The sequence below is a fragment of the Peromyscus californicus genome, unplaced genomic scaffold (assembly GCF_007827085.1).
Source record: "Peromyscus californicus insignis strain IS unplaced genomic scaffold, ASM782708v3 Scaffold_3__1_contigs__length_106647218, whole genome shotgun sequence".
Classification (NCBI taxonomy): Eukaryota; Metazoa; Chordata; class Mammalia; order Rodentia; family Cricetidae; genus Peromyscus; species Peromyscus californicus.
This window is the reverse complement of record NW_026294551.1, coordinates 22,860,397-22,932,303: the sequence shown is the minus strand read 5'-3', so window position 1 is coordinate 22,932,303 and position 71,907 is coordinate 22,860,397. Positions and strand designations below refer to the sequence as shown.

At 43.4% G+C, this 71,907-nt stretch overlaps 5 protein-coding genes across 5 annotated transcripts; 2 read left to right on the top strand and 3 right to left on the bottom strand.

Annotated features, from left to right (window-relative positions):
* Window positions 1–9,563: 9,563 nt before the first annotated feature.
* Window positions 9,564–10,160, top strand: LOC128121609 (keratin-associated protein 9-1-like). Its single transcript, XM_052756413.1, has 2 exons — window positions 9,564–9,823; window positions 9,887–10,160. The coding sequence occupies exons 1-2, from the start codon at window positions 9,564–9,566 to the stop codon at window positions 10,158–10,160; spliced, it is 534 nt and encodes a 177-aa protein (XP_052612373.1).
* Window positions 10,161–21,444: 11,284 nt separating this feature from the next.
* Window positions 21,445–33,747, top strand: LOC128121608 (keratin-associated protein 9-4-like). The gene is made up of 3 exons (XM_052756412.1): window positions 21,445–21,919; window positions 25,782–25,928; window positions 33,530–33,747. Exons 1-3 carry the CDS (start codon window positions 21,445–21,447, stop codon window positions 33,745–33,747), a joined length of 840 nt encoding a protein of 279 aa, XP_052612372.1.
* A 16,641-nt stretch (window positions 33,748–50,388) lies between these two features.
* Window positions 50,389–54,693, bottom strand: Krtap29-1 (keratin associated like protein 29-1). Its single transcript, XM_052757685.1, has one exon. The coding sequence runs from the start codon at window positions 51,825–51,827 to the stop codon at window positions 50,763–50,765; it is 1,065 nt and encodes a 354-aa protein (XP_052613645.1). The 5' UTR covers window positions 51,828–54,693; the 3' UTR covers window positions 50,389–50,762.
* A 2,353-nt stretch (window positions 54,694–57,046) lies between these two features.
* Window positions 57,047–58,903, bottom strand: LOC128123430 (keratin-associated protein 16-1). Its single transcript, XM_052759811.1, has one exon. The coding sequence runs from the start codon at window positions 58,901–58,903 to the stop codon at window positions 57,422–57,424; it is 1,482 nt and encodes a 493-aa protein (XP_052615771.1). The 3' UTR covers window positions 57,047–57,421.
* Window positions 58,904–66,064: 7,161 nt separating this feature from the next.
* On the bottom strand, window positions 66,065–66,388 carry LOC128121850 (keratin-associated protein 17-1). Its single transcript, XM_052756892.1, has one exon. It carries the CDS (start codon window positions 66,386–66,388, stop codon window positions 66,065–66,067), a length of 324 nt encoding a protein of 107 aa, XP_052612852.1.
* Between the last annotated feature and the right edge of the window lie 5,519 nt (window positions 66,389–71,907).

The following is a 71,907-nucleotide window of genomic DNA, read 5'->3' as shown; positions in this document are numbered from 1 at the left end:
AACTCTGTGCTATCATCATTCCATATTGTCTATCATTTTATTATGATAAATCACTTAATGAAAAATCCACAGAATCTTAGACTTTCAAATGCTCAATGTGATGCCCTGAATCAGCAACACTAGCATGATGGTGAACAACAGATCCATGGAGAGTTTCTAGCTGGAATAATTGAAAGTTAATGCCCAGTGGTTGCCATCTTCCTAGTTCCTCCACCTCAGCTCCCATAAACCAAGGGTCTGTTCTCTCCTTTGCTGTCTGACTTTTATAAATGTCACTTGGATGGAATCATTTAAAAACAGTGGCTTTTATGTCATATTTTCTTTATCTATTTACTTCTCACATCTTATCAGTTCTTAATGGGATTGGCATAAACTTAGGAGTGTCAATATCCCTCTAGGACTCTGATTTCATGTCATTTGCTAAAAAAACCAGGGCATATGAGATTATCATGTTGAATGAAATAAACCAAATTCAAAAAGACAAATTATCAAGCAAGTGTTCTCACTTGGAAACCAAGATTTTACACATAAACTTCAAATCCTGTAGATTGTCTGTGAGAAAGGGGGTCTACTAAGGGGAAGGGCTGTGGAAGAGCAAATATCATATAAGTACATGAGTGCATGATATACTTAAAGGGATTTCATAGATTCACTCACTACATTCAATAAATTGGCATGATTAAAAATAAAAATTTATATTAAAAAAATTCTGATATCAATGATCTTGAACAAATATCCTGAGATATGGCTACGAAGTCATAATGTCCCTTTCCTTTTACTTTTTTGAGGAGTCTTTGTAATGATCTGCACAACTGCTTTTCTTCACATTCCCATTGCTGTGTACAAGTACCAGTTTCTGGGGCTAGAGAGATGGCTCAGCTCTTAAGAGTACACATTGCTCTTGAGAGCACCTGGGTTCAGTTCCCACCATCCACATAGCAGCTCACAACCACCTGTAATTTGGGTTCCAAGACATCCAATGACCTCTTCTGGCATCTCTGGGCATGTGCTATACATACATACATACATACAGGCAAAATACTCATATATGTAAAATTTAATAAATATACGTATATATGTGCAGTCAAAACAATCATGCACATAAAATATAATACATAAAACTTTTTCAATTTTTAAAGTTTGAAGAGTCCCAATCCTCCACACACTTGTCAACACCTTTTGATCTCTTCTATTTCTGATACTAGATAGACAACATTCTAATACTGCAATTGTTATACACTCAAATAATATTCCAGTGCTTGGTGATATCTCATGCTAATAGGAAAAATAAAGGAGACAAGGAAGGAACCATGTCCCTCTGCTGTGCTGTGCTGGGCAAGCCCTGTCTCAGTGCAGCTCCCTGGACTCTCCTTCCCACCACCTGCACCAGGGCCTGCTCTCCTCATCTCTGAGTTACTCTCTTTTACACAAAATGGCTCTGTAGCTACCTGTGCTATTCTCTTTTAAAACAACCAACCAGAATCTATTTATGTAGCCCTGACTGTACTGGAGCTCTCTCTGTAAAGCACCCTGGCAGGAACTCACAGAGATCTGCCTGTCTCTTCCTCCCAATTGCTTGTTGTAAATGTGTGTGCTGCACACCTGGACACATATGTACTTACAAGTTGTGTTGTGCCCTCCACAGGGAATCTCAACTCTTGATTTCTTGAGCACCTGGATGTGTAGTTTTCATAACAAGTTTTCTGACTTAGTGTAACTTTTGATACCATTGAAAACCTTCTAAACCCTGAAAAATGTTATTTCTGAAACGCAGAGTTAATGTTTCATACATGACACTTCTCTAGCCAGCTATGAAGACATCCAGATCCTTTGCTATTCTTAAGAAACAGGGTATGGTAGGAGGATGGGTAAAAATGCTCTAAAAGACATTATGCTGACCTGAAGTCCACCCTGAGATTCATTACCATCGTATTCTACACCTCCTTAGTTAATTCGTGACTGACAGCATCATCTCCTGCCTGCCAGCCTTCAGCCCACACTCAACAGAGGTCCTAGGACAGTTAAAGGAATAGGAAGTCCACAAACAATGGAATCCCACCCTGAAAGGTTCAAGGATGATGTTCTTCTTCATTATCTAAATGTAGCATGAATCTTAAAGAGTCTTATTAATAAAATCAAACCTGTGGCCAGTTATTCAGGTGAAAGCTGGAAGGTCAGAGAAGCAGAACAAGCCACAGCTAACCTCACCTGGCCAACTTCTCAGCTGATCTTGTTTCCTCAGACTGGAAGCCTCTGTGTCCTCATATCCGAATGACTCTCAGCTGAACTGCTGCTAGAAGCCTGAAAGCTTAACCAGCCAAAATGCTTCTAGTTTCTGGTCCTCACGCCTTATGTATCTTTCTGCTTTCTGCTTCACTCCCTGGGATTAAAGGCTCGCTTTCTGGGATTAAAGGCGTGAGTCACCATGCTTGGCTGTATACTTGAACACATGGATTTCTGCCTCTGGAATGCTGGATTAAAGGTGTGTGCTACCACTGCCTATCCTCTATGTTTAATATTGTGGCTGTTCTGTCTCTGACCCCAGATAAGTTTATTAGGGTGCACAATATTTCGGGGAACACAATACCACCTCATCTAAAATCCTCCTCTGTCTCCCCTGACCCACCGGAGACTCTCTCATCCTTCATTTATATAAAAACTTGTTTGGCCTGTCACTTCTCCCTTCTTGTGCTCTGGCCAGGAATGATGTCCATGGCTCAGTGATATCTCAGCCCTTTCCATTATTCCTATAAGGATAAGAAGACCTGGTCTGAGACTAGAAACCCCTTTATTTTATCCCTTCATAACATGCTTTGAAGTCAGTTATGAGTTTATCTGTCATAAAAGCCAACTTGTTTACGAATATATAAAGATATGAATGTTTGTCTACAGGTATTATGTGCATCATATAAGCGCAATGCCCACAGAACCCGGAAGAGGGCATCTGATCTCCTGGAACTAGAGTTACAGACAGTAGTGAGCTGCCATATAGGTGCTAAGAACTAAATCTGTGCTCTCTGCAAAAGCTTCCAGTGGTCTTAACAACTGAGCTATCTCCCCAGACCCCAAAGTGCCTTCTTTACCAACTCAGAGCTTCACCTATTATGTCTTTGAAAGTCTCAGTGTCTGTCAGCAGAGTAGCTGGCTGTCTTCCCAAAGACCCATAGCTTGCCTGTTTTTGTGCTTATGGATCTGGTGACAATCTGGTAGCATTAGCTTCTTAGCTATGTTGAGTCAGCAGGCACATTTCTCCATATTCTAGCTGGCACATCCTTTGTTTAAACCTTAAAACCTCTATAAGTGAGAAGAGACAAAAAGCAGACTGCTATAACTTATAAGTGTTCAGAAGAACATTAACATATGAAAATATTAGTGTGCTACTAGGAATCTAAGCACAGACCCTGAACAGAATAGCTGTGTTGGCTTTTTCTTACTTTGTGGGCAACATTATTATTATTATTATTATTTACTTATTGTTATTACTATTGTTTAATTAATCAAATTTGTTCCCTGACAATTTCAAACATGTTTATAATGCATACTGATCGCTCTTACCCCCTCCTTTCCCTGATTTCACTGCCACCCATGTCAACCCATCCACTTCATATGAATCTCTTTTCCATACTCATTTTTATTTGTTTTGGTGAGTGGCCCAAAGACTTTAAGCAGGGCTGTCCAAGTGTCCAGGGATTTGGAGCTATCCAATGGAGCATGGTGAGTTCAGCAATGGGCACAAATCTGAAGACTCTTCTTCTCCCAGAATTTATCAAAATAGTTCAACAATGAAGCATTGGGTCTTATGAATCCCTCCCCCATCAACCATTGATTATTGACAGGGCTGATCTTGTACATGTTCAATAAAACTAACTACATCTGCTATGAGTTTGTAAAAATCAATGGTTGCCCTGGGCTTTGGAGGATAACATTTTACAGACATTTTCCCATCTTCCAGCTCTTACAGTCTTCCTGAGTTTTCTCTGAGCCTTACAGGGAGGGGGTGGCACAAATGTCTTCCTTGGTGCTGGTCCATCAATCTTCATGTATTCTCAGATCTTGGGCAGCCATGAGACTGTGCATTCATACCAGTGGCGGCAGAGAGGCTTCTCTGATTAAGGCTGAGAAAATAGCTTTGGTCTATAGAAATAAACACAGATATTTAGAGGGCAGTTTGATGCCATGTCAATGAGTTAAACAACAGCAGTGTAAGTTCCTCCCTCATACCTATAAACCTCCCAGTCACGGGTGATGGAATGGGTTTACAACATCAGGCACGGAATCCTTCCTGTGCAGCAGCCCTCCAATGTAACTGAAGGGCATAAATGTGGTGGTATTGTGTTCCCCAAAATATTGTGCACCCTAATAAACTTATCTGGGGTCAAAGAGTACAGCCACAAGATTAAACATAGAGGATAGGCAGTGGTAGCACATGCCTTTAATCCTAGCATTCCAGAGACAGAAATCCCTCTGGATCTCTGTGAATTCAAGGCCACATTGGAAACAGCCAGGCATGGTGACACAGGCATTTAATCCCAAGAGGTGAGCCTTTAATCCCAGGGAGTGATGGTAGAAGGCAGAAAGATATATAAGGCGTGAAGACCAGAAACTAGAAGAATTTGGTTGGTTAAGCTTTCAGGCTTCTAGCAGCAGTTCAGCTGAGATTCATTCTGGATGAGGACTCAGAGGCTTCCGGTCTGAAGAAACAAGACCAGCTGAGGAATTGGCAAGGTGAGGTAGCTGTGGCTTTTTCTGCTTCTCTGATCTTCCAACATTCACCCTAATACCTGGCTCCAGGTTTGTTTTATTAATAAGACTCTTTAAGATTCCTGCTACACCAAAATACTTGTGTCATTGTTACCCAAGGTGATATATTTGCCTGGTAGATTGCTTTTGTAGTTTGTAATGTCAAAGTTAGGAAAGACTGTTGATAACAGACACCACCCCCAGCACCACCCCAGTAACCTGTATAGTTCTTTCTGGCACTTTGATATCTCACCATAGGGAGAAAGCTTCCAACTCAGTTCCAGATTGCTTTCTCTAAACATTTGACCATGGCGTGTGCTATCTTCAGCCATAGGGTCTTATTCTCTATTTCCTTTGTTTCCGTTTTTTAAATAAATTTTTTATTTAGAGATTTTCTATTTATTTTACATACCAACCACAGATTCCCCTGTCCTCCCTCCTCCCGCACCCCAGCATTCCCCCAACCTACCCCCAATTCCCACCTCCTCCAAGGCAAGGTCTCCCATAGGGAGTCAGCAGAGTCTGGTACATTCAGTTGAGGCAGGTCCAAGCCCCTCCTTCCTGCATCAATACTGCACAAAGTGTCTCACCATAGGTACTAGGCTCCAAAAAGCCGGCTCATGCACTAGGGACAGGTCCTGGTCCCACTGCCTGGGGGCCCCTATACAGTTCAAGCTAAACAACTGTCTCACTTATCCAGTGGGCCTAGTCCAGTACCACGGGGGCTCCTCTCTAGCATAAGCTGTCTGCAGTGTTTTTTGATCTTAGCCATTCTGACAGGTGTAAGATGGTATCTCAGAGTCATTTTGATTTGCATTTCCATGATGACTAAGGATGTTGAGCAATTCCTTAAATGTCTTTCAGCCATTTGAGATTCTTCTATTGAGAATTCTCTGTTTAGTTCTATAGCCCATTTTTTAAATTGGAATGTTATGTATTTTGATATCTAGTTTCTTGAGTTCTTTATATATTCTGGAGATCAACCCTCTGTCAGATGTAAGGTTGGTGAAGATCTTTTCCCATTCTCTAGGCTGTCATTTTGTCATGACCACATCCTTTGTGCTACAAAAGCCTTTCAGTTTCAAGAGGTCCTATTTATTAATTGTTGCTTTCAGTGTCTATACTACTGGTGTTATATTTAGGAAGTGATCTCTGCTGCCAATGTATTCAAGACTGCTTCCTACTTTCTCTTCTATCAGGTTCAGAGTAACAGGACTTATGTTGATGTCTTTGATCCACTTGGACTTAAGTTTTGTACATGGTGACAGATATGGATCTATTTGCAATCTTCTACATGTTGACATCCAGTTATGAAAACACCATTTGTTGTAGATGCTCATGGATAGGTAGGATTAACATAGTAAAAATGGCAATCTTAACAAAAGCAATCTACAGATTCAATGCAATCCCCATCAAAATCCCAAAACAATTCTTCACAGACCTGGAAAGAACAATAGTCAACTTCATATGAAAAAACAAAAAACCCAGGATAGCTAAAACAATCCTTTACAATAAAGCAACCTCTGCAAGAATCACTACCCTGACATCAAGCTCTACTATAGAGCTACAGTAATTAAAAAAGCTTGGTACTGGCTTAAAAACCAACATGTGGACCAATGGAATCAAATTGAAGACCCTGACATTAATCCACACATGTATGAACACCTAATTTTTTACAAAGAAGCCAAAATTATTCTCTACTTCTGATGGCCAACATGAATAATAGTCCTTGTTAGAGGACTAACAAGAGCTTGTCCTGTTTGGGTGAGAGCAGGGGAGAAGAGTCTCTGTCTCAAAAGAGGTGGATGGCATGTGTGATAATGACACCTGAGATTGTCCTCCAGCCCCTGGTGTACACACACATAAACACAAACACACATATATCGGTGTATGCATACATACGTGCATTAAAATGTCCCAATAACACATAGTGGAGGAGAACACATCCCCTTTAACAGACAGCACTGAGAAACTGAGATGCTAATTGTACAAGACTGATACTAGACCCCTGTCTCACTCTAGGCAAAACCCAACATAGAATGGAACACACTCCATTCTGGCCCCAACTAATGCCTCTTCTCATATGTAAATCTGAGTTTTGAATTTTTAGATTTGTGTGTTTATCTTGTAATACCTGTAGAGGCCAGGGAGATTAACAGGGACTGATGATGTGGGAAGGCCTTAAAAGACAGGAGACAGTAGAACACATGTCAATAAAAATATTGAGGTAGACTATTGTGGTGGAAATGTTTGCAGGGAGCTAGTAGTAGGGAAGTGGAGAACTATACAGAGTGGAGGGGTGAGTTAATCAAAACTAATGATGTCTTAACAGTTAACTGCAGACTGAGTATTTTCTACACTAGTTGACAAGTATAATAAGAAGAATCTGAATAGAAGTACCCTGCATGGGTAGTGCAGCTTCCAGAAGCTATAGGCAATTAAACAAAATCCTAGTTTGGGGTATGTGATAAAAACCCTATGAGAAGCCCACAGGTCTCCAAAACACACTATTAGCTTTTCTTTTGATTGCCCATCAGACCCAGCTAGTAAGACCCTACTGCCAAAAACATCATATGATTTAGTCATAGGACATAGGAAAAGAAGCCAATAGTGTAACCAGAATTATGTTGCCCATAATTGCCTACCATGCTTATGAAAGCAACACTAATTAAACTCACTGGGATGGACACACACAAACAAACACAGAAAGACACAGACACATACATAGACACACACACACACAATGAACACTGGAGGGACTCTTTGGAGAAAGAAAAAAAGGTTCAGTGGAAGAGAGATCCAAGAGAGTGATTAGGAAATGGTGTGATCAAAACGTATTATTTGCGTATATAAAATCAATAAAATACATCACGAAAGAAGCCTTTAATCCTTGCATGCAAGAGACAGAGTTAGGAAAATCTTTGTGATATTTGGGCCATCCTGGTTTACACAGTGAATTCCAGGCCAGTCAGTGCTTCATAGTGAAACCGTTTTGAAAGAAAAAAATGAAGAATAAAAGGATAAAAATAAAAATGAAGAAAATAAAATATTTTAAATAAACACAATAACATTCAAGGTATTTTCATTAAAAACTTCAAGACAGATTTCTGAAAAGTGAAGATGTAGAACAGTCCAGAAAATGAAGAAGAAAGACAGACAGAGAGAGATGAGGACAGGGGTTTAGAGAGCCAGGCAGATGGAAGGAAATCAGGAGATCACCAGTGTAAGATCACTGCTCCTGCTGACAGCCAGATGTGCACTGGAGTCACCAGCTCACCCTCATTTGTCTGGATCTTAGCCCTTCATCCACATGAGCTCCTGGGAGCAGACAGTCAGCCAGGATTATTGATAGCCACATCTACCCAGGAGCAGACACGCAGTCAAGACTGATGGTCACCACATCTACCCAGGAGCAGTCATTCAGTCAAGACTGATGGTCACCACATCTACCCAGGAGCAGACAGTCAGTCAAGACTGATGGTTACCACATCTACCCAGGACCAGTCAGTCAGTCAGGACTGAATGTCACCACATCTACCCAGGAGCAGACAGTCAGTCAGGACTGAATGTCACTACATCTACCCAGGAGCAGACAGTCAGTCAGGATTGATGGTCAGCACAACTACCCTGGAGAGGACAGTCAAGACTGATGGTCACCACACTCCACTGATGTCTCCTTATTTCTAATATGCTGTTTCTTTTTATACCCATCAGTTCTGGGTTCTAATCTGCTATGAAACACATCACTCCATATACCCTTATCTCAAACCACCTTTAAATAAACCCCACACACAGAGGGAGAGGAAATTACACAGAGATTGACACCCGGGAAACTTCGGAATTGGGCTTTGTGGGCAACACTCAGGGAACTAGGCGGAGAGTACATCACTGTGAATACAGCACCATCATAACTGTGGTGATATTGTGTTCCCCAAAATATTGTGCACCCTAATAAATTTATCTAGGGTTAGTGAACAAACAGCCACTATATAGAGAGGCTAGAAAATGATGGCACTCACGCCTTTAATCCTAGCATTCCAGAGACAGAAATCCCCCTGGATCTCTGTGAGTTCAAGGCCACATTGGAAATAGCCAGGCATGGTGACACACGCCTTTAATCCCAAGAAGTGAGCCTTTAATCCCAGGGAGTGATGGCAAAAACAGAAAGGTATATAAGGCGTGAAGAGCAGGAACTAGAAGCATTTTGGCTGGTTAAGCTTTCAGGCTTCTAGCAGTAGTTCAGCTGAGATTCATTCTGGATGAGGAGTCAGAGGCATCCAGTCTGAGGAAACAGGTCCAGCTGAGGAACTGGCAAGGTGAGGTAGCTGTGGCTTGTTCTGCTTCTCTGATCTCCCAGCATTCACCCCAATACCTGCCCCAGGTTTGTTTTTATTAATAAGAACTTTTAAGATTCATGCTACACATACCCAGAGACATGTGTAAACCTAAGTGCAGATAGCAGAAGAAAGTGGTAAGAACAAACTAATCTTGATCTTTCCATCGAGGCCCGAGCTACCAAAGGACCAGATGGTGTTGAGAGTTACAACAGCGCTGAAGGGCTGAACCCATGACTTATTGGAACAAGTTCAAGTGAGCTGTTCCCAAGTAAGCAATGAATACTTTCAAATGATTCAGAGCATTAGGTGAGAATTTCCTTCTTCAAAAACACAAATTAAATATGGAAATGGTCAACAAAGAGGAAGAGTCTTTCTGATTGGCCCAAACCTTGGAGGACGGTTATATAAAAGGCCCTGAATGGAAGAACTTGCTACACTGTTGAAAACTCACCTGTGAACAGACTATCACCCTCCACACCCGATACCATGACCCTCTGCTGCTGCCTGCCTTGCTGTCAGCCTAGCTGCTGCAGGACCACCGGCTGCAAGACCACCTCTTGCTGTGAATCCAGCAGCTGCCCTGAGTCTGTCTGCTGCCAGCCTTGCTGTCCCCCAAGTTGCTGCAGCATACCCTGCTGCCAATCCAGCTGCTGCTCTGAAAGGACATGCTGCAAGACCACCTGTTGCAAGCCAACCTGTGTGAGCATCTGCTGCAGCACACCCTGCTGCCCGCCCTGCTGCTGTGAGCCCAGCTACTTCCAGCCCAGCTCCATAAAGATCAGTTGTCAACCAACTTGCTGTGAAATCAGTTGCTGCAAGAATACCTGTTGCAAAACTAATTGTGTGACCATTGGTTGCAGCCAGCCCTGCTGCCAGCCCTGCTGCTATGTGCCCACATGCTGCTGTGTGCCCACATGCTGCCAGCCCTGCTGCTGTGTGCCCACCTGCTGTCAGCCCTGCTTCTTACAGCTCTGCTGCCAACCAACTTGCTGTGAAACCACCTGCCGCAAGACCACCTCTTTTAAACCAACCTGTGTGAGCATCAGCTGCAGTACACCCTGCTGCCAGCCCTGCTGCTGCTGACCTGCTCCACAAAGGAACATCTGCACTGCCATGCTCTGAGGAGAGCTGATGTGACCTAGCAACACAAAGCCACATCTCAACCTTTGCTGACCACCTTCATCTTCTCACCAGGAAACCTGACCAATGTAAACTCCTTCTTAAGTGTGGGAAATGCTTTGAGGAAGAATGGAGTCCTCACCCTCATTCTCTTCATCTCCAGAGATTATTGGTCCTGTGCCATCTTCATGGGGGCCTGATGTGAATGTCTGGAATCAGTTTAAATTCTGAACCAAGATCTTTATATCTCTCACCAAATAACAAAACACTTCCCCAAAAATAACTTTATTTAACCAGTTATCTTCTCAACTCTGTTTTTTCCTGAATTTCCCCAGAATTTTGTGTACTGTTTTCTTCTTTCTGCTCACTTATGAGTTGTGTCCTTGGAAGCAAGCTATTTTAATAAAGTCAGTGCTATCATCATTCCATATTGTCTATCATTTTATTATGATAAATCACTTAATGAAAAATCCACAGAATCTATAGACTTTCAAATGCTCAATGTGATGCCCTGAATCAGCAACACTTGCATGATGGTGAACAACACATCCATGGAGAGTTTCTAGCTGGAATAATTGAAAGTTAATACCCAGTGATTGCCATCTTCCTAGTTCCTCCACCTCAGCTCCCATAAACCAAGGGTCTGTTCGCTCCTTTGCTGTCTGACTTTTATAAATGTCACTTGGATGGAATCATTTAAAAACAGTGGCTTTTATGTCATATTTTCTTTATCTATTTACTTCTCACATCTTATCAGTTCTTAATGGGATTGGCATAAACTTAGGAGTGTCAATATCCCTCTAGGACTCTGATTTCATGTCATTTGCTAAAAAACCAGGGCATATGAGATTATTATGTTGAATGAAATAAACCAAATTCAAAAAGACAAATTATCAAGCAAGTGTTCTCACTTGGAAACCAAGATTTTACACATAAACTTCAAATCCTGTAGATTGTCTGTGAGAAAGGGGGTCTACTAAGGGGAAGGGCTGTGGAAGAGCAAATATCATATAAGTACATGAGTGCATGATATACTTAAAGGGATTTCATAGATTCACTCACTACATTCAATAAATTGGCATGATTAAAAATAAAAATTTATATTAAAAAAATTCTGATATCAATGATCTTGAACAAATATCCTGAGATATGGCTACGAAGTCATAATGTCCCTTTCCTTTTACTTTTTTGAGGAGTCTTTGTAATGATCTGCACAACTGCTTTTCTTCACATTCCCATTGCTGTGTACAAGTACCAGTTTCTGGGGCTAGAGAGATGGCTCAGCTCTTAAGAGTACACATTGCTCTTGAGAGCACCTGGGTTCAGTTCCCACCATCCACATAGCAGCTCACAACCACCTGTAATTTGGGTTCCAAGACATCCAATGACCTCTTCTGGCATCTCTGGGCATGTGCTATACATACATATATAATACATACATACAGGCATACATACATACATACATACATACATACATACATACATACAGGCAAAATATTCGTATATATAAAATTTAATAAATATACGTATATATGTGCAGTCAAAACAATCATGCACATAAAATATAATACATAAAACTTTTTCAATTTTTTAAAGTTTGAAGAGTCCCAATCCTCCACACACTTGTCAACACCTTTTGATCTCTTCTATTTCTGATACTAGATAGACAACATTCTAATACTGCAATTGTTATACACTCAAATAATATTCCAGTGCTTGGTGATATCTCATGGCTAATAGGAAAAATAAAGGAGACAAGGAAGGAACCATGTCCCTCTGCTGTGCTGTGCTGGGCAAGCCCTGTCTCAGTGCAGCTCCCTGGACTCTCCTTCCCACCACCTGCACCAGGGCCTGCTCTCCTCATCTCTGAGTTACTCTCCTTTCCACAAAATGGCTCTGTAGCTACTTGTGTTATTCTCTTTAAACAAACAAACAAAAAGCAGAATCTCTCTGTGTAGCCATGGCTGTCCTGGAGCTCTCTCTGTAAACCACCCTGGCTTAGGAACTCAAAGAGATCTGCTTGCCTCTGCCTCCCAATTACTGGGATGTAAAGATATGATGATGCACACTTGGATACCTGTGCTACTTTTAAGTTGTGCCCTCCGACAGGGATTCTGAACATCTTAATTTCTGTGTTGGGCACCTGGATGTGCAGTTTTAATGACAAGATTTTCTTACTTAGTGTAAATTTTTGCTACCATTTAAAACCCTCTCAAACCCAGAAAAATGTCTTTTTCTGGAACCCAGAGTTCATGATTTCATACAAGACACTTCTCTAGCCAGCCATGAAGACATCCAGGATCCTTTGCCTATTCCTAGGAAACAGAGTACAGTAGGAATCACAAGTTAAAAGGGCTTCTGCTCTAAAAGACACCGTGCTGACCTGAAGTCCACCCTGAGATTCATTACCATCCTATTATACACCTCCATAACTAATTCCTGCCTGCCTACATCACCACCAGCTGGCCAGCTTTCAACCCAGACTCAAGCCAGGTCATAGGAGAGTTAAAGGAATAGGAAGTACACCAACACTGGCTTCCCACCCTGAATAGTTCAAGGATGATGTTCTTGTTCATTATTTAAAATCCTTCTCTGTCTCCCCTGACCCACAGGAGATCCTTTCATCCTTCATTTATATAAAAAGTTGTTTGTCCTGTCATTTCTCCCTTCCTGTACTCTGGCCAAGGATGAGGTTCAAAGCTCAGTGGTATCGTAGCTTTTCCCATGACTCCCAAAGGAATAAGAAGACCTGGTTTGGTGTCATGCTGGTGGCTGTGTCAGAGTAACAGTGGATGGCAATTGAAGTTTGAGATGTCAGCCCATCAGAAGGAAACTCTCCAATGGGTCAATCTCAGTTAGGCAAGGCTCTGAGACCACAGACCCTGAAATGTCTTTTGCTTCTGCTGTGCCTTTACATGCTTGTTGCTACTGTCTTTCTCTGGTATCTGGCATGGTGTGAATGGGTGTGGGGAGATCCCCACTGCCTGTGGCATAGTGTGTTTATCTCATGGAAACATCCCATTCTACTGGGCATTTTTACCTATGAGTTTTCATGAAAATTGTATTTCTGTAAATTGTACTGTCAAGTTGATAATAATAATAATAGTTTATACAGAGTTTTGATGAATAAATATAAATACAAGGAAATGTTATACTGCTAGGGCCTATGAGTTAACCCTAAGGAGCTGCATTAGATCAAAGTCCAAGTGATTTCCGATGATTAAGGAAAACAATTGAGTCCTCCAGGAGTCAGGCTGACTGTGATTTTCTTAATGCACAAAAGATGCAGTCATGGGTTTCAGTGTGCACCATTAGCTGAAACAAAGCTTCAAAATAACTTCAGGTTAAACCAGACACTTTACTAATAGTTTTAAGATAAATAACCCCAGAAAACAATCTAAACTCCACAAGGACACATAGCTGAGCTTCCTGATTCATTAGGCTAGGGTCAAAAATGCACAGTAGCCCAATTGTTGCTAGCTGACATACTTTCTTTGCCAGGTCTGGTTGATGATCAAAGGTGATTATTAATTCCTTGTACCTATTCCTGACCTCAGTTTTCTGATACAAAAAAAAAAAACTATTGATGAATGGGTGTATATCCTAAGATTCAAAGTTCAACTGACTGACTGTTTTATATGTATAAAATTTTAGATTTGTGACTCCTTTAAGATTCCTTATAAAATTACCTTTCAAGGTAGATAATAAGGTGATTGATTCTTTCTTTGTAACTGCAATTTCTAGCCTGCCAATACAAGCACTGGTTGAGAAAAAAAAATGCTCCTTGTTTGCCCATGTTCTATTAATCTGTAAAAAGTTACTTAGATATATTTTATGTGGATTATCAGAGTGACTCTGTTTTTAATCATGTAAGGGAGATGTAAAACATGATTTTACCTGTATTCATCATAATCATTTACTTGAAAAATAGAATGTAATCTCGTTATGATCCCTATATTTCCCAAAAGATTTTATTGGGGTATTGTGGTGGTATTGTGTTCCCCAAAATATTGTGCACACTAATAAACTTATCTGGGGTCAGAGAAGAGAACAGCCACAATATTAAACATAGAGGACAGGCAGTGGTAGCACACACCTTTAATCCTAGCATTCCAGAGACAGAAATCCCTCTGGATCTCTGTGAGTTCAAGGCCACATTGGAAATAGCCAGGCGTGGTGACACATGCCTTTAATCCCAGAAAGTGAGCCTTTAATCCCAGGGAGTGATGGCAGAAAGCAGAAAGGTATATAAGGCATGAAGACCAGGAACTAGAAACATTTGGCTGGTTAAGCTTTTAGGCTTTTGAGCTACAGTTCAGCTGAGATCCATTCTGGATGAGGACTCAGAGGCTTCCAGTCTGAGGAAACAGGATCAGCTGAGGAACTGACAAGGTGAGGTAGCTGTGGCTTGTTCTGCTTCTCTGATCTTCCAGCATTCACCCCAATAACTGGCCTCAGGTTTGATTTTATTAATAAGACTCTTTAAGATTCCTGCTACAGGGTATATATGGTGTATATATATAGAGAGAGAGAATCAAAGAAAAACTGAGCAGAATAAAGAAGGAAAGTACCAAGAGAGTATAAGTGTCTTTTTCCCTCACCCCCTCAGATAGAAAAGTCTAGTATGCACTGATGCTGTGGATTTCCCCATGAGCCCTGTGTTTCCTGGAGGCTGCTCCCCTAGGCAGCAATAGTGTGAGAGAATAAAAATCCTTCTATTCTATCCCTTCATGACATGCACTAAAGCCAGTTATGAGTTTATCTGCCATACAAGTCAAGATTTATGAATGTATCAATGTATGAATGTTTGCCTACAGGTTTTATGTGCACCATATGAGTGCAGTGCCCACAGGGGCCAGAATAGGGCATCTGATCCCCTGGGATAAAGTTACAGACAGTTGTGAGCTGCCATATGGGTGCTGAGAAAAGAATCTGGGCTCGCTACAAGAACATCCAGTGCTCTTAACAACTGAGCCACCTCCCCAAACCCCAAAGTGTCTTCTTCACCAACTCAGAGCTTCATCTATGATGTCTTTGAAAGTGTGAATGTCTCTGTTAGTAGCGTTGCTAGCTGTCTTCCCAAAGGCTAGAGAGCTTGCCTGTTTTTGTGCTTGTAGATCTGGTGATAACCTGGTAGCATCAGCTTCTTGGCTATATTTAGTTAGCAAGCACATTTCTCTAGCTTCTCTTCAGTGAGTTTAGCTTCCATCTCAGCATCTTAGACAGCCATGAGACTGTGCATTCACTACCATTGGCTGCAGAGAGGCTTCCCTGATTAAGGCCGAGAAAATAGCTTTGGTCTATAGGAATAAACACAGATATTTAGAAGGCAGTTTGATGTCATGTCAATGAGTTAAACAACAGCAGTGTAAGTTCCTCCCTCATACCTATAAACCTCCCAGTCATGGGTGATTGAATGGGTTTGCAATATCAGGCATGGATTCCTTCCTGTGAAGCAGCCCTCCAATGTAACTGAAAGGCATAAATACTTGTGTCATTGTTACACAAGGTAGACATGTTTGCTTCACAGGTTGCTTTTGTAGTTTGTAGTGTTCAAAGTTAGGAAAGACTGTTGATAACTGACACACTACCCCAAGCACCACTCCAGTAACCTCTATAGTTCCTTCTGGCACTTTGATATCTCATCATAGGGAGGAAGCTTCCAACTCAGTTCCAGATTGCTTTCTCTGAACATTTGACCATGGTATGTCCTTTCTTCAGCCATATGGTCTTATTCTCTATTTCTTATGGCCAACATGAATAACAGCCCTTGTTAGAGGACTAACAAGAGCTTGTCCTGTTTGGGTAGGGGCAGGGGAGAAGAGTCTCTGTCTCAAAAGAGGTGGATGGCATGTGTGATAATGACACCTGAGATTGTCCTCCAGCCCCTGGTGCATACACATATGAATACAAACACACACATATGGGTGTATGCATATATACGTGCATTAAAATGTACCAATAGCACATAGTAGAGTAGAACATGGGCCCTTTAACCAACAGCACTGAGAAACTGAGATGCTAATTGTACAAGACTGATACTAGATCCCTGTCTCACTCTAGGCAAAACCCAACATAGAATGGAACACACTCCATTCTGGCCCCAACTAATGCCCCTTCTCATATGTGAATCTGAGTTTTTAATTTTTAGATTTGTGTGTTTATATTGGAATGCCTGTAGAGGCCAGGGAGATTAACAGGGACTGATGATGTGGGAAGGCCTTAAAAGACAGGAGACAGTAGAACACATGTCAATAAAAATAGAGAGGTAGACTATTGTGGTGGAAATGTTTGCAGGGAGCTAGTAGTAGGGGAATGGAGAATAATACAAAGTGGAGGGGAGAGTTAATCAAAACTAATGATGTGTTAAAAGTTAACTGCAGACCAATTATTTTCTACACTAGTTGACAAGTATAATAAGAAGAGTCTGAATGGAAGTACCCTGCATGGGTAGTGCAGCTCCCAGAAGCTATAGGCAATTAAACAAAATCCTAGTTCAGAGTATGTGATAAAACCCTATGAGAAGCCGGGCGGTGGTGGCGCACGCCTTTAATCCCAGCACTCGGGAGGCAGAGCCAGGCGGATCTCTGTGAGTTTGAGGCCAGCCTGGGCTACCAAGTGAGTTCCAGGAAAAGGAGCAAAGCTACACAGAGAAACCCTGTCTCGAAAAACCAAAAAAAAAAAAAAAAAAAAAAAAACCTATGAGAAGCCCACAGGTCTCCATAACAACACACACTATTAGCTTTTCTTTTGATTGCCCACCAGACCAAGCAGTAAGACTCTGCTGTTGAAGACATCATATACTTTGGTTACAGAATATAGAGAAAAGGAGCCAGAATTGAACTGGATATTTTCTTCCTGCTAGCTAACATCATGGTACCAGCATGGTGATGCAAGCTGCCAGGGAAGAAAAATCATCAAGGGTCTTATCCAGCTACAAATCCTGCAAGCTGCTTTACCAACTAGTCAGGAAAGATGTGTCCATTTGTGCAACGGTGGAATGAATACTATGGTAGTAACCAATCACTTTTTGACTTGATGAAATTCCTTTTAATGAAGAAATTCATGCATAATATGTACTGAACATCTGGTCCAAAGCCCATAGCTGGGGAGCCCATTGAACCTAGGACAGAAGCTACACTGACATTGTGATCCACACTATATCAAACTGACTTCTAAATATTAAAGTTTTTAACCTTTACATTATTGCTGCTCTCATCCCTGGTAAGAGAAACTTCTGTTTGCTGTGGGTGATGATGGTTCTGGCAGAGACACATGACTGGTTATAGTGTTTAAAACAAACAGTTGCTGAGTACAGCCCTAAACAGATATCAATATTATGCCCTCCAAGGCTCAGGGGACAGCTTGAAAGATAGGACAAAAATGATCTAAGAACCAGATGATGGGGAGGAGTGCTGTGGAATACAGCTTTCTGAAAGAGATAGGATCTATTAACATTCCATCATAGATGGGGGAGGGGTTCATGAGTCCCCCCACTCCTCCTTGAAAAGCTACTGACAATTATTGGCCCCTGGCGGAGAAAGAGTGATTTTCTTTAGTAGTGTAACCAGAGTTATGTTGCTCATAACTGCCTACCCATGCTCATGCAAGCAACTCTAATTAAACTGAGTGGGATGGACACACACACACACACACACACACACACACACACACACACAACATAGGAGGGAAACATTGGAGGAAGAAAAAAGGTTGCAGTGGAAGAGAGATTCAAGAGTGGTGAGGAAATGTAATGATCAAAATATATTATTTAAATATATGAAATTATTACAAGTCATAGTGAAACAAGCCTTTAACCCCCTCATTCAAGAGACAGAGGTAGGAAAATCTTTGTGAGATTGAGGCCAACCTGGTCTACATAGTGAATTCCAAGGCCAGCCAGACCTATATAATGAGATCTTGTGTTTAAAAAAAGGGAAATACTTAAATAATAATAATAAAATAATAATAATAATAAATAAAAATGATTAAAATAAAAGACCTTTATATAAAACTTGGAAGCAGTTTGAGGAAAACACTTCAGGACACGGCACAAGCAATAATATTCTCAACAGCTCTTCAATAGCTCAGACAACAATAGGAAGAAATGACAGATGTAACTGCATCAAATTAAATGGCTTCTATGAAAATAAGGAAACAATGAAGAGCATGAAAGACAGCCAACAGAAGAGCAAATCAGAAGAAAACCCATTCCCAGATATTCATCCAGGTAATTTACAACCAGAATATACAATGATTTTAGAAATTAACAACAAAATTCAAATTCATAAGTGGGTCAATGTTTAGAATATCTAAAAAAAATAGTACAAATATCCTGTAAATCCATAAAAGAAATTATAATGTAAGTACTCATCAGGGAAATGCAAACCAAAACTACCTATGAAATTCCACCTCACCCCAGTCAGAAAGACTGCCATCAAGGAAACAAGCAATAAATGCTTAGGATATAGGGAGGAAAAAAGAACTCTTTTCAGTGTTGATGGGAATGTAAATTGGCATAATACCTATGGAAATCAGTTTGGAGTTTCCTCAAAAAGCTAAAAATAAGATTGCCACATGATCCGGCTACATTACTCCTCTGCATGCACCTAAAGAAACCAAAGATGGTATACAGCGGAGAAATATCTGCCACCATGGCCATCAAGCGATGATTACATTAGTCAGTTTGTATGTTCAGTCCAAGAGCCCATCATTGTATTTAATGAACAGATAAAATATGTAATATATAAGTGATTGAAATCATTCAGCCTTAAAGAATGTGATTACTTGATTTGCATGCAAAAGTTTGAAAATGGAGTTGCCCTATTAGGGAAATAAACAAGACACAGAATGGCAAGTATTGTATATAGAAATTAGAAGAAAAAAATGACATGAACATAACAGGGGAGAAAAATAGACCTGAGTGAGCAGCAGTGAGTGTAACAGAGGACGTTATGACAAGGGTGAGTGTGATCAGAGTGTGCTATGCACAGGCAGGAAGATGTCACTATCAAATATATTATTTTGTAAAGTTAATATATGCTAATAAAATTCATCTGTTCTACATTTCAGAAGCAATAGATGTGATATTTGTAATTAGAACACATATAGTAGCAGAAAAATTAAATATCTAAGAATAATCAAACTGTGGGCCAGACATTTGTCACATTGACCCATTTACAAGAAGTGACTTTTTATAAATGTGTTCAGAAGATGTGGAGGACTCTGTAACCTGAAAACGTTCTCTTTCTTTTGCTTAGAATAACATCAGATCATTCTATTAAAGTGTTACTTAATATGTAAATATTGCTATGCATGAAGTGTGGCTCAAAATATACAAAGGAATAAACATTTCAAAAAGGAATCCTATAATCAATCATCTACATAGTTACACAACCCAACAGAAATGTTCATATCTACTTGACAAAAGTGCCATATAAAGCTTTTATCAAATTATTAATTTGAATTTACACAAGCTGCAAACAGGCCGCAGGTTTCTAGAAAGAAAACCCACACAGAGATTGTGTCAAATTCATTCATGGGAAGAGTACCGGCCAATGAGAGGAAGAAAGAATAGATCATTACACTGATGGATTTCAAAATCATAAGCTGAATGGAGAAGCCAATTATAATTTTTATTTGCAAAGGGGCAAAGAAGCCAAAGGCGGCATCATTGGCTGAAAAGTAAAGTTGACATAGAACAATCATCTCGCCTTGAAAATTAATGAGAGAATGTCATTTTTTAAAAGGGTGAATATTTAATTCTTACCTGATTAATAACAACAGACATGTTCATCTTGTGATTCTCTCTCCATCATGACATTATTTATGGCCTTTCAAAATATAGTAGACTTTATAAATATTTTAAATAAATTTAAGTATATTTGCATCATTAGATATCATTTCAACCTATCTCAAATCCATCACTGCACACAGAGAAAAGCAATAGAGGAAGAGAATCAAGAAGGGATCACAAAATGAGATGCTAAGACAGAAGGACAGGCAGGCAGACAGAAGGAAAAGACAGAAAGACAGGGAAAAAACACTAACCTGAGAGCCCTGAATCTGCTATCTATCAGCAGTTACCTGCTTGCTCAGGTTTGCCTCGGGTGAATTATTATATGGCAGGAATCCCAACATGATCCTCCTAGTGAGCACCTCAACAAAAGAGAAGTCAGGACCAATAGACACACACACAAACATACACAGACACAGACACACACGCACACATACACACACACACACACACACACACACACACACACACACACACAGATATCTTCTCACTCTAATGTACTTCCACTTACACATCTGTCCTCTAGTCTACACTGATATGAAACATGTTATGCCAGATATCTTCATCCCAATTGCCTTTGAGACACACTGGTGGAGGAGCTGCTGAAGAAACAGATGTTTGGGCCAATCTGAAGTGAGGATTTTGTGTGTAAAAGGACAGAGACCCAACCATTCCATCACTGTGAACATAGCACCATCATGCAGAAACTTTATGAACTAAGGACTGTAGGGGAATATTCTTTTACACTGTGTGAAGAAGTGTCATTGTGATTGGTTTGATAAAGAGCTGAGTGGCCAGTAGCTAGGTAGGAAAAGGTTAAGCCGGACTTCTGGAGACAGAGAAGTCTAAGGAAAAGAAAGGAGGAGTCTCCAGCCAGATGCAGAGGAAGCAGTATATGCAGGAGGAGAGGTAAAAGCCATGAGCCACATGATAGCACATAGATTAACAGAAATGAGTTAATTTAAGTTGTTAAGAGATAGTTAGAAACAAGCCTAAGCTAAGGCTGAACTTTCATAATTAATAATAAATCCTTATGGCTTTTTCGTGAGCTGGTGGCTGAAAGAAAAATCCACCTACAAAGGAGAGACAAAATGTAGACAAACAGATACTCTGACTCCCCCAAGACAGCAAGGGCCACCACATGACCAGCTGATGATCAAGGATACAGTTGATACCAGTAGTGCAATAGCTTTCCCTTTATTGAAAGAGTTCCTAGACGGTATTCTGGAATAAGAATCAGATTAAACTTTCCAATGATGCATAGCATTGAGAAACACTTCCTTATGAACCATAAACTGAATATGGAAAATGATGTAAACAACATCAAGGAAAAGTCCTGCTGATTGGTCCAAACCTTAGAGGCCTGACATATAAAAGGTCCAGAATGCAAGAACTCACCATATTGTGGAAAACTCACCTGTGAACAAGAACCCTCCAACCACAGTTCACACCATGACCAACTCCTGCTGCCCCTCTTGCTGCCAGCCTACCTGCTGCAGGACCACCTGCTGTAAGCCAACTTGTGTTACCAACTGCTGCAGCACACCCTGCTGCCAGCCCAGCTGTTGTGAAACCACCTGCTGCAGGACAACCTTCTGTAAGCCAACCTGTGAGACCAGCTACTGCTGCCAGCCCTGCTGCCAACCCAGCTGCTGCAAATCCATCTGCTGCACGACCAGCTGCTGTAAGCCAACCTGTGTGATCCCCTGCTGCCAACCCAACTGCCAGCCCAGCTGCTGCAAAACCATCTGCTGCAGAAACACCTGCTGTAAGCCAACCTGTGTGTCCAGCTGCTGCTGTACACCCAGCTGCTGTGAAACTACCTGCTGTAAGACCATCTGCTATAAACCAACCTGTGTGACCAGCTGCTGCCAGCCATGCTGCCAACCAAGCTGCTGTGAGTCCAGCTGCTGCCAGCCCAGCTGTTGTGAATCCAGCTGCTGCCAGCCCTGCTGCTCTGAGTCCAGCTGCTGCCAGCCTAGCTGCTGCCCAACCTGCTATGAAACCACCTACTACTAGACCACCTGCTGTGAACCTACTTAGGTGACCAGCAGGTGCTTCCAGCCCTGCAACAGTGAGTCCAGCTGCTGCCAGCCCCACTGCTGAACACCTTTCCAACTGAACAATACCCAATCAACTGTACCTCTGTCACACCAATCTTGCCATGTGGGTATAATCTCACATCTGACTATGAGACTATCACCACTTTGGAAGCCTGTCAGTCACCTTGGTGGAATGCAAGTCCATTCACTCTCTCTCTCCTTTTCTCTCTGTATGGAGCCCAGTCCTCTGCTTCTCTTCTGAGCCCAGATCTTTCTTTCCCTCTAAACAATTGAGAAAAATGCATTAATTAAAATTATCAAAAATGTATGGAAACTTAATAAATTCTGGACTATTATTCATTCCACATTGTCTGTCATTATTACACTTTGATAAATCACTTGGTAGTAGCTCCACATGCTCAAAAGACTTTTTATTGTGCAATATAATAAGCTCTCTCTCTCTCTCTCTCTCTCTCTCTCTCTCTCTCTCTCTCTCTCTCTGTCTAGCACATACACACACACACACACACACACACACACACACACACACACACTGTTGTTAAAACATCTTCCCAGCAGGAAACATAAACAGCATCTACTCCTCCTAAGGTCCCATCAACAAACCAAAGAAGGATTCCACGAAAGTTGACTCTGAGGAGCCAATGAGTTTATCGTGTTTCCTTTCAAAGCACAATTGAGGGACTGCTTACAGGAGTATGGGTGTGCCTCCCTGAAAAGGCTGCACTTTACTTAGCAGAAATTAGGGCTTTTCCCATAGCTGCATGGATGGAGTCCCACCCCTAGTCTTCTATGTCCCCTCCCCAAGACCACCCTCAGTTAGAGCAGAGTGCATACAACTGGTGGTAGGGATTAGCTAGGTACTTATGTGAGGGATTCCTGGACCCCTCACACACATACTTCTCTGTAAGGTATGTAAACAGTAACCAAGCCCAGCTGGGAAGATCTTTTACCAAGGGCCACTGCTGAATGCTCCAAGATGGCAGTTCTTTGGCTCAGAGAACAGTACTGTAAGAGAGAGAGAGAGAGAGAGAGAGAGAGAACCTAATGCCATCCATCAGATCTCTGGAACAATTCGAAGTTAACAGCCAATGGTTACCATCTCCCCATGGCCCTTACCCCATTCCCTGGAAAGAATTGTCCTGCTCTTTTCTTCCCTGACTTCATGGAATGAATGTGGTACTGTTTCTTCCCTTTTTAGTTCATAAAAGAATTGGAAATGTTATCAGATTTATAAAATTTGATTGAATTAAGCAGTGATTATGTTCTAGACATTTCTTGTGAGAAGATCTTTAATTACTGCATCAATCTCATTGTTCATTATGGGTCTGTTCTAGCTTTGGGGAAAATAATTTTTGCAGGATCTCCTAATGATCTGAATTTCTCTGGGGTCCACTGTAACTTCTCCATTTCTTCTCTGATTTTATTCATTTTGACATTCTCATTCTTTCCTTTTGATTAATTAGGCCATAGGTTTGTCCATCTGGTTAAGCTTTTAAAGAATCATCTCTTTGTCGGCTGAATCTAAATATTGTTCTTTTAGACTCTGTCTCATTAATTTCTGCCCTACATTTTATTATTTCTTGCCATCTACTAAGTTTTTGATTAGTTGCTTATTGTTTTTCTAGCATGTTCGGGTGCATCATTAGGTTGTTTGTTTGAGATTTCTTTGGGGTTTTGTGTAACACTTATAGCTATAACTTTATTGAATGCTTAAGCTGTTCCTCAGAGGAGATGTTTTCCTACCCATTGATTTTTATTTGCATCTTAGAAATTTTAATTTCTTCCCTGTTTCTTAAATGACCCACTTGTTTCCTCAAAAGCAATCTCTTCAGTCTCTAAGAATTTGTGTAGTTTTTGTACATGTTCTTACTATTGATTTCTACATTTACTCCACTGCAGCCTGGTAGGATACAAGGAATTGTGTCCTTTTTTTGTACTTGTTAAGGCTTGCTTTGTGGCCTAGGATGTGATAAATTTTGGGAAAGATTCCGTGGGCTGGTGAAAAGAATGAGTATTCTTTATGTGTGTGGTAGAATATTCTGTATATATCTATTAAGTCCAGTTGACATATGGTAGAATTCAACCCTAAAGTTTCTTTGCTGAGGTTCACTTTCATAATCTATGATTTGGGGTACAATATGAGAGTGGGGCACCAAACTCTCCCAATTGCTATTGTACTGGGAACATTTCCTGTAGAGCCTGGACTGAGACAAGGGTCCCCACTATCTCCACACTTGTTCTGTGTTGTGCTTAGTCTTAGTCAGAGCAACAAGACAAGAGACAGATATGAAAGGACAACAACATGAGAGGAGGAAGCAAAACTACGTCTGTTCACAGGTTAATGGTTCTGTAGCTAAAAGGCTTCATGGACTCTGCCAGAAAACTTTTATGTCTAGCAAGCACTTTTAACTTGCAAAATACAAAACCAACATACAAAAATCAGTAGCTTACATAGCAATATTGAACCCACTGTGAAGGAGGTTAGGAAAACCATTCCCTTCACGATAGTTCCCCCCACACAAAGGATATGAAAGACCAGGGCAATGAAGACTAACATGCTGAAAAATAAAATGAAAGGAGATATCAAATGATGCAAAAACCTTCCACACTTCTTCTTGGCAAGTAAATAGTTTGAAAATGACCCTAATGTTAAAAAATTATTTGTAGACTGAACCCTATTCCCACAAAAATTCCAGTACCGTTCTTCACAAAACTCAAAAAAAAGTGAAATACTTTATGTGAAATACAAATGACTACACATATTCAAAGCAATCCTACACAGAACAAAACACTATTAGAGGTTTCAAAATGCATGGCCTCAAAGTATATTACAGAACAAAAGTGCTACAAATCCTCTGTATAGGAATAAAGATAGACGGGTAGACCAATGGTGGAGGATATAGTACTGAGAAACCAATGCACAGAAAGATACACAGCCACCAAACATCATCTTCCCAAATGCATTTGACACATCTGGGACACAGAGGTAGAGCTGGTACCAACATAGATGCCTGACTCATCTGAAGATACATTTTTCTGGATGAATAGACAAGGAGCTACGCATTCAGCTAATTGATATGAGCATAAAGCCATCTCATCTCTATCCATAGCTACTTCCTAATCGAAGTCCAAACTAAGGAAGAAAGCCATGGAAACAAAACTCTCCCAACGCTCTCTTCCCCAAGGAGCAAATACATTCTGCATGAAGTCCAGAACTGTGATGAAGCTGATAGTGTGACTCCCTCCTTTCATCTGAAAAAGTTCCCGGGAGTTGTTCCCAAATAAGAAACAGGTTAAGTCCTTTTAAAAAAGATTCCTATTAAGGAACAGCTTCTTCCTTGATAAACAAACTTTAAATATGGAAAATAATGTAACGAACAAGGAAAACTGTGATTGGTCCAAACTTAGGTGAACTGATGTATAAAAGACCCAACTAAAATGAAGGGATGGTATTCTAGAAAACTCGCCTGTAAACAAAACACCACTCTCCACACCTGAAACCATGACCAACTTCTGCTGCTCCCCTTGCTGCCAGTCCAGCTGATGCAGGACCACCTGCTGTAAGCCACCCTGTGTGACCGTGACCGACCAGCTGCTGCCAGCCCAGCTGCCATGGGTCCAGCTGCTGTGGCCAAATTAACAGCATCTGCAGCTTCTATCAGCCCTGCTGCCAACCAGCTTGCTGTGAAACTACATGTTACAAGACCACCTGCTGCAAACCAACAGATGAGACCAGCTGCTGCCGGTTGCCCTGCCTCCCCAGCTGCTGCATCACATCCTGCTGCCAGCCCAGCTGCTGCAGTGAGCCCTGCTGCCAACCCAGCTGCTGTGTGGCCAGCTGCTGCCAGCCCAGCTGCTGTGTGGCCAGCCCAGGTGCTGTATCTTGCCCAGCTGCTGCAAGCCCTGCTGTCAACCCTGCTGCCAGCCCAGCTGCTGTATGTCCAGCTGCTGCCAGTCCAGCTGCTGTTGATCAATTTCCCCAAGAGACAAATATCCACACAACTTATGTAAACTCTCTTCTTATTTGTGCTAAAAGCCATTAGGCTAAGCCCCAAAATTCTGTTAATTATCAAATTCTTATTCAAACATTAATTTCCTTGAGTAAATACAGAGTTCTTACTTTCACTCTCTTCCTGGTATGTAGAGCTCATGCCATCTTGTGTGAAAGTCTCGCTTCAGCTTAAATTCTGTGCCAAGGTCTTCATCTCTTCCTCTAAGTAACTTAAGAGAGCGTGTTCATTAAAAATATCATACTTTCATGCATCTTTGTAATCATGCTTCATTCTACACTCCTGCGCTACTTTGTTCTTCCTGGTCACTTTGAGCTGTCTCCTAAATCGTACTTAGCCTTCACAAATTCTTAATATATTATGCACCATATCTCATTCCATATTGTCTGTGTTTACTATTCTGTGGTAAAACCATGTGGTACAAGATTTACATGCACAATCAATTTTTAAATGTACAGTATGTTTCACTGTATCACACACAGAGCTCACAACGATGCAAAGCAGGTCTCTTGGAGTTATTTATCTTGCATATTTGAAATGAAATACTCACCGATTATTGACTCACTGTTACAAACCCCTTCTATGAAGCCAGTATCACTCTAATGCCCAAACCAGGTAAAGACACAACAATGACAACAAAAAAGAAATCATCATATCCCTGATGAACATAGACTCAAAAATACTCAATAAAATACTTTCAAGCAGAGTACAGACATACATCAAAAGAGATTATCTACCATGACCAGTTTGGCTTTATCTGTGAGATTCAGGGACAATTCAACACATACACACACACACACACACACACACACACACACACACACACACACGTCACTAAGTGCAATAAACCACATAAGTGAACTTAGAAACACAAACCACAGAATTATCTCAAGAGACATTGAAAAAACCTTTGGCAAAATTCAACATGCCTTCATAATAAAAGTCCTTGAGAAAATAAGAGTAGAGAGAACAAAACATAAAAACCAGTACAGCCATTATGGAAACTGGTATGAAGTTTTTCTAAAAATTAAAGTAAGAATTTCCATGTGACCCATCTATAACCTCCTAGGCATTTGCCCAAAGGACTCTATTTGCCCAGACCTATTTTTGCTTTTCTTTTTAAGATTGCTTGAGAAGCATCCATAAATTTTCCACTAGCTGCTCTACCCTTTCCCATCCCACCACTGTGTAAGGATTCTCAGTTCTCCACGTCCTTGTCAACACCTGTGTCTCTAGTTGTTTTCTGATAATAGATGGACATAGTATTCCAATGTTATAATTGCTGAATAATATTCCAATGATATTCTACCAGTCCGGGCAGAATGTGCCATGTGCCTGGCAAACCTGACAACGGAGGGAAGAAGTCCTTCCCCTGTGTTGGGCTCAGTTTGTGCTCAGCTCTCCTGAAACTGCCTTTTCACTAGTTGGCAGTTCTTCTAAGTATGTCAAATTCCTCTTGTCAAAACAAACCTAAATTTTCTTGATTCTTTTTCTTTTGGTCCTAGGGCACCTCAGTGCACAGTTGTCATGCTGATATTTCTATTTGTTACTAAGCCAACACCCCTCAAACCCTGAGAAAGAGTCCTTTTTGTTAAGTAGAATTCTGTTTCAGACACCATACCTTCTTATGCAGCCATGACAACATCCAGGATCTTGACTGTTCTGGGAAAAACAAGGCATAGAAATGCACCAGGTAAAACAGGTTTCATGCTGAGAGGACACTGGGCTGACCTGCTATTCACCCCCAGACTCATTACCATCTCCTTGTCATGCACTACCCTAGTAAAATCCCTGCCCAACCATATAATCTTGTTCCATCCCGCTTCCAACTCAGACGCAAACCAGCTCTGAAGATTAAAGGGCAGGACTCTCCCATATCCAAGATGGACTCTACCCCCTTCACAAAATCTTGGTGAATAATGTTCCTACTCATAGTATCTTCTCCTTCATCCCTTTGACTTCAAATCCATCGTTCGGGTAAGGTCCTGAGCTGCCAATTATTTCTCCAAAATCCTCCACTCAATAGGATCTAGATTCTGTTGTTGGTTCCATGATACCTGAAGGAGAAAGAACCCAGTTTGGGATCAAAAACCAGCAGCATTTTCATTTGGTCCTTTCTTTTATAATATTTTAGAGCAAGTTAGAACATTACTTGTCACACAAATCTAATTATATTTTTGAGTAACTCAGAGGTTCCTCCACAAGTTTTAAAAGCTAAATATACATCTAAGAATAATAAATTTTAAATGAACAAAAGTAACAAGATAGTAAACTTTTCTTCCAAAGATGCCAGGGGCTCTCACATTTTCTGTGGGTTTTTTTTTTTATCAGATAACACTCTGGCGTGCCTACATGTTCTTTGGTCATTTAATAAGCATGCTTTCTCCTCAGAAAGTTCAGCTGGCACATGTACTGAAGAAAAACTCCTCTGATGATGATTAGGTGACAACTAAAGACACTTCTTCACTTTTATTATCTGGAATAGTTCAATATTACATAAATGGCTATTGTTAGTTCCATACAATTGGCTGACGCTTTGTCTTCTTTGTTCCAAATATAGACAATAGATCAGTAACTTGGCTATAGAGTACGTACAGAGAGAAACCCCACACCAGCTCTGAATCACTGAAGTGTTTTCTACAGGCATGAGAAGTCTTAAGTAAGTAAAAGTGGAGAGGGCTGGAGAGATGGTTCAGTGGTTAGAAGCACTGGCTGTTCTTGTTGAGAACCTAGGTTTGATTTCCAGCCTTCACATGGCAGCTCACAACTGTCTGTAACTCTACTTCCAGGAGATCCAACACCTTCTTCTGGCCTCTTGGGCACCAGGTACACAAGTAACACACAGACATGCATGCACACAAAGCACCCATACACATAAAATAAAATATTTTTTTAATATTTGAAGCTTATTTTATTTATTTCCTTTTTTCTTTTTTTTATATTTTTTCTTTTTTATTTATTTATTTTTTTCTTTATTAAGAAATTTTCTACTCACTCCTCATGTTATCCACAGACCCCCCTCCTCCCTCCTCCCACCCCCCAGCCCTCTTTCCCAAACCACCCCACATGCCCACATCCCCCAAATCGAAGTCTCCCATGGGAAGTCAGCAGAGCCCAGCACACTGAGCCTAGGCAGGTCCAAGCCCCTTTCCCACTGCACCAAGGCTGTGCAAGGTGTCACACCACAGGCACTGGATTCCCAGAAGCCTGCCCATGCACCAGGGACAGATCCCAATCCCCCTGCCTGGGTGCCCCCCAAACAACTGTCTTCCATGTCCAGAGGGCCTAATCCAGTCCCATGGGGGCTCCACAGTCACCAGTCCACAGTTCATGGGTTTCCACTAGTGTAGTCCATCATCTCTGCCGAAGGACAAACATAGCATGTACTCACTCATAAGTAGATTCTAAATGGGAGGGAAGGGATGGCCAGACTGCAACCCACAACTCCAGAGAGGCTAGCTAACAGGAAAAGACCCTAGGAGGGACACATGGATGACCCTGTGAAGGAGAAGTGGATGAGATCTACATGAGTGGACTGGGTGTTGGGGGTGGCAGAGGGCGAGGAGTGGGGGATGAGAACATAGGGAAATGGGAGGGTCAGGCTGGAACAGGGACAGAGTGGGAGGGCAGAGAGGGAGATACCATGATAGATGAGAACATCATGGGAATAGGAAGAGGCAGGGTGCTGGGGAGGCTGTCAGGAATCCACAAGGTTGACCCCACCTTGTCTGTTGGCAGTGGTCCAGAGGGTGCCTGGACCGGTCTACTCTGGTGACCAGCCTATCAAATAAAATAAAATAATTTTTTTAAAGAACATAAATATAAGGAAATAAAGCAAAGCCAAATTGTGTTCTGAGGAGGTGGGGAATCTAGATAAATTCAAGACTGACTCAATTAGATGAGCTAGAGGAAATGCGGTAAAAACAGGAAGAATGGAAATGTATATTTAGGAATATATATGTACAGTCAATATGTCTCCAAATAAGGTATCCATGAGTCAAATCCAGTGTAACATTCACAAATCATAACCAAACCAAATTGATTTCAGTAAGGCAATATTTGTCTAACATTTGAACATGCCTCAGTGTTTAACCATGTTTACTAAAAAAAGATACAATAACCAAATATCTCAAATTTTAAACTAAAAGCATGTTACAAAAGATCAATGCATTTGGAATTGAGTTGGGTTTTTTGTGTGTGGGTGGGGTAGGAGGAGAAGGATCTAATTTCCCAGTAGCATTTGTTAAAGATGCCGTCTTTCCTCCAATGTGAATTTTCGGCATTTTTGTCAAAAATCATGTGTCAAAAAGGAGAGCATGAATTTGAAGAAGAGTAGGGAGGGGTATATTGGAACTTTGAAGCGGGGTATGGAAAGGAGAAATGTTGTGATTGAAATACAATCTGAAAAATCAACAAAAAATATACTCAAGCTCAAAGAACTATTTTTTTTTTTAAATCAGGTGTCAGAAATTTTAGGATCATAGGCTTTTATCTGGGTCCTTAATTCTATCCCACTAATCAATGTGTCTCTTTTGATGCATAATACCAGGGTGTTTTTATTACTATAGTCTGTAGTATAACTTGAAATCAGGACTGGAGATGCTTACAACACTGTTTTTATTGTCCAAGATTGTTTGGGCTATTCAGGGTCTTTTGTGCTCCAATATAAATTTTAGGATTATTTTTTCAATTTGTGTGAAGAATTGTGCTGAAATTTTCATGGGGATTTGCATTGGATCTATGGACTGCTTTTGAGATTGTGATCAGTTTCACAATTTTATTCCTAGCAATCCATGATCGTGAGAGTCCGTTCCATCTCTTAGCATATTTAATTTCTTTCTTTGGTGTTTTATAGTTTTCATTGTATGTTTCTTCTTTATTAGCTTTGGAGGATTGGGAAAGATCATTGTGAAACAATGCCTTGGACATGATGAGACCATGCACTCATGAACTCCCAGGAGCTGTGATTGCCTACCCAAGACCTGCATAAAATCAACCCAGTCATAATTCCATAATATGAGGAGAGGTAAAAAAAAAAAAAAAAAAAAAGCCCTGTCCCTAACTGAGGTGCTTTGATCTCTGAAGACTGTCGGGGTAAGAAATTTAAAGGTTCTTTCAAGATGTTTAAGGGAAATGGCCCACACTCCAGTGGATAGCCCTACACTGACAGTTCTCAACCTATGGGTCATGACCTCTTTGAGGTTGTGTAATAAATATCCTGCATATCAGATACTTACAGTATGATTCAGCAAAATTACAGAACGTAGTAGCAATGAAAATACTTTCATCGTTGGGGGTCACCGCAACATGAGGAACTGTATTAAAGGGTCGCGGCATTAGGAAGGCTGAGAACTACTGCCCTACACCCATGTGCATATGGACAGTACTGATTTGACTCATCACTGGGCCAAAAAGAAGACATGAAGTTTGGAGGGAGACACAGTGAAGGAGTCTGAAAGAGGTTGGGGAGGGAATGGGTGGTAGATCAGAATATAATACATATATGAATTCTAAAACATTGAGTTTTCTGTTTTGTTTTGTTGTTTTTCAAGACAGGGTTTCTCTGTGTAGCCTTGGCTGGTCCTAGAATCAGTTCTGTATACCAGGCCAACCTCAAACTCACAGAGATCCACCTGCTGTTAGCATTGTAAATCAGCACCACATATCACACAGCACACCCTCCACTCAAAGGAGGAGCTCTGCAGAAGAGAAAGAATTAACTCACAAAGCATTCAAACAAAGAGATAGGAAGCATGTCTCAAATCTACCTGCTTAGGGATACAGTCCAGGGATACTGATGTGATAGAGAAACAGAGTGAAGTGTGGCTTGGGCATAGTGGGTAGATGAGAAGTGAACCAACCCACAATTTGTACATATACGAATGAATACCATGGCTTGTCTGGGACACAGGTGAAGAGATAGCCTGTCAGTGTGCTTTCCCACCCTCCAACTTCAAAGAAGTCACCCACTGGAAATGTCCACAGTCTCAATTGAAGTATCAATGGTTTCATTCCCATTGAGTTAGATGAATCTGTCTTCCAGGTTCCTGCAAAACATCTCAGACAACTACTATCATCAGGACCTGCTATTATCACATATCATGGGTGTTTGTCTAGAGCAAAATTGGTGCGCACCTAACAACATGGCTTAGCACAGCCTCCAAAGTTGATGACTTCCAAAATTAAAGTCAGTTAGAAGAGAGTTATTGAAAACAAAAGAGAATTCACAGACATCAGCTCCTTTCCAGGGGATGAGAGGATGTGATTGGTAGACCTTGGAGTTAATTTCTACTTCTCACTCTAGCCGTAGCAACAACAACATGATTGTGTTCACTTCATGATGTTCTCTCGGATTGGAAATTAATTATTATGCTCATTTAAGGTGATTGACAGACCTAAGGAAAAGAGTTAATGTCTCAGTTAAGTCAGGTCCCACGACAACACATTCCTCCCTTGAATAAAAAGAGAAGAGAATGGTTAAACAAAGAATGACACACAGACAGGCAGAACACTAGAGACACTTCTCTACAGGTTAGGACTGTATTTGTCTGGACCCTGGTTCTTTTCAGATCAGCAACAGTTCAAGTCCTGTGTGTTCATCCTAGTACGACCTCAGACCTGGGAAATGACGATAAACCATCACTACATCTGTGAATACTCTCCTCCCTCCAGTGTGTCCGCTGCTTTAGTTCACCTGCTCTGTCTAATTGTGCTCTATTATGAATGTAGTAGCATTGTAGCATTGTGCTGGACATCTTCCCAGATTGCCTTTGGTTTTTTCTAGACAGAATCTCATATAGCCCAACCTGGTCTCAAACTCCCTATGTATCTGAGGATGACCTTGAACTTCTGATCTTCCATTTCCACTTCCCAAGTGATGAGATTATGGGCACGTACCACCAAGCCTGTCTAATGTAGTGTTAGGGATTGAAATCTGGACTTCATACATCCTAAGCAAGCATCCTTCCACCTGAGCTACATCACCAGTCCCTCACCCCCAAATGTCTTTAATGCATCTGGAACACCCAGGTGGAGGAGCTGTTACAGAAAAAAAATGCCTGGATTAACCTGTGGAGTCAGGCTTCTGTGAGTAAACAATGAACTAGTCATTCAGTCCATCTCCAAGCACCACCAAGCCTCTCTCGAGAGTCTCTTCCTAATATAAGTAGAGCCAACGGAGCAAAACTTTGAAAGGACAACTACCCTGAGTCTCCCGGGGTTCCAGGAGTGATTACATGTTCAATTAATGATCAAATCAAGGTGCTGCTGATGGTAGGTTCAGCTTCCTTCTGCCTGTAAAGGTTTCTTATGAGTTGCTCTCAGTTAAGATCCTTGCTTTGAAAAACTTCATAACATTGAGAGAGCAATGTGTTCTTTAATAACATCAAACCGAATGTGAAATATTACAGAAACAAGGAAAGACCTGCTGATTGGTCCAGACTATAAAGACCTGATATATAAAAGGCCTGCACAGAAAGAAGTCATTGTCTTCTGGAAAGCTGACCCGTGAACAGGAGCCCAGCTTCCACATCCAACACCATGACCCAGTCCTGCTGCTCCCCTTGCTGCCAGCCCACCTGCTGCAGGACCACCTGCTGCAGGACCACCTGCTGCAGGACCACCTGCTGGAGACCAAGCTGTGTGAGCAGCTGCTGCCACCCCACTACCAGCCTTGCTGCTGAGGATCTATCTGCTGCCAACCATGCTGCACTCCCAATTGCTGCACACCCTGTTACTGGAGCAACTGCTGCCAACCTCCTGCTGCAGGACCACCTGTTGAGAACCAGCCTGCATGATTATCTGCTGCAGCACACCCTACCACTAGCCCTGCTATTGTGGGTCTAGCTGCTGCTGCTGCTGCTGATGATGATGATGATGATGATGATGACGATGACGACGATGATGATGGTGATGGTGATGATGATGATGATGGTGAGGATATGTTGATGATGATGAATTTCTCAAAGAACTAACATCTGAACAAACTCTTGCTAGCAACTCACTTGTCACACCTATACAAGCCCACTTCTTACCTTTTTGGTAACCACCAGGACATCACCAATAGTGTTCTTTCACTATCTATTCTCTTCTAAGAGCTCTGAGCTACTCTGAGGTAATACAGAGATCTCACTCTTCTTTCCTTAGTGCTTATGGATACACATTTCATAACCCTGTGTCCTTCATAGGGTCATATTCTAAAACTGAGATCTTTGCTTCCCCTAAAGTAATACTGGGACAGTAGTCACTGGTCTTAACGCCTGAGCCATCCCTCCAGACCCTACCACAGTTTTCACCCATTCATTTCCTAATGGACATTTCAGTTGCTCCAGTATCTTGACTGTGGCTATTACTAATGCCATGAGAAATTCAATATTCTGATATCTAGAGTTATGCATTCTAGATATTCATGCCATATCTGATAGATGGTTGGCAAAGGTTTTTCTCATTCTGTAGAGTCTCTCTTTACTCTCCTGATGAACTCCTTTGCTGTGAAGCATTTTCATTTTCTATAATCCCATTTGTCAGTTCTTGGGATTAGTTATTTGCTAGTAGAGTCTTTTCCAGAAACAATAACAAATGTTGTTGAGGATATGGGGAGGGATGAGCATTTATACACCACTGGTAGGAAAGCAAACTGGTCCAGGCACTGTGGAAATCAATATGGGGGTTCCTCTGAAAACTAATATAAGAAGCTAGTTGGGAAAAAGAAGGGGGTTAGCAGGAGTGAGAGAGAAAAAAGAGAGGGTTAACAGTGTGATTAAAACACATTATGCACAATGGAATTTTTTTCATCCAGAAAGAATAAAATTTCCAGGACACCAATAGAACTGGAGATCAATTAAGTGAAATAAGCCAGACTCACAAAGTCAAATGCTGCGTTTTTTCCTCTCATAGATGAAATCTATCATTAAATTTATGTGTGTATATACATGTCTAGGAGGGCACAAAAGTAGAAAGGGGACTGTGTTGGAAGCAGAGATCTCATGGGAAGGAGAGAAGGACAAAGAGATGACATTGGAGTCCACGTGGCCTGAAGCCGGAGAGGAGGCACAGGAAGCCAGCATGAGATGTAGAGGGAGCTAAGGAGAATGGAGAAAGGACAAGTAATAACAAGGCATGGGGATGGTAATCCTCTTCTTGACTGTGATTGCAGAACACGCTTTTCCCCCAAGTTCTCTTCAGTGAGAACTGGTGAGTTTAACTGAAGTTTAAATATGCTAAAAGTAAATTATTCTTCTCTTAATTTGAGTTAAAAGCTAAACACATTTCTTTATTCATGTTTTCTGGTAATACTGTAGAAATCACCAGTACTGGTTTCATAAACTTGTTCTGTAATCTGTTGCTTTTGTTCATAATATAAAGTGAGGCTCAACAATTCTCCTTAAAATTTCTCCCATAGTGTATGTTCCACAGCAGGGCCCATAGGACAGTCTAACATTCTTACTGAAAAGATAACTGCTCTTCCCCAAGCCAAGCTGTGCAACAGAATCAATGGTGCCACACATGGGCATGAGATCCTGCAGAAAAATCAGTGCAGAGGCATGGCAAATCCAAGTAGGGTCATAGGAGGGTGGAGAACCTTGGCGGCCTCAGAACTGACTTCATTAGAGAAGGCAGATGCACTATAGGAAGAACAGGAGGGCTGACTAGTGGAACCCCAGATCAGTGTCCATCCTGAACAGTATTTAAGCATACCAAATTCAGTTCCATGTGCGTATGACCACCACCCTCTTATACTATTACCGGAAATGCAAAGTTGCTCTAATACTTTGGCATTCATCAACGGTTTTCATTGCACTAACTGAAAAAGGTAGAATAATCACAGGTATTTGCATATAAGAGGGTTTTATAATCATCAACATGTTTTCAAGATAGAATAATGTAGCAAATCAGGAAGATAAAAATTATATTATTCCAGTGGAAAAATCTACAGAAAAATAACATATTTAATTTTTGAATATCAGGAAATTCCCCTCATATATTGAGAGTATAAGTATATCCTGCATATCATACAAAAGTGCCTTACAGTATACTAAGGCAATAATAATTTGTAATTAAACAAATTACTGCTAAGTAGATAAAACATCATTTATAGATATGACTATATAAATTACCATTAGATGTGTTGAGATACTATTAATAAGAGAGGAAGGAGAGATAGAAAGGAAGAGAGAGAGAGAGGAGAGAACTGTAGTCCTATACAGCTATAATACCCAGCCCTTGGGAGACTGAGGCAGGAGGATCAGTTGTTCTAGGCCAGTCTGAGCTGCACAGTAAAACAGAGAAGCAGAGGGATGCAAAGTGAGAGAAGAGGAGGGAAGAGAAAGGAGAGGGGGAGAGCAGGAGAGAAGAGGAGGGGAGGAGAGGGGAGGGGAGGAGAGGGGAGAAGAGGAGAGGGGAGGGGAGGAGACGAGAAGGAGAGAGGAGGGGAGGAGAGGGGAGGAGAGAAGGGGAAGGGAGGGAAGAGGGGGAGAGAGGAGGAGAAGAGGGGAGTAGGGAGGAGAGGAGGGGAGAGGGGAAGAGAGGAGGGGAAAGGAAAGAAGAAGGGAAGAGGGGAGCAAGAGAAGAAAGAGGGAAGGAGAGGAGGGGACGGGAAGAGAGGGGGAGGGGAGGAGGGGGAAGGAGAGGGGAGGAGGGGAGAGGAGAGGGGAGGAAAGGAGGGAGCAGTTTGTGATTCACCTGACACATCTGACTCGTGAACAGTCAGAAACTAGAGCAGCTATCATCTCAGTTGGCCCACAGCTTTCCTCATTAGTCCCGGAAAGTCTCACACCCTGCTCAGTATTATGTCCACCTGGGGGCTTCCTGCACCCCACTTCACCCCTTCTCTATGAGGCACACATAGTGCCAAACAGTCTCTGAGTGCCTGTGGCAGGCCTGGGATGTGAAAGGGGGGATAACTGTGAAAGGGGGAATAACAGCTACAGAGACAGGTGCCCGGTAACCTTGAACCAAAGTGGTGCCCGCCCGAACACCCTTGACACCAGGTGTGGAGCCAGCCTTTCACTGTGACAGAGGCGTGATGTCTCTCATCAATGACACTTCCCAAAAGATCAAGCTGTGGAGTGACCACCACCCTGACCTTTCAGATAACCAAATGAGGACCATGGCAGGAAGGATGCTGATGATGTAACCATCTTGCTTTTATCCAAAATTAAAAAAAAAAAAATGTTCCTAGGAACAGATTAAGCTTTTTCAAAAGGTTCATGACATTTGAATTTGAGGAACAACCTCGTCCTTGTCAATGCCCAAAATGAATGTGGAAATTAATGCAAGCAACAACTAAGAAAAGCCCTGCTGATGGGTCCAGACTTTGGAGACCTGACATAAGAAGGCCAGACTTTAAAAAAACAAAAAACAAAAAAAATCACACCCTGGAAAACACCTGTGAAAAGACCCCTCTCCCCACTCTCCACATCATTACTGCTGCCCACCTTGTCAGCCCAGCTGTGGCACCATACCCTGCTGCCCGCCAGCTTGCAGTGGACCTGTCCACAAAACCCTTCTGTCATCCCAGAGCTATGGATTCAACTCCTGGCAGCCCTGCTCCAGGCTTCCCTATGGTCAAACCACTCATGCTGCCTCCCTAGCTGCCCTACCACCCTTCCTGTATGTCCAGATGCTGACAGCCTTCCGGTTTCTGACTCTCCCACTACAGAATCATGTGACAAGCCAAGTTCCTTGGTTTCTGCTGCAAACTCCATTACCACACCTTGGTAGCACCTAGCATGTTGCTGCCATCTTGTGACTCTGCTCAGTAAGATGCAGCCACCTTTGCCCTAATTTCCTCTTCCTTTATCTGCTGTTGACCTCTGGGTAAAGAGTCCCTCCCAGTAATGCCTTGATGTCATCCAGCCTGTTCTGTGGTATCACTTTTGTCTGACATTTACTTTCCAGGACTTACATTTACATTTTCTTTCATAAGTATCATCCGAGCTTGAAAATGATCCCGGCATGGGGAAAGGAGAGAACCTGACTCTTGAAAATCTACATCTTAGCATGTGCACAAGCAGACACGCGCACACATGCACACACACACACACACACACACACACACACACACACACGCACACACACATACACCACAGATTTTTATGTGTGTTGTATTATCCCTTCCAATCTCATAGTTGGCCCACAAAACAGGCAGAGAACAGATGATAATTTCCTGTCATAGTTGGGAAGAGTGACTTATCTAGCCACCGACAGTTATCTAGCTGCATTCAGATGATTGATTTGGGGCACCTTTACTATTCAGATTTTAATGCAAGTAGAAACCAGTCTTGCTCACTGTTGCAAGGAGGCCAATTAGGGTGGTCCATCAACAATGATAATTATGTCTTGCACGTGTAAGACATGTTTAAGAATGTAATATAACTGTGTGATGGATAATTTTGGTTGTCAACTTGACAAACCTGGGGAGAAAGAACCCCAGCTGAGGAATTTCCTCCACCGGATAGAACCGTGGTCATGTCTATGGGTCATTTTCTTGATTGTTAATTTAAGTTGGGAAGCCCAATCTACCATGGGCAGTGCCATCCCCGGACAAGTAGCTGAACATGAACCTGGGAGTCAGCCTAGAAGCAGCACCCTCCACGGTTTCTGCTGCAAACTCCTACCTTGGGTTCCTGCTTTCGTTTCCCTGGGTAACAGACTATAACCAGCAGAGTAAAATAAACCATTTCCTCCCCCAAGTTGCTTGCCCCTGCTTTTTATCACAGCAACAGGAAACTAACTAGAACACATTGACAAAAAATAGATTAAGAAACAGGCTGTAGGGCCAATAGAGCGCATTTTCTGATTTGAGGTTCTCCAAATCCTGGATCCGCTTAGCTTCCTGGACAGAGCATTGTGAGGAGAATCCTGTGGTCCACCTGTTTCTGGATGCTGTGAGGCAAAACTGAAGCTGAGGAAATGAAAACCAGATTGTTATCAGAAACTTCAAGGATTTGAGAGGGAAAAAAAACACCCCTAGAAGTCTTAGTGGATGTAACAGGTAAGAATGTGGCCCCCCAAAGGTGGAGCCAGGTCTTCTGAATAATTAACAGTAAAAACAATATAACCAGATGTGTGCCAGGCAACAACTGATCCTGGCTCTGGATGGGAAAGAATAGTTTACGGACAGAGCTGGCTTGTGATTAGATCTCAGATGGCACAGTAGGACAGAGAGATTCTGGGAAGGGGCTACCAGGTTCTCTTGCTTGCTAGAATCTTACTCCCCTGGTCATGATGAGGAGAAAGATGAGCTGGGGAACTACCATTTTCTGAGCATCTACAGGTAGGAGCCTGGATATTTTCTCCTCCTCTCTAACTAATAATCCAACAAGGTTTCACTATGTCCATTCTGTACATGTGGAAACAGAGATGATGTGAGATGAATTAGCTTGTTCAAGGTTCCACAACTGGGCCAAATTGTTCTCACTGTGCTCACTGGGAGCCCAAACAGTGTAGACGAATTTCTAAACAGTGTTACTAAATAAGAAACACAGAGCCAAATACAGGAGTGAAAGCTGTAGAGATCAGAGAAACAGGAATAACCAACAGCTAACCTTACTCGCCACACCACCGCAGCTTCCCAAGAGAACCAACCTCTTCCTGTCTAACCTGTGCCTTTATTGCCTTGCTGTTATGCCTCATTGGCTCTTAACCCAGCCACCTCACTTCCTCGTCAATGCCTGTCTATACAGACCTCCAGGTCTCTATGGTTGGTACTGGGATTAAAGGAGTGTGTCACCACACTTGACTGTGTCCTTGAACACACAGAGACTCTGCCTGCCATGTGATTGGATTAGAGGTGTGTGCTACCACTGCCTGACTTCTGTTTATGGCTGGCTCTGACCTCTGATCTCCAGGCAAGCTTTATTTATTAACATACAAATAAAATATCACATTTCAGCACAAATAAAATATTACCACAATACAGTTCTAGAGAAGGAACATGGGTTGATGATGCTGTGACTAATTACCAATAATTACAAATTACCTAATTCTTTCACACGCTTGACTTCCTTTTTTTTTTTTAATTGGGACTTCAAGATGGAGAATGAAAACAAATATTTCTGTTTGGATGTTAAAATGATCGTTTATTTCAACAAGATTTGGGCACTTACTCTATAAGTACTGTGCCAAATACTAGAGTTAGAGATGTGAACAAGACCATCAAGATGTCCACCATCATTGTCTAGAAGAATATAAACAGGAAAAAAATGTACATACCAGGAGTGAGAATCATGAACTTCTATCACAGTTACTTAGGGCCTTAGTTACTCCCCTGTCACTGTGATAAAATACCCTGACAAAAGCAACTTAAAGGAAAAGGGACTCACTGGGGCTCACACTTCCAGAAGGAAATGGCCCATTATGGCAGGGAATACACAGTAGCAAGGACAGAAGGCAGGCATAGGAGCAGGAGGCTGGCTGGTCACATTGTATCTGTAAGGAGAGCGTGAACAGGAAGCCGGATCAGGCTACAAAACCTCAAAGCCCGCCCCCTTCCCCCACCACTTCCTCCAGTGAGGCTCCATCCCTCTGCTAAGGGTTCTGCAGCCTTCTCAAACAGCACCACCCGCTGGAGACTGGTTGTTCAAACAAATGAACCCTTTAAGGAGACAGTTCCCATTTAAACCACCCACATTGAAGACGGTTATATGTGGCAGGATTATATCTTGCCAACCAAACACGGGGGGATAAAAAGAAAGAAAAACGGCTCTGCACTGAACACATGGATCCACATGTGGATGGGAGGACATGGTTGACACTGGAAGATGAGTTCCGGTAAGAACGCTTCCAGAATAAGTATGTGTAAAACCAACGGAAGTTGTTTAGACTACGTAATCTCTCACAAAGCGGAAGAGGAATGATGAGAATATGGGTGTCTCTGGTTTCAATGTCCATGGCCCAGCCTTTCCCTCCTTCCTCAGTGGGAAACATGCATGTTATACAGGTTTCCTGGCAAGAGACAAAATATTAATGGTGCCCTAAAGATGCACACCACAAAGCTGGTGGTGCACAGCCAGGCGTTATAGCACATGCCTGAATCCCAGCACTCGGGAGGCAGCAGCAGAAGGACCCCTGTAAACTCAAGGCTGACCTGGTCTACACAAGCAAGCTCCCAGCACAGCCAGATCTACAGGCTGAGACTCTGCCTCAAAAACCCAAAAATAAACCCACATATGCTAGGAGAGGGCTGAAAATAATCTAACTATATCCTGGAGATCTCAGTACAGCTAAAATACAATACGAAGCTCTTAGGCCTCCAGGAAAACCACTCTGAGCTTTATTTTAAGTGATATGTCCTACCAAGTAATGTTAGTGATGATAACAAGAGAACCTCTAAAGCATTGTACTAGCAAGGTAGAGAGATATGTGCTTGACAGAAACTATCCTACAGCAAAAAGAAGATAACCACTTTGTTTAGATAAAAATCTTCCTGACTTCCTAGCCAAGGGCTCTGGGTAGAGGATGGAGATGATAAAAAGCAGGGTCGTACTCAGAAGTGCCATTCTGATTATCCAGATAGGTTTGCTGCTTATGGAGGGACATTTAGAGGACTCGGAATGGGAATAAACTAAGAGGTGGGGAAACTCTGCAAAGGACCTTGCGAGGGTTCCACACACCAGATCATCTGCATTCTGTGTGTTTTCAGCCAGGAGACATTCAAACACTGGATCCGGCAACTGTTTGTCAGGAAGGCTCATGAGGATTCTTTCCATGCCTGGGATTCCTCAAGCTCCCCAAACATTCTGTCCTGGCCTGTCATTACTAGATTGATGCATTGCTAACCAGATCTTCCTCTGAGGTCCAAGGTATTCAACAGTACTTTAAAGAGAACATATACATGGCCATGATCTGGAGTGTTCACTTTAAAGAATGCTACCTTCAAAGGACATTTGGGGCAGAATTCACAGTTCTGATAAACTTAGAAGGCTCTGGCCTTTAGCCTCGCAAACTCACAGACACGCTTCTGTTTACATGCCAAGGATGAAGCCAGTGCCTGCAGCAGAAGCCCATAAAGCAAAGGCGTCTGTTTATTAATTTACAGTAGTATAAGCTTGCAGGAACTTCTTACCCATCACATGACCAAGGAATCAGCACAAGAAGTCAAAAGAACATAATTGGGGGCGGGAGGGATTTGGTATGTTCACTGCACAATGTCTCCCCAGTGAAGCATGGAAACTCAGTTCTAGGACTAACACACACACACACACACACACACACACACACACACACACACACACCCAGCATGCCTCTATTGGACGATCTGTTGGCTGGGCACTGGCAGATGTCTATACCAGCACTTGTCTGAACACTTGAGTTCCCATGCTTTATCAATCCCTTTGTTTAGGTTTCCCATTTTCCTATATTCAGTCGAGATCTCTGTCGATTCTGCAGGATTCCAAGCTGCCTTTTCTTAAAGTGACTTTACATAATTTAGTTTTGATCTTTTGTAAGGTAAATTTCCAGTCTGGAATGGCATCTAACTGTGGCTCCCAGCCTGTGGTGAGTCTTCACTAACACCACTGTGCCATGAGTACCCATGGTGGAATTTACCTTCTAGTATAGCTCACACTATCTCTTCATGATATTTCTAAGTGTGTTCCAAATTTGGGTCTACAAAACTTTCTCTCCTCTTCTAAGGTCTTTAAAAATGGGAATTCTCAGTGAGGTAGAACTATCATTGTAATGATGAAGTACAATTGTCACCACAGTGTTTCCTGGGCTTATGCGTGTGTGTGCATGTGTGTGTGTGTGTGTGTGTGTGTGTGTGTGTGTGTGTATGTGTACATGTATATATGTGTATGTATGTGTATGTGTGTGTGTACCTCCATCCACCAGATTATAACCTAATATCACCTGATTCTTATAACTCACACACATCATATACCTTCCTCCATCGATATAGCATATTGGAGATTATACCATAATTAAATTAGTGTTCTTACCATTGAAATCAAACATGAAAGATTATTTCTGGCTTAGCTTCTTTAATACATTTTTATTTTTATTTGTTCCTTGAAAATTGCATCTATAGAAGCACTAAATTAAGTGGAATAAAATAGGCTTTTTCAAAAAAATTAAAAATAGGCTTTTTCTGTATGTCTGCCGTTGGTGCAAACACAGGCAGGTCTTGTGGGGGATATTTGGCTTCAACTTGGGTTCTTTATCCTGCACTCTTCAACTCTCTTGAGCATGTTGGTGTTGAGCCGTTGTTCTTCGCTACCTGAGACTGCCTTCTCTCTTCTGAACTGCCCTTAGGGGTCTTTTGCCCTTTGGCTTCTGTCGGACCTGTGCATCTACTCTGTAATTTTCAGTCACCCCACCTTTCCTCCTCAGCAGCTATGCCATCAACAGCTTATAGAAAGATTTAAAAATTGACTCAAAAGGGGTGCATTTCCAGAACAGCAGGCCCTAGATAGCAGGCCTTACCCAACCTCAAAATGGACACAGCGATTTCTTCCCTCCCCAGAGCTCCTTTGAGAAACCTCAATTTACAACACTAGAATGAAGTTACATTCCAGATGCTTCCTCCAGGTGGGAAGTGTAAACTGGAAGGCCTGAGTTGCATAAATACCTTGATAAGTAGGGCATGCATTCTTGCCTGTCTCTTATTATCACTGGGCTCATGGTGGTTGTAACCTGACTTGGCCAGAAAGCCTGCAGATCCCTTCTAAACAAAAGCATTCCTCATCCAAGACAGCAAAAGACAGGAATCAAGCTCTTTATCTTAAGCCAGATTCTTGCTTACAACAAAGACTCAGATAAAAAGGAACAAGTTTCAATGAGGCTGGACCCTTGAGACTGATCTCAGCAGAATTAACCCAGTTCTTCCTAAGCACCCCAGCTTAAGTGTCTAATAGTAATAAATTTAACAGAGCATAAATATATGAAGCAAACAACCCATTAAGACCCAAAGCAAATTCCCCATGAGACAGTCTTCCCACACATAAATAGGTGAGTAAATGAGGAAATATTATTTCAATTAAGATCCATTGGTAAAAGGATTCGCATAGCCTAAGAAGCCTTCCCAATGATACCAATGTATCAAAAAATAACATGTGGCCAGGCCTGGTGACATATGCTTGTAATCCCAGCACTTCAGAAGCAGAAGCTGGGGGAATCTCAAGTTCCAAGCCAGCCTGGGCTACACCATGAGACCATGTCAGAAAAGTACAAAAGTGTATGTTTACATACATGTCACAAGGGCTGAAAACATACACACATCTCAAGAGCAGGTTACCTTTATAACAGAAGAAAAAGTGGAAAACTGAAATGGGAAAATGGAAAAGACAGAGAGACACAAACAGACAGACACAAGCACACCACAGAGAGAAGGGCGGGGAGGGAGAGGGAGAGGTGGTAGGAGATTTTAATTCCTCTTGATTTTGAAGTGACAGCTATAATTGAAAAAACACGGAATTTGCTGCTTAGGAAGCACCTCTGAGTGGGAATATGATTTGTTGCTGAGTTTGTAACGACTCCTCATCTAACTCATGATCCACAAACTCTAAACACATCAACTCCTCAAAGATGGATGGAGACTTATACAAGGAGTCTGGCATTCTTGATTTACTGTAACAGTGAAGAACGAAGTCGGACTGAGTGCCCCTGAAAGAATAGAGCACAAGGAATGTCTGTGTTAGGCTGGAAACATATGGGCTTGGCTTCTGTCTTGTCAGTTGATGGGAAAGGCTGTTTTCCAAAGACAAAACCACTCCCAGACACTGAGATCTAAGTCCGCGTCCCTGTACACTCTGCATGCTATGTCCAGAGCAGTTAGAGGCTGGAAGTGTAACACATTGGTCTTTGAGAAATCTTAGAAAACAAGAGATGCTCAGTGTGTTGAGACAGACAAACACCATGTCAGCTGTTCAAGTTCCTGCAAGGTATATACCTCTAAGTTTGATCTCTCAAAAAAAAAAAAAAATACTAGAATGGCTTGTTCAAAGGACCCTTTGTGAATGCCTGGAAAAGAGAAAACATACCTACCACCAATTAGACCAAGTCATTTCAAACCATTCAACTGTTTGTTTTTGCTAGATTATACTGATAAGTGAAACTTGGTGGAAATAATTCTGGATTCTGCAGGACAGTTGAAAGATCTCTCCTAATGCCTTAGGAAAACAATGTGAGGTATGGATTGAGTTCAGTGGCAATTTGCCCAGACCTGTCTTGTTGCTTTTAGCATCTTATTTCATCCAATACTAATGAGAATTTAACCCCAATTCAAGCAGAGATCCTAGTTAGAAATGTGTCAGATGGATAATTCCCCAAACAGCCTGCCACAGATCCACAGGACTGCCTAGGATAGGATTGTAGAGCATCGGGAGGTTGCTGGAGGAAGATATGGACTCACTTGTTAGGTTCTTGACCTTACTTGGCTCAGATCCTAAGATAGAGGCTCTTGGCTAAGCCACACCTATATTTCTGGCCCACAGAGACACCAAGATACTATATGTTTGTTGCTACAAACTACTGCATTTTGAAATAATTTATTTTGAAGCATAGATCATTAACACAATTAAACAGATCCCATGTATAAAATGTATAGTTCATAAGCATGCGTGTGTGTGTGTGTGTGTGTGTGTGTGTGTGTGTGTGTGTGTGTTTACGTGTGTGTACAGGTGCATGTGCACATGTGTGTGCTTATAAAGACCACAGGTCAACTTCAAGAATTATTTCTCAGGGACCTTATGTTATGGTGTTTTGGGGGCCAGGTCCATCTCCTCAAATATTTTCATTACCCATACCAGACATCAGCAAGCCTGAGTTTTCAAATATCACTTTGCAACATTTTTGACCTATCAAGTTTATTTTGGTAAATAAATTAATCAACTTTTGCAGTGCTGGGATTGAATCTACAGTTTTCCACATGCTAGGCAAGTGCTCAACCCCTGAACTATAGCTGTAACCCTCTTTTTACTGTTTAAAAGTTTTGAGTTCAAGGGTTGCCTTGAACTAATTCTGTTTCTTGGCAGGTCTTGAACCTGAGACCCTTCTGCCCCAATCTCCCAAGTAGCTAGAATTAGCTATTAAACTAGCAACTGGGCTACCAGATCCAACTGTCTTATTCCTTTTATTGTCTAAGTTATGGGTTTCTCAACTTATTGCTGGTCCTCTGCCACCACACTAACTATAGGCTCTACACTTGTTGGGTATAAAGATGGGTTGGGAAGATCTGTGGGTTTTTTTTGTTTGTTTGTTTATCATGCTTGGCGTCAGTTCAGATATTGTGGCATTTATTTGCTCCTTGTAGATTTGCTAGAACTTGTCCATAAAACCTCCTGTTATGAGCAGAGTTCTGCCCAGCCTGAACATGCTCATAACTAAACCTCATTTACACTTATGCCTTGAGTAGAAGAGCGATTTTTAAAAACCCAAAAGAAACATGTCAACACCTAACCAGCAGTAGACATATTTTCTCCTTCTTTCCTTCCTTTTCCTTTCTTTTTTTACATCTGCTTTGAATGTTTAAAGAAATGTAATTGAAACAAAACATTGTCCATGATAGTGATGTTCCTTTGTAACTTCTCCTTTTAGGCCATTTCTACCCTCAGCTGCAGCCTCTTCCGTGATTTCATTGTGGATCATTCTTGCAGCTGTTATTTATCGAAACCTGGAGATAGTCTGTACTATCCACAAGGTGTGTAAATAGCATCTAGCTTAGGATTTGCAAACTTCAAGATTTATATATGCAACATGAAATTGTGTATTTATTTATTTTTGTCTCAAATTGCTTTAAAGTGTTGCATTTGGGGGCTGGGGAGTTGGCCGAGTTGGTCAAGTGCTTGGTCTGAGAGCATGCACGCCTGAGCTTGATCCTCAGGACTCACATAAAGGTGAAGTAGGCATGGTGATGGGCACTTGAAATCCTAGTACTGGAGAGGCAGACACAGGAGATTCTGTGGGGTGGGCTGGCTGGTGCACTGTAGGCCCCAGTACGAGAATAACTAGACAGCCATACCCCCCACCAAAAAAAAATCTCCACATTTTTCTGTTTTAAGTTTGTTTTTTAATCCCCTCCTGTCTCAACAAAAATCTATATGGAATCAACCCCACAAGTGTGCTTTGTGTGAGAAAAAAATAAAAACCTGCTCTTGCCATTCTGTTGGAAACAGAAGGGCTCTGGGGCCCTGTGTGGTAGTGCATGGAATTCAGGGTTTTTTTTCCCCTCTTTTCTCTGTATATTGACTCAGAGATTCCACAGTATCTCTATGTGAATATGAACAGTTAACATTTGACAACACATATGTCTACTTTCTCTTGTGTAATTTTTTAACTTTAAAAAACGTAGGTTGTAGAGTGCTGGGGAGATCACTTAGTGGGTAGAAGCTCTTGACATGCATGTGTGAAGACTTGAGCACCCACATAGAGCCAGGAGTAGCCAGGCATTTGGCCTATAACCCCAGCACTCTGTGGGGCAGAGAAAAAAAGACTTACCTGGGGCTTGCTAGCTACAAACCTAGCTCCAGGTTCAGTGAGGACCCTGTCTCAAGGCAACAAGACAGAGATAGAGCAGGACCCCTGACATCCTCTTTTGGCTTCCATACACATATGCATGGGCACGATCATATCCACACACCTATGCATGTGAACCACACCCATATACACACACCAAAACAAGGTGCAGGAGGTCAACAAAGGATAGATTGGAGATGTTGTTCAGGTTAAGTGAACATTTTGACAGCACAGCTTCTCCTATGGTGTGTCTAATTGAGAAGTTTAACAGACATCCTTGCAGTTGAAGGTGACACTTTTAAAATAAAATTCTCAAGCCAGCAAGATGACTCAACAGCTGAAGATGGTGATGTCAGTGTGATCCCCAGCACCCACATGATGGATGAAGAGAACTGACTCCTACAAGTCATCCTCTCACCTCCACACGAACATCATGGCACATGCCCACACACATACACATATGCAAAATAATAAACAAATGTAATTTTTTTGTTATATTTCTTTCCAAATAGGAGGAGAACTGTGGAGCATAATCCCAGCATTTGGGAAGCAGAGGCAGGCAGATCTCTGTGAGTTCCAGGTTGCCAAGACTATGTAGGAAAAAAAAAACCTGCTGATGATGACTTGAGCCCTGCCACTAAATGAGAGAATCATCAGAACCTGTAGGATTTTATTTAGAGTTGGCAATCCCTATGATAACTTTGCTTGTTTTTCAATCTTTTCTTGTTTTCTCCTGGAAAGGAAAGATGGTGGTCCATTTTAAACTTTAAATGTGTAAGGGTTGTTTTGTTAAAATACAGCTTAGTATGTACACAAAGAACTGGACACTTTTCTCTCAGAAGAGAACTAACTGTGGCCTTTGACGTTTGACTTCTATAACGACATCATCCTCAGGATTGGTCACCCTAACTTCATATTTTGTAGGCACATTGTAGGCTGATCTATAGGTGATGTAGATTGACTAAGGGGATCTGACTCAACGTCTTAATGTTTCTATAGCTGGGTAATGTGGGTATAGTTTGCTGGTATAAAGTTCTACCTTTGATTGTTTTTTTAATCTCAATTTGTAGCTTTTTGAAACAAGATTTTAGTTATCTCAATATTGTGGCAATTATGTCTGCTACTACTGTCATACAGGCCTGTTGCTCAGCGTCAAGGCATACAGAGGGCAGCTACAAGTAGCAATACAAATGGTGGCCAAGAACATGGGCTGTCAGAGTAAGAGTCCTTGCTGGTGGTCAGCAATACTTTGACTCTTAAGTCCCGAGTGTGTCGTGGAAAGTTCTCCAATGTGAGTGTGTAGATCTGAACTTTCTTCGATGTCATTGTGAGAGAGAGCTACTGGCCACCTCAGCTTTTCACTGCTACCAAACAGGGCTAAAATTTGATGACTAGTCAGACTCCAAGCCTTTTGATGGATAAACTTTCTGAATGGACCTACTCCATCAATAAACAGGATGTAACTAAAACCTGTCTGCACAGATAGTGTGTCATTTTCGCACAGGTCTCTCTGTTTAGTTGATGTATACCTGTCAGGAATCTTGCCCCAGCTAAGAAACATATTTATTTATTTTTTTGTTTCTTTTAAATCGGCCATTAAATAACTTAATTGTAAAAAGACTTAGCTGGGCAATGATGGTGCACACCTTTAATCTCATGACTTGGGAGTCAAAGGCAGGTGAATCTCTGGGTTCGAGGCCAGCCTGGTCTACAGAGCAAGTTCCAGGACAGCTAGGGCTACACAGAGAAACCCTGTGTCTTAGTTAGGATTTCTATTGCTGTGAAGAGACACAATGGCCACAGCAACTTTTATAAAGGGAAACATGTAATTGGGGTGGTTTTTTTAAAGCTCAGAGGTTTAGACCATTACCATCATGGTGGAAATCAAGGCAGCTTGCAGTCAGACATGGTGCTGGAGAAGGAGCTGAGAGTTCTATATCTTGCAGGCAACAATAAGTAATCTGTCTCACTGGGTGTGGCTTCAGCATATATGAGACCTCAAAGCCCACCTCCACAGTGACACACTTCTTCCAACAAGAACATGCCTCTCAATACTACCACTCCCTTTGGGAGCCATTTTTTTTTTCAAACCACTATACCCTAACTTGGAAAAAAACAAACAAGCACACCTAGTATTAAGTGAATTAGCCCTAAGCTCTCCTCCATGTCCAATATCTCAGATTTATTTACTTACTTGTATGTGGATGGTTTTGATCTGGTTTTGGTTTGGTTTGATGTGGGCTCTCTGTAACCCAAGGTGACCTGGAATTCATTATGTATCTGAAGGTGACCTTGAACTACCATTTCTCCTCACAGGTGCTGGGATTGGAGGCATGCACTATCATGCCTGATTTATGAGGTGCTCTGGATCTAGCCCAGGGCTTCATGCATGCCAGGTAAGCATCTTACGAATCAGCTGCATCCCTGGTCGCTTCAGTTACTTCTGTGACGGCATCTCCTTATGTACCCTGGGCAGCCCAGAGCTCATTATCCTCTCAGCCTCCAGGGTGCTGGATTTAAAGGTATATTACTCCACACTCATCCCCTAGGTTTATGTTCATCTATAGCTTTCCTGAATTATCTCTGTCTTGGGTTTTTCAAACCCACTCATGATGGGGAAACTGAGATCACTCAATTCCAAAGAGTTCTTGGTGGTGAAAGGTTAGAAACCGGATAATTACTTATCTTTCCTCCCAACTTGAGCATCTGTAGTTCCAGACACCTGCTACCCATGTAAATCAAGGCAGACCCACGACCAGAGGGCTCAGGGTCAGTGTATTCAAACATGACCTCAATGAAATCCGTGTGTACTGGGTGGAAAGGAATGAAAGCAGTCTATAAGTCTTACTTATTATACTTAACCACTCACATTTTTATTAGCAGTTGGTAGCAAAAGCATCTCCAGAAAGACCAGGCAAAACCAAAAGAAAGAAGAATTGGAGAGAAGGCTTTGCTGACGTGAAATGAACTGACATCGGGAAATGCGTGCTGTAGAGAAGATCATGCCTGCTGACACATCATCCTGGGGTATGATCTCAGAGCTGATGCATTCTCTCCCCAGCACTTGGAGAGAACCTGAGTCCGAACTCCAGGAAAGCCAGAGAGGGTAGCGTCTGTGCAGGGCTGGAGGCAGACACCCACAGGATGGCTCCACGCTTGTGGACTGTAGCACATCCTCAGAAGAGCTATGAAGTATTCCATCGTGAAGATGGGCCTCAGGGAGGCTGGACTCACAGCTAGGTTGTCAGGAAGCAGACGCGCAGGTGCCTGCTTGGCACACATTAGAAGAAGTTGGTGGACAGCAACCGGGGCCATTGCTGGAAGGTTTGCCTAAACCAGTCACACAGCAAGGGGGTGGGCAGGAAGGAGATTGGCAGCTGCTCTGATTGGAAGCGGGTCCAGATTGGCAGCCGCTCTGACTGGAAGTGCGTCCACTGCCAGTCAGTCTGCCAGAAACCATAACACATGAAGTTGATTTGCCGCTACTCTTTCCACAACAGGGAGACTGGCAGGTAACCACCGGCTGACAGATGCAGGAGCCTGGAGGTGCTGGTTGACAGTGAAGTGGCTGGCAAGAGGCGGGCACACAAGTTTGAGTGCAAGAACTGAACACACAAGTTAATGGCTGGCAGGAGACAGGCATGCAGGGAGCTGACTGGCAGGGCTTGAGAATATAGCAGACAGGTTGGTAATAAACTGACTCGCAGAGCTGACCTTTATCTTTGATGGGTTGATGTGACCCTCCTTGGCAGCAGGTTGGTTGGCATGGACCAGCCTCACAGCTGACTGGTAGGCACAGGATCTCGCCACAGGAAGTTGCTTCAGAGCAGGATGGCTGGCAGGATCCATCATCATCGTCGTAGGTGGATGGGCCACATGATGCCTGGCATGACTCTGATGTGCAGACGGGTTCCTGGCTGGAGGTCTGGTGGCAGGGGCTATTATCACAGCACGTCGTGTGACAAACTGCAGATTTCACACAGGAGGGCTGGCATGAGGCAGCTGGATGAGGAGGCCCACCGGTGTCAGGTGCACAGCAGGCTGCGTGTGAACCTATGGGTTGGCAAACAAAACCCACACAGGAAGTGTCTGGAAAACAGGTTGATGGACAAGAAACCTGTTCAGAGGTAACTGGGGCACTGTTGGATGGTTTGCAGTTTTCTTGATGTATAACCAGTTGCCATGTCCTACTCTGGCAGGAACTGGGCAAACGGATAGCATTTCTAATGCTGCCACCATTGGAGCATGTGGAGATGGTGGGCACAGGTGGGACAGCCTTGGGATTTCCAGGACAATGGCTGTCTCTCATGGTGTCCCTGCTAGCCTGGCTGGGAAGCTACAAGCTCAGTCTGAGTCTGAAAAAGCATCTTATTTCAAGGGGATTTTATAGCCCTTCCCTGGGGTGTTGGCACCACCCACAGCATCTTTCCTTGTTATTGTTCTTATTCATTTGCATATAAACATCAGATTAGTGCTTCAGGAGCTGGGGAAGATGCCCCCACTTAAAAATAACAAACCTGTCTGCTGAGCTAGGAGTTCTCTTCGCCCGAATTTGGAGGCACAGATGCCATTGTGGAATGAGCTGTCTCCTTTACGGGTTGTTTCTCAGCCTCACCAACGCAGCAGGCTTTCCTCACTACCCTCTCATCAGGAGGCCTCCCCCAAGCGGAAGCCACTCTTCCTCAGGTACGCAGGTCTGTGCCATTAGGATCAGGTGATGCACTGACGGAATCTCGAGAGAGGTATGATAGCAAAGACAGAGAAGAGAAAACGAGTCGGTGGATCCTGAGGGTGTTGAAATGTGCCCCCTCTCTACAGAATCTTAGCTTTCAAATTGCTGCCAACAAGTAACAGCTGTTAAAGCTTCCATTCACTGCACACTTGCCATATATGATCAAGCCCTTGGTGGTATTTTCATTTATCCTTGAAATGACCTTAGCTAGTAAGTATTCTTGGCATCCTGATTTTTAAAAGTAGCAAAACAAACTCAGAGTTTGAATTTGATTAAAAACAAAATTCAAGTCCAGAGTGATTGTTCTCAAAATCTCTGCTCAACTGGATCTCCCGGGGAGGTGCAGAGAAAAGGACTCATACTGTGGAGGCGGAGGAATGGCATTCACACAGCAAGGCTGGCCCACAAGCAGCGTGTCCAGGCCCTGCAATGGAGGTCATCTCCCCAACACAGTGTGGTGCTGGCTGACTCAAATGAGTTGAATGTTTATCTCTAATTAGTAATACACCCAGAGATAATCTTTTCATTCGGAAATTTAAAATACAAACATTTAGTCAAGCATGGCAGATCACCCCTATAATTCTGATAGTTGGAAAGCTGAGGCAGAAGGATGGCTGTAGGTTCAAGCCCAGTGTGGGTCACACAGTAAGTTCCATGTCAGCCTGAACCAGGGTATGAGAAACTTCTCAAAAACTTCTGGGAAAGAAAAACAAACCTTCAAATATCTCATGAAGGAGTATTAACTCATAAAATGGAGGTTAACAGCTTATGAATTCCACAAATATAAAATGTCAACAACCAGAAATACCAGATCGTCTCCACAAAGCCTTTGAAAGTTCAAGCAATCTCTTCCAAGAAGAATCTGTGGTGCTCTCTCTGGCCCTGTCTCCTTTTCCTCTAGGCTCACCTGGGTGCTGCACCACCGACTGATTCCAGCATCCCACGGAAGTGCCCATCTTGGCCTCATTCCTGCGGGAGGCGTGCGATGGAATGGAAAGATGATGGTGTAGGATGGCAGGCAGGGCTAGTCTTGACTTCTGGCTTTGCAGCTCATTCTGTGGAACAGGTTTGCTCATTACCCACGTCTTCAAAGTACCGAGCCATCATAAATTGCCTTGATGTTTCTTAGGTTAAATCAGCTGCCTCCGAAAGAGTTGAAATGGCTAAAGATTCTGGAGAGGGCTTGGCAAAGGAGCAGCTATGGAATCCTGTCATATTGGCCCCCTCTCCACCCTCTACTTTAAAAGAAGATAAGCCCCTAATGAGAGTCATGTCTGGAAGACATTCACCCTTGCCACTGAAGAGCCCTTCCCTATCACTGTCTTTCCTGTCATGGCATGGATGGCTTCTGGCATCTACCTTTTCATGATGCTTACTCTGTCGTCTTTAAAACTGCAGACGTTCTACACCCCTATAATTCTACTACTTGGAAAGCTGGGGAATATGTTTTATTCTGGAATATGTCTACCCCCAAGTTCTTCATCTCCCAAGAGAAATACATTTAGTCTCACCAAATAAGTTGACCAAACTAGAAAATATAAAAATATTTGAAAAATCACATCAATTTCAATTTGAAAAAATGAAACTCTATACAGAGATACACCAGTTGCATAGATAGAAAGTGCCATTTTTCATCTATATTTTCTCTAAGTGATTCTGCTTTTGCTTCCTTAAAAAAAAATGCCCCGATCAAGAGAGATTTTTATTTTCAATCAACTTAATGTGATTGAAGGCACTGAAGACATCAACAATGTCATTCAAAGACATTTCCTGACTGCAACAAGAAATTCAATGATGGGGCTGGAGAGAGGACTGGGTGTTTAGGAGTGCTGTCTCCACAGCCGTGGAGACCAGAGTTCAGATGCCACATAAAGAGTCAGTCATGACCTCACTATTGTTGGAGTTTGAGACAGAAGGATCACTAGCGTTTGTTGGTCATCAGCCCAGCTTCAGTGTGAGTTCCTGTGTCCATGAAATAAGTCAGAGAGTGATGGAGTGGGACCAGTGAAGTAAGTCCTCTGGCTACAGAGCACACTCACACCTGCACAACACAAGCATGTTCACTATGTAAAATCTCTCTGCTTCTCTCTCTCTGTCTCTGTCTCTCTCTGCTTCTCTGTCTCTCTCTGTCTCTCTCTCTCTCTCTCTCTCTCTCTCTCTCTCTCTTTCTCTCTCCATCTCATATAGTGATCAATTATAATTTAAAAAAAAAGACTTTGCACCCAACTTTAAGTTTGAAATAATGTATGTTACTTATTAGCTGCAACTACCCTGAAAATATATATGTGTGTGTATTTATATATGTATATTTAAGATATACATATCTTCCTTGTATCTGTGTATTTATGTGTGTATATTCATACATATATATGTATGGATTGTTTTTATACTTTAGAAACACATATGATCTTCTAGGGATTATTTTAATCAATCAACATCTTTATTAGGGATCACCAGTGTTACTGCATATAGCTATATCTTCCATTTACTTTCACTGCAGCATAATACTTTGTTGTGTTAATTAAACCACATTTTATTTGTCTCTTCATTGGCGCTTGGCTTGTTTTGTCTTACACATAGAGGAGAAACAGGGCAGGGGGAAATCCCACCTTGAAGAATAATGGTGATTTACATAAAACGCTAAGTCTAGTGCCTAACACAGAAGCTGAAAACCCTGGCTAACTGCTCTTGTGACTTTGGAAGGAGAGAAACTAAATCCTAAGGTCCTGTTATGGCAGTAACTCTACTGCCCATGTGCAGATAAGTTTTGCCATCGACTTTCTCCCTCCACCATCACCAAATTTACTGATTCTCCTGTGGCTGATTGCAGGACTCCCTGGGGATGTCTGGCAACACCTGGCTGGTTAAGGGACCAGGAATTATGTTTAATGATATCCAAGACTCCTCAGTGAGCAACTGTCCCATCCAAATGCCCACAGTGACAAAGCTGAGAAGCCCTGGCCTGTCCTCTTCCTGTGACTATGGTGGTTCAAGTTAGACCTGGAGGGCAGGAGACCACCCTCCATTCTGTGTGCAGAGGATGTGGCTGCTTTGAAGGGACCGTGCGCATGAAGGTGTAAGAGGTGACATTAAGATGACGAGTGTCTGTGGGGATCAGAACATAAAACCCTCCCACAAGAAACCCCCTTGCCCAACCCTCCCTCCTGCGAACAAGACTCCTCCCATTTGTTGTTTTCATTCCTCTTTGACCCCCAGAGATTTGTTTCTTCCATTTTCTCTGCATTCAGGGCCATGTCTTCCCACTGAGCTCTCCATGCCAAGGCCAGAGAGATTTTCCAAAACTCATTTTTCTTCATGTCCTTGCCCTGGATACAGGCCCTTGGTCCTTCACACAAACCTTTCACCAGCCCAAGCCTCCATCTAGCACACAAGGCCCTCTCTTGGAAGATCATTGCCTGCTACCCAGGCTCAGGGCTTACCTTCCCTCTGAGGACACCTCTGCCCAAGCGTCACCTCATGAGCAGTCTGCTCCCAGCCTCGTTCCTTTGTAAGTACTTTTCCTTCCTAGAAAGGCCCTTCTTCTCTGTACCTGGTTCATTCTTTCTTGTACCACAAGATATGAGCCCTCTGCTTGGCATAAAGGAATATAATAACTGTCTCATCACTGTGTGTCACCACATCACAGAGTGATCGCCCAAAGACTGGGGACTGAGACTTCTGTCTTTCATTCCTAGAGCATAACACTATCCTTGTCACTTACCTAGCAGCTGTTCTAGAATGGCCACTGGTTGGAAGGATAAGTAGGTTGGAAGGGAGGGAGAGAGGAAGGGAGAGAAGGGAAGGAGGGAGGGAGGGAGGGAGGGAAGGAAGAAGGGAAGGAGGAAAGAAGGGAGGACAGAAGGAAATAAGGACACGAAGGAAGAAAGGAGAGATGGAAAAGAGAGATGAAGGAAGGGAGGAAGGGGAGAAAAACAGGGGAGAGAAAGAAGGGGGGATGAAAGAGAGGAAAGGAAGGGAGGGACAGAGAAAGAGGGAAAGAAGGAAGACTAGAAGGAAGGGAGAGAACAATGGACACTTTGAAGGGGAGGGGGAGTTAAGGGAGAGAGGTGGGAAGTAAGGAATGAAGAGAGGAAGAATAGAAAGGAAGAAGGGAGGGAAGAAAGCAAAGACTGAAGAATAGAAAGAAGCTAGTAAACAATAGATGCTTTAAAGGGAAGGGAAAAGAAAAAGAAAGAAGAAATGGAGGGAAAGAAGAAATAATTGAAGGAAAAGCGAGAACAATAACATCTTTAAAGGGAAGGGGAGAAGTGGAAAGGAAGAGGAGGGGGTTGGGGAGATGGAGGAAAGGGAGGGAGGGAGGGGGAAGAAGAGAGGGAAGGGGGAGGAAAGAAGGAAGAAGAGAAGAAAGGGGAGAAAACATACATGGAAGGAATAATGAATGGAGGTAAGGAGGGAATTGATGGATTCTGGGATGAATGAACAGATGGATGGATGGATGGATGGATGGATGGATGGATGGATGGATGGATGGATGAACAGATGGATGGATGAACAGATGGATGGATGATGGATGGATGGATGAATGGATGAACAGATGGATGGATGGATGGATGTACAGGTGAATGAATAGAGATTTATGGAAGAAGGGAGGGAGGAATGGTGAGATGGATGGATGGATGAAGGATGAGTGTATGGAGGCATGCATGGATGAATAGAAGGAAGGAGGGAGGGAAGGATAGAAGGCAGGAAGGATGGACAGAAGGAGGCTGGGGAGAGCCTCTCTCCAAGCTGAAGCATGACTCTGATGAGACTGTCACATTAAAAAGAAGAGCATGAACAGTGTGTCACTTCAACTTTGCTACTTTTATTGCACGATTATATATCTTGCTGAAGATGCCCCCAAGCAACACAATGCATGAGGACAGAAAGCATCTTGAGTAGCAAAGAGCCCAATGATGTGGCAGAGCAGCTCTCCTCCATGTAAGGACATCAGAAAACAAGGCCATTCCTTTCTCTGTGCAGGAGGCCTTCACTGGGGCCACTAGGAGGCTGGCACTTCTGATGAGTTCTATGAAGCATAGTAGATGGTGGATGGCAGTGTAGGAAGGAAAAGATTCTAGCTAAGTCATAATGAGCTGTGCACAGGGCTTTCCTGGTTTCTCTATGGTTTTTGGCTGTTGCTTGGCAGGAATTGGTGAGCTGAGGCTGGCTCAACGGTCAGCAGGCTTGCCGGCCGCAGGCTGGGGAGCTGCAGCCTCACGGGTGATCGGGCTGGCGGGTTTAATGTCGGAGGGCTGGCAGGGAGTCTCATCTGAGACCTCTGTCTTGCAGGGTGTTGAGTCGGCACAGTCAGGTTGGCTGGAAGTCGACTTTTTGCACTCAGGCTTAGAGTTGTCAGAATCGGTGCAAGGCTGTCGGGAGCAGACAGGGCGGTAAGAGTAGGAAGCCAGGCAGGTGGGGCGGCGCAGGATGGAATAGCAGGAGCGGTAGCAGGCAGGGCGGTAAGTGATGGATGTCACATATGGCTGCCTGAAGGTAATGGGCCCAGAGCAGATCGGGCGGCAGATCGGGCGGCAGGGAACAGGACTGCAAGGCTGCTTGCAGGAACTGGGTATATAGAAAGTGCGAGGTGGGCAGGCTGGTTGGCAGACAGCAGATGCAGAGGACCCCGGACGGCAGCAGAGTGGTTGGCAGGAGGTAGATGGGCAGGAAACAGGCTCACAGCAGACAGAACGGCATCGTTTGACTATGTAGCAGGAAGGTTGGCACGGGCTGGGCACACACACCGACGGTAGGCAAGGACTGGGCTCAGGGCAGACAGGTTGGCAAAGACTAGAGACACAACATGAGGAGTCTTGGCAGCTGCTAGAGACACATGATGGCTCACAAGGGCTCTGAACACAACAGACAGGACGGAGACAAACAGGTTCACACACCAGAGCCATACAGGCAGTTGACGGACAAACACTGGACTCTGAGCAAGGTGGCTCACAGGCACTGGAGCCACAGCAGACTGGCTGGCAGCTACTGGCTGCAGAGCAGACAGATGGACAGCAGCTAGGTGTCGGGCACACGGGCTGACAGCAAGCAGGCTCACAAACCACAGGCTCACAGACCATTGGTTGACAGGAAGCAGGCACAGTGCAGATAGCTGAGCAGCAGCTGGGCTCACAGATCACTGGCTGGCAGGATGCGGGCAAGCAGAGGATTGGCTGGCAGGGTGTAGTCTCACAACACACAGGCTGGCAGCTGCTCACGGAACAAGAAGGCTGGCACAGGGTGGCCTCACAGCACACCGGTTGAGCACAGGTACTCATAGAGCAGGAAGGCTGGCAGATGGTGGCCTCGCAGCACACAGGTTGACAGCAATTGCCCACAGAGCAAGAAGGCTCGCAAACAGTGGCCTCGCAGCACACAGGTTGAGCACAGCTGCTCACGGAACAAGAAGGCTCACAGATGGTGGTGGCCTCGCAGCACACCGGCTGGCAGCAACTGCTCACGGAACACGAAGGTTGACAGCCTTGTGAGCCACAGCCAGATGAGCCACAGCTGTCCTCACAAGTCACCAGCTGCCATGTCTGGCTCCGGCAGGAGCTCGGTAGGCAGACGGGTCCTCCACAGCTCACCTCAGTAGAGCAGAGGGAGACAGCTGGCAGGGAGGGGCATTTCCTAGAGCAGCAGCAGCCAGACATGGTGGAGGTACCTCTGCTTCTAGTGAGTGCTGGGAGGTAGCTGCCTGAGTGTGACATCTCTCCAAGGCCCTCCCTTATATAGTCCCTCACTGGTGCATGTTGTTTGGGGGGCCCCTGCCTCTTTTCCTCATTGTTGTTTGGGCCCTGTTTCTGGAGGAACCTCTTATTATGGCAATGTCTGTTGACCTAGAAGTTGTTTGTCTGCCCATAAAGAAGATGTTTATTTACTGACTTGCTAAATATGGGATCCTAGAAGCTACAGGTAGTCTTGGGATCAGCATCATCACTTCCACAGTGGATGGTCTCTGTATCCTAGCATCATGAAGAAGGAAAGAAGAAAAGAGCTTATAATTTAGCTACCTTCTACCTTTCCACTTCTACTCCTGGGTTAGGCTCAGATGTCTACATAAGTATGATCACCTACCCTGTAACAGGCAAACAAGCCAGGAGCAGGCTTACCACACTGTCATGATAAGCTCCGCAGAGGCACCCAGGGAGGGTTGGAGAGGCACAGTGAGGAGCTCCGTCATGGGTGGGACATCCAAACTGAACTGTCAGGGGCTCTGGTCCACAGCCTTCCTCTGAGGCTCAGATTATTCTCCCCAGTAACAGATGGGGAACTGGGGGGAACAGGAAAAGAAAAGTTAAGTCACTTGATGAAGGTTGCTTCTATCCTCACCCCAGGTAGGCTTTCAGCAAACCAAACTTCCTTCCCCAACCCTCGAAACAGGGTTTCTCTGTGTAGCCCTGGCTGTCCTGGAACTAGCTCTGTAGACTAGGCTGACCTCAAACTCACAGAGATCCACCTGTCTCTGCCTCCCCAGTGCTGGGATCAAAGGCGTGCGCCACTACTGCCCGGCTCAAATTTCTTATAGAAAAAAATGAATTTATTTACTATGCATGTGTGCGTATGTGTGTGCATACATGTGCCGTGCACACCTGTGGAAGTAAGAGGACAATTGAAGAGCCAGTCCTCTCCATCTACCATGGGGATTGATCCTGGGGATTGAACTCAGGTCATCAGGCTTGGTGACGAGTACCTTTACCTGCTGAGCCATCTCACTGGCTCCAAGACTGAACTTTCTCAGCAGACATCATCAATGTCACATATAATAGATTCAACCAAAGACGCCACCTTCCATCCTCTTCTATTAGCTGCCCGACCCATGAGCATTTGTTCCATCTGTCCCTGGAAAGCGCTAGACATACATTCTCCTTCTTCTCCTCCTATGTGTATCTCAAACATTCGGTGTATCGCCAGAGTATCCTTGTCTCAGATGCTGGCTGAGTGGTTGTGCCCATTCCCGGTGTGTGGTAGGCACCAGGGTATGGTGGTGGTACTGTTCCAGCTTGCACACAGGAAAGACCCCATTTTGAGAGATTTTGAGAGTTCTTAGAAGAAAGATACTGGAACCGGCAAGATGTCTTAGGGGGTAAAGGTGGCTATCACCAAGCTTTACAACCTGAGTTCGATTCTGGGGTCTCACATGGTAGAAGGAGAGAACCCACTCCTGAAAACTGTCCTCTGACCTCTGCACATATGCCACGCTCCATGCATACCCCCCACATACACACAAAATAAAGAAGTGTAAAAATATTGTTGTCTGATCATTTATCTGCATTTATTTTGTTGCTGAACTTATTTCTGCATCATAAGTTTTTGTTTCTTCCATTTCCTCTGGGATCTTTTTTCTTCCGTGCAACCTTCTCGTGTGGCTTTAGGACAATTGGTTCCTTTTCAGTGAGGGTCTTCTCAATGTGACAGGGGGAGCTCATGTACAGGTTAATCCCGCTGCGAGCTCGTAAGTGTGTCCGCGTATGCTAGCTACTTTGTTTACCAGACATGTTCAGTGACTAGAGAAGCTACAGCTACACTCAGAAGTTCAGCTTTACCCTCTGCATTTTTTTAACTCGGCACTCTTTTTTTTTTTTTTTTTTTTTCCACACCAACCCTGCGTCCAGCCCCACTGTTTGGCCTGGGCATGCCTCCCGACTCCAGCACAGTGTTTCTTTAAAGTGGCATCTCTCCAATACGCCAGTTGGTGGCATTTTGGATATGCACACTTTTGATGGCCTGGACAGTTTCATGGGTGTTCTTAAAGTGAACACAGAGGTTTGAACCACTTGATTTGCCTGATTTTCGTAGTTTTCTGGGTCAAGAGAATAGCCAACTATCTTCCCGGGTCACCTCAGGCCACTGACAGGGAGAGCAAATATTAGTTTTTTTAAAAAGGATGGTACTTCCAGGCTCCATGAAGTGGAAGGGAAAAAGTGGCTTTCCAGGTTGGTCTCTCAGGCACTGTGAGCAAGAGTCCTCTTTGCTGCTGTTTGAGATGAGGTGAGAAATGAACCACAGGTTTCCAGGCACCAAAGCTAAGCCTCCTGTCCAACGAGTGGCCAGTCTTACCTGCGTTTTCATTATCAGTGCAGTTTCGCCTCCCCTGGAAGGTTGAGCCATTGACCATCGTTCACCTCTCCCTTCATGCATTAACGTATGTAATTATTCGCTCAGTTTCTCTTTGGTTTATCCACCAACTAGGACAACACTGGGGACCACGGGAGTGATAAAAGAAAAAAAAAGAATGACCAGAAATTTCAGTCATGGGGTACAGGTTAAAAGAGAGGTTTACACACCCATGTGCAATTGTAATGTATTGTGATAAGTGCTGTAACTGAGGGACATTCGAGAGCTTGGGGGTACTGGGGGAAATCTTCATATGGATTTTAGGAAGTTAGGAAAGCTTCCTCAAGTAATAAGATGGCCAACTAGCATCCTCAAGGGATGATGAAAAATCTCAGTCTGTGGAAACCAAAGACTCAAGAGCAAGATACATTTGGGAAATAGTCTGACAGTTAATACAGTTTGAAACAGTCAGGATGAAGAGCACAGGAGACAGGAAGAGACAGCGAGGGGTCCAAGCTATAGAAGATCTTGAGTAAGAAATTAGATTTAGTAATGGTACTTGGGGGTTTAATCAAGGAAGTCAGGGGTTTGCTATTTTAGAAATCTTTACCTATGGGGATGGGAGAAAGAGGACAAGTTTATAGGCAGAGAAACCATAAGGAGGCTAGGCAATTACCCAAAAGCCTCCTGGTGACAACCTGGACCTGGCAGCTCATTGAACTAGAGGTTTAAAGGCAACAGAATCTAGATGTGTCCATGGTTGAGACTAGAGGGGATCACCATTCTTTGAGACAAGCCTTTTGAGCTGTGGGGATGGGAGAAGTAGAGAGCTCATCAACTCCCTACCATTTATAGGTCCTCTCCATCTGCTTCCCTTCCTCAGCTAAGCCAGTGATGGAACTGTACTTGGTGATTACTCAAACAAACAAACAAAAAACCCTCATAAATTCTCTGATGAGAACTGGCTGGGAGGGCATTGTCCTTTATCCTGGGGTATTACCTCCTCAATGAATCCCCCCCTATAAATGAAGTGGCAGCTTTTCTGACCATGTAGGCCATTCCTACTTGACTCATCTTTAAAGCATTCTTCACCCTTTAGCGTCATTCAGGTACCATAAGGGCAAGGACTTTGTCTATTCACTGCCACATGCCTGGCACCCAGAGTCGAGACTGATACATAAGCAGTGCACAATGACCATTTATTAAATGGACAAATGAGAACCTCTGTGTCCAGCTAAGAAGAGTAACCCTTGCAGGTAACTCAAAGAAATCACTACCTCTGCTCAGGCATCTGAGTGCCATGGCCATGAGCAATGGAATGATCAGTTGCTCTGAATCACAGTGACTCGGTGAGAGCCATTGGTCTTTAGACAGGCTTGTCCCATTGTCCCATTCCTTCTGCAGCTGTGAGCTTGTACTGGGGATTGAAAAGTCTGTTTTTAAGAGGCCAATTATACATAAAAAAGTAACTGAAATAATACAGTTGCCTTCCATAAGAAAACCCCAAATTGAAAGCACAATTGGCTATAGAAATATATCTGAAATGGTTGAAAGTAAAAAGACTGATGATATCAAGTGCTAGGAGGGGCATGGAGCAACTGGAACTCTCAGACATGGCTAATAGGAATACAAAATGATACAACCACTTTGCAGTAATTTGGTATTTTCTTACATGTTTAAATATTCAATTGCCATTTCCACAAAAGTACAATTCCTGGGTATTTTTCCAAAAATAAATCAAAACATATGTTTATACGAAAACTTATACATGTATGCTCCTGAAAGCTTTATTTACAACAACCAAAAATGATAAATGACCCAAGTGCCTTTCAATTAACCGATGGGTAAATTTTTTTTGTTTTGTTTTGTTTTTTGTTTTTTTTGTTTGTTTGTTTTTTCGAGACAGGGTTTCTCTGTGTAGCTTTGCGCCTTTCCTGGAACTCGCTTTGGAGACCAGGCTGGCCTCGAACTCACAGAGATCCGCCTGGCTCTGCCTCCTGAGTGCTGGGATTAAAGGCGTGCGCCACCACCGCCCGGCTTCGATGGGTAAATTTTTAATATCGTCTTTCCATAAAATAAAATACTATTCAATTAAAAAAAAAGAAAAAACTAGGGCTTTGAGAGCCAGCTCAGCAGAGTACTTGCACAAGAACAAGGACCTGAGTTTGATTCCCAGGACCCCTGTTTTTACAAAACAAGCCTGGCACCAGTAGAAAGCTCTTGTAATCCCAGGGATAAGGGGGTGGAGAGAGGTGGATCCCTGGAACTCACTGGCCACCCAGTCTACCTACTTAAGGAGTTCCAGACCAGTGAGAGACCCTGACTCAAAAGGGAAAAGGTGAACAGTGCCCAAGGAACATATCCAAGGCTGCCCTTTGACCTCCACATACGCGTGTGTACCCACATACATGTGTGCAGTCATGCACAGGAGCATGGCACATGGGGAGAGAGAGAGAGAGAGAGAGAGAGAGAGAGAGAGAGAGAGAGAGAGAGAGAGAGAGGGAGGGAGACTATGGGTGCTGGCTATTTGAAAGAGTACCAAAGCCATTGCCTTAAGTAAGAAGAATTCACACCTTATGACTTCTTTCCTGATGAAATACTAGACAAGGGAGAGTGCCTCGTAATATATAGAGCTGCTGAGGAGGGTGAACTACTAAAAGAAGGAACCGGGGAATTTGGAGAGTGGTGGAGCCTTCCACGAACAGAATGCAGCAGTGACGCCACAAGAACAGTATGTCCAATCATCAGGTCTCATCGGACTGGGCACCACAGTGGTAGCATCTAACAGTATGTAAATTACATAGCAATAAAATACACTGACCTATAGAAGCTTATGAAACTCTCAAAGAATACGTTTTGGGAGATTGTTTTTAATGAAACAGAAAAAAAAATAATAAAGGCAACACAGTAGAAGCAGCAGCCTCCCGCTTGTGCTTGCGAATATGCTTATTGGGGGGCGGGGGCTTCCTGAGACACTTGTCAGTAAGGAAACCTGGGCAGTCAACTGGTTACTTCTCCTCTCTGTGCTCCTATGGTGTGAATCCTTTTAAGAATCATTGCTCTGTTTATAGTCAGGAATATACATGCATACACACACACACACACACACACACACACACACACACACACACACACGTGTGTGTGTGTATGTGTGTATTCTGGCCAAGAATTGTGGCACACACCTTTAATCCCCGCACTAAGGAGACAGGGGTAGGCAGATCTGAATTCAGGGCCAGCCTGACCTACACAGGGAGTTCCAGACCTGCTAGGGCTACATAGTGAGACCCTGTCATCCCTCGCTTTCCTTTGTAAAAGTAGAAATAAATACTATTCTCTCGGTGCGAGAATAGATTTTATTTAACCCACGTGTCACTTGAAATCATTCTTAACAAGGGGTTGAATCCACTATCATTTGAGCTTTAACTCCCCAGCGAGGCTCCTTCAGTACATGTGCCTTCCTCTCAGTAGAGTGACTGCAGCTGGGTCCAGGACACAAAAAGAAAAAGAAAGCCTGCCCCTCAGGAGGAAGCCAGGACCAGAACATGAGACTGAAGGAGGATCTGAACCCCACACTAACATCCTCAGAAACTGCGCATCCACACAGTCTGACTGCAAAAATTCCCGACATTCACAACCAACCTGGGATGGGTTTACAATGACAGCCACATGGGAGGCTGAGGCAGGAGGATTACAAGTTTAAGGATAGCCAGGGCAACTTAGTGAGACCCCGTCTCACAACAAAAAATAAAAAGGGGCCTGGGGATGCAGCCCAAGGGTAGAGGTTTTGCCTAGCCTGCAATTGAAGCTTTAAGTCCAATCTCGAGCATTGAAAAAACAAATAAATAAAATAAAATAAAGCACCAAGATTCTTTTACCAAAGCCTCCTCCTCAAGATTCAGGCCAAGCCTGAAGTTCTGCAAAACCACCCTAGAACCACAATACAGAAAGTAGGCATGGATCCTGAGCAGAATTAAATACAGTAAAATCAGCATTTACCTTGCAGCTTTTAGAAACACAGCCCTCAGGCATCCCAGGTCCTAGAGCTGATGGATACCACAGTTAATGGTGACACCCAGATATTAGTCAAAGTCTCCCTAAGTGAAACTCACACTGCACACAGAGGCTTCTGTCTACAATCTACCTAAACCTCCACCTTCCATGTAGAGAATTACCTGTGTTCCTGTTAAAAACACAGATCCCCAGGCCACACCCTGACAGCATTCCTTATGTTTCAGGGAAGGCTCCAGAATCTACAGTTCTAACCAGTCTCTCAGGACCCTGCTGCAGGAGATCAGCAAACTGTATTGTGCAGTCCCTAGATGGATGCCAGCGTAAATCTTCCTAGTAGGCCCTGGGAGGGTTGAAGGAAGAGGCCAGAGGACTGAGAGGGTAGCCAGCATGCTTGAATTTATTAAAAGGTTGACAACGTTTCAGAGGTGCAGAAAGCTGGGGTGAACCAACAGGTCCAAAGAGAAAGAGAATGTCTCATAGCTGCAAGGCACTTGACTCCATGCAAACAAAGCCTGGAACATTGAACTTGGTGACCACCTCATTGGAACCCAGCTTTTATTTCTTGCCAGGAAATGGTTCTTTGGTCCAGAATGCCTCAGACACCAGGGCAAGCTCTCCTCTCAGAAATAACATGAGAGGCAGGTCACTGTCTTGGAGGTACGAAGGAGTCAGGAGATGAGGAGGTCTCCATGTGGAGTAGGCGGAGGCTGTCCCCAACACTGCCTCAGTTATAGGGGGGAAGGTCTTCATTTCGTTTCGCACACAGGTGTGGGCTGACAGCACACTGGACCACAGCACCCGGAGGAGCCACAGCACCCGGAGCCACAGCAGCTGCCTCCACAGCCCCCGCAGCCTCCGCAGCCTCCGCAGCCCCCGCAGCCAGATCCACAGCAGCTAGACCCGCAACCAGACCCGCAGCAGCCAGATCCGCAGCCAGAGCCTCCGCAGCCACAGCAGGAGCCACAGCAGGAGCCGCAGCAGCCGCAGCAGCCCTGTTGACAGCAACACTCCTCACAGCAGTCTTGTTCCTGGGAGCAGCAGTTGAGGCAGTCTCCCGGGCAGCACCCCATGGTCCCAGCCGGTCAGGTCGCAGGTCAGGAACACACGCGGCCGAGCTTCCCCTAGGTCTGACAGTGGCCAGCTGGACAGCAGCTTTTATATCCCCTCACCCAGGGGTGTTGGCACGGGGCACAGGATGTTTGCTTTGTTATTATTTATGCTGGTTTCCATAAGAACGTCTCATTAGCTGGCTGTTTATTTTCCAGCCGTGAGTACCTCAACTCATAAAAAAAAGCCATACTCGTCCCAACTGCTATTTGTCCAGAGGGTAAAAATACATCTGGGAAAAGACCTGTCATTAGCCAGGTTGGAGAGAGGAAGGAGAAGCTGGCCAAAGAATCTGTTCTGGCTCCTCTCCCGAATCTTCTCTGATGGCCAAAAGGAGACTCCTCTGACTGGCCTGTTTTCATGGACGCTGACCCTAAGGAACTAGAAGAATAAGAACAGATGAGCCTTCTGCCCACACGGAGGCCGCAGCCAAGGGTCTGATGCTGTGGCCCCTCCCAGGTAGAATGGCATTCTCTCCCCAGCCATGTGAGCAAAGCAAATATTTGTGTCTGTGTGCGGTATGTGGATGAGTGCTGTACATTTGTTTAGGCTTGGCAGGTGAGCATCAATCACGAGTAATAACTGACTTGTGAAATGCAGATAGACTCACCATAAAACAGCAGAAGGCTGGGGAGCCACATTCTCTCTGGGCTGCCATGGGCTGAACATTCACACTTCTCTCTACACAGGCAGGAAGAGCTCAGGGCAGCACCTGCTACCCCCAGCCCCAGGCCTTTCCTTAATGGAAGCCGGAGATGAGGAAGGGAAGGAAGCAAGGAGAGAAAAGAAAGGAATGAGGTGAGGAAAGAAAATGAGGAAGGGAGGGAAGAAGGAAGGGAAAGGAGGAAATGAGAAAGGAAAAAGGAAATGGAAGGAAGGAGGGAGAGAGGGAAAGAGAGAAGGAAGGAGAGAAGGAAAGAGGGGGGAGGAGAGAAGGAAGGAGAGAAGGAGGGAAGGAGGGAGAGAGGGAAAGAGAACAGGAAGGAGGGAAAGAAGGAAAGGAGGGAGAGAAGGAAAGAAAGAGGGAGAAAGGGAAGGAGAGAAGGAGGGAGGGAGAGAAAAATGAAGAGAGAAGGAAGGGTGGAAAAGATGAACAGGAGAAAAGAGAAGAAAGATGGAAAGTGGGAAGAAAGGAAAAAGGAAGGGAGGAAGGAAGAAAATAGGAAGGTGGGGAGGAAAGAGGGAGGAAGCAAAGGAAGAAAATGGGAAAGGAGAGAAGGAATGAAGGAAGGAGGGAGAGAGAATGAGGAAGAAAAGGGAGAAAGTAAAGGAAGGGGAAGTGAGGGAGGAAGGGAAAAGGGAGGAAAGGGGAAAGAGAGGAAGGAAGAAAAGGAAGAAGAGAAGGAGGAAAGAGAAGAGGAAAGAAGAAAGGAAGTAAAGAAGGAAAATGAGGAAAGAGAAAGAAGAAAGGGAGGGAAGGAGGGGGAGAGAGGGAGAAACAATCACTGAAAACCAGAACACTTTATTAAAATCAAAACACTGAAGGGCTGGAGAGAATGCTCAGCACTTACAAACACTGATTGCCTGAAAATTTCATGATGTCATTGTTTTTAGCAGCTTAGTAATCCTCTACTGTGTAAATGTACCACATGTTCTTTATCCATTCCTCGGTTGAGGGACATTTAGGTTGTTTGCAGGTTCTGGCTTTTACAAATAAAGCTGCTATGAACACACTGCTATGTCCTTGCGGTATGATTGAGCATCCTTTGGGTACACAAAGCTGTTATAGCTGGGTCTTGTAGTAGATTGATTCTCAGTTTTCTGAGAAACCGCCATATTGATTTCCAAAGTAGCTGTACAAGTTTGCACTCCCACCAGCAGTGGAGGAGTGTTCCCCTTGCTCCACATCCTCACCAACATGAGCTGTCACTTGTGTTTTTTATCTTAGTCATTCTGATAGGTGTAAGATGGAATCTCAGAGTCGTTTTGATTTGCATTTCCCTGATGGCTAAGGATGCTGAGCATTTCTTCAAGTGTTTTTCAGCCATTCAAGATTCCAATAGAGATTCGTTGAGAATTCTCTATTTAGATCTGATCTTAAACAAGGTAACTCAGACCCAGAAAGATGAACATGGTATGTACTCACTCATAAATGGATATTAACTGTAAAATAAAGGATAACTACACTACAATCCTGATTAGGAAACAAGGAAGGTTCATGAGGGGACACCCGGATCTCCCTGGGAAGTGAAACAGAATACATTTCATGAGTGGACTGTGGGTGGGTGGGGATGGGAGCATGAGCGATCAGGTTCAGGGGTACTGAAATGGGGGGGGTGCATTCAGGGTCAGGTAAAAACCTGGCACAAGAGAACTTCCCAGAAATGTACAAGGATGACCCTAGCTAAGACTCCTAGCAATAGCAGATATGTAGTGTGAACTGGTCATCTCCTGTGACCAGGCAAGACTTCAATAGAAGGAGTGGGAAACCAACCCAGCCACATAACCTTTGACCTACAGTCTGACTTGTCTATAGGATGTGCTTGGGTAAGGGTAACCTAGAGATTGAAGGAATAGCCAATAAATGACAGGTCCAGTCTCAAACCCATGTGCACCCCTGGAGAGTAAGCCCACCCCTGACACTGCCTGGAGCACCAGGACCCACAGGCTGGATGATCAGAGACCTAGGATAGAACCAAACACAGCTGGAGAAAAAAAGATGTCAATGTAATGATGCCTAACGGTATTCTCTTATGGTCATAGATTGGTCCCTAGCCCAATTGTCATCAGAGAGGCTTTATCCAGCAGCTGATCAAAACAAATGCAGAGACTCAGAGCTGAACGTTAGGTGGAGCTTGGAGAATCCTGCAGAAGAGGAGGAGGAAGGATTGTAGGAGCCAGAGGGGTCAAAGACACCAAAAGAAAACCCACAGAATCAACTAACCTGGCTTCATAGGGGCTCACAGAGACTGAAGCAACAACCAGGGAGCCTGAATGGGACTGACCTCGGCCCTCTGCACATATATTACAGTTGTGTAGCTTGGTCTCTTTGTGGGACTCCAAACAGTGGGAGCAGGAACTGTCTCTGACTCTTACTGGCTTTAGGGACCCTATTCCTCATACTGGGTTGCTTTGCCCAGCCTTAATACATGGGGAGGTGCTTAGTCTTACTACAGCTTGATATACCATGCTTTGTTGATATCCATGGGAGACTTGCCCTTTTCTGAACAGAAATGGAGGAGGAGTGGATTTGGTGGTGGGTGGGTAGAAAGGGGGAGAGATGGGAGGATGGTAGGGAGGGGAAACTGCAGCCGGATGTTAAATAAATGAATGAATGAATGAATGAATGCATGAATGAATGAATGAATAAATAAATAAATAAATAAATAATAAATAAATAAATAAATAAATGAAAACACTGTTTGCTCTGGCAGAGAACCTAGCTTTAGTTCCCAGCACCCACATGGCAGCTCACAGCCATCTGCAACTCCAGTTCCAGAGGATCCAATACCCTCTTCTGACCTCTGTGGGCACCTGATACATAAGTGGTGCACAGACCAAACACCCATAAACATAAAATAAGTGAATCTATAAAAAATTTAAAATGAGAATGTTAAATAAGTGGAAAGACTCACCTGCCGTCAGCATAGCTATAGATTTTGTGTGGTTGTGCAGCTTCTGGGCAACCAACTGCAGTTAAAATCTTCCCTGAGATTTGATTTCTTCTCATGGTTTTTCTTACTGAGTTGAACTCTTAACTTAATTGAATGCTTAGAGTCAAGAAGAAAACAAAAAAAAGGTGGGAATGATGTAGAGCGTCCACCAGGGTGTGGCATTAGTGTGAGACACCCCAGTGTCATCCCAGGGAATCAAATGTTTTGGGGAAGAGATGAGAATTCACAGATTAGGCTCCGAGGACAAGTTCTGAAATGTGTGAACATTTCTGTCTCCACTTTGAACCTTGGGACCTTGCCATGGTTTAGGGACGATGGTGGCAACCCCAGAGCCAAGGGGCTCCACCCTCAGGAGCGTAAGGGAACAGGGGTACAGATGGGAACCTGGGCCAAATAACACAGCCCCTCCCCTTTCCTTTGGAGATGAGCTGGAAGGGAGGCCATCTCTAAGAAAGGCTAGGCAGGCTCAGGACAGGGCAAAAGATGAACAAGAATGGGAAATGCACAACTTGGAGCTGATGTGGATCCCAGTGTTTGACCCAATAGGAAGCCTGGGGTATCAGGAACCCCTGAACCATCACTGGGCCCAGAGCTCCTAAAGCTCACATCAGAATCACATCAGAATTACCTTGAGTGCTGACTTCCCAAAAGCATTTGATTCCCTGGGATGTTCCACACTACTAATGCCACATCCTGGCAGATGTTCTACATCAGCAGCTCCTAACCTTCCTAATGCTGCAACCCTTTATTTCAATACAGCTCTTCATGTGGTGACCCCCAATCATAAAACTATTTTTATTGCTACTTCATAGCTGTAATTTTGCTACTGTTGTGAATTGTAATGTAAATTTCTGATATGTAGAATATCTGAGATGGGGCCCCTGTGAAAGGGTCGTTAGACATCCCCCCCGCAAGGGATTGGGGTCCACAGGTTGAGAACCACTGCTCTGCTTCAATCCCACTTTTTTTTTTGAAATTAAGTATTCAGTTAAGTTGGGAGTTATATAAGACATCCCTGTCTTGTATTAAGTCAGAATGTAAGCATTTATGAAGTCATATGCTTTAAAGTTTCTAAGGTGGGTTAGACTATTAAATTGGCTACAAAACACTGACATAATTTAACGTTAGTTGGACCACTTATACACACAACCTGAAAATATTCACATTTTTGGGAAGATGATACCAGTGTCCAGAGGGACACATTAATGCTAGATTGGACTCCTCCCCAGATGTTCTGTTTTCTGGTCAAGTGTCCCTGCACAGCACTGCCCCCAGCCTGGCACTTGAGAGAGAGGCATAACACAGCAATGTCCACAGCACACACATCCTTCTATCCCATTGTTTTTGTGACAGGTAATTCATTCTCAGAGTCTTAACTACAATTTGTACAAGGTTTAAGTGTGTTCCCCTAGTCTGTGTGTTAGGAGCTTAGTAATATGAGACATTGTAGGACCTTTAAGAAGTGTGGCCTTGTAGGGTCCTAAGGTCATTGAAATGTTGCCCTCCAGAAGGGAATGCTGGTCTCTGGGAGCGATTCTCCTCAAAGCTAGTTCTTTGTTTGTTTGTTTGTTTGTTTTTACACCCCAACCAAAGCTTCTCCTCCTTCCCCTCTTCCAAGTTCCTCCCCCCACACACCTTCCCTCTCCCCTGCCCCATCCACTCCTCCTCCTCTGTTTCTCTTCAGATGCAGGCGGGCATTCCATGAATATCAGCCAGCCATAGTATATCAAATTGCAGCAAGACTAGGCACCTTCTCTTCTAAGGCTGGATGAGGCAATCCGGTAGGAGGAAAGCGTCCCAAAAGCAGGCAACACAGTCAGAGACATCCCCTGCTCCCACTGTTTGGAGTCTCACATGAAGACAATTAC

Bases quoted from the DNA above. Each gene is read 5' to 3' on its own strand.
- LOC128121609 (XM_052756413.1), top strand. From the start codon at position 9,564: ATGACCCTCTGCTGCTGCCTGCCTTGCTGTCAGCCTAGCTGCTGCAGG. The intron at 9,824-9,886 runs GCCCAGCTACTT...CTGTGAAATCAG, and splicing joins TGCCCGCCCTGCTGCTGTGA to TTGCTGCAAGAATACCTGTT.
- LOC128121608 (XM_052756412.1), top strand. From the start codon at position 21,445: ATGACCAACTCCTGCTGCCCCTCTTGCTGCCAGCCTACCTGCTGCAGG. The intron at 21,920-25,781 runs GTGAATCCAGCT...GCAAACCAACAG, and splicing joins CTGCTGCCAGCCCAGCTGTT to ATGAGACCAGCTGCTGCCGG. The intron at 25,929-33,529 runs GTGCTGTATCTT...GATATATAAAAG, and splicing joins CTGCTGTGTGGCCAGCCCAG to GCCTGCACAGAAAGAAGTCA.
- Krtap29-1 (XM_052757685.1), bottom strand. From the start codon at position 51,827: ATGAGAGACAGCCATTGTCCTGGAAATCCCAAGGCTGTCCCACCTGTG.
- LOC128123430 (XM_052759811.1), bottom strand. From the start codon at position 58,903: ATGTCTGGCTGCTGCTGCTCTAGGAAATGCCCCTCCCTGCCAGCTGTC.
- LOC128121850 (XM_052756892.1), bottom strand. From the start codon at position 66,388: ATGGGGTGCTGCCCGGGAGACTGCCTCAACTGCTGCTCCCAGGAACAA.